Source organism: Panulirus ornatus, chromosome 63 (assembly GCF_036320965.1).
Source record: "Panulirus ornatus isolate Po-2019 chromosome 63, ASM3632096v1, whole genome shotgun sequence".
In the NCBI taxonomy this organism is placed as follows: Eukaryota; Metazoa; Arthropoda; class Malacostraca; order Decapoda; family Palinuridae; genus Panulirus; species Panulirus ornatus.
This window is the reverse complement of record NC_092286.1, coordinates 17,331,420-17,403,508: the sequence shown is the minus strand read 5'-3', so window position 1 is coordinate 17,403,508 and position 72,089 is coordinate 17,331,420. Positions and strand designations below refer to the sequence as shown.

General features: G+C 41.5%; 2 protein-coding genes across 2 annotated transcripts in view; one reads left to right on the top strand and one right to left on the bottom strand.

Moving 5' to 3' along the window:
* Positions 1 to 1,877, top strand: part of LOC139746033 (kelch domain-containing protein 10-like) — a 75,561-nt gene extending 73,684 nt beyond the window's left edge. The window contains exon 8 of the mRNA XM_071656845.1: positions 1,130 to 1,877. Within this exon, the coding sequence (XP_071512946.1) occupies positions 1,130 to 1,402 (273 nt within the window). The 3' untranslated portion in view covers positions 1,403 to 1,877. The remainder of the gene's footprint in view (positions 1 to 1,129) is intronic.
* A 24,775-nt stretch (positions 1,878 to 26,652) lies between these two features.
* Positions 26,653 to 52,701, bottom strand: LOC139745850 (coiled-coil domain-containing protein 12). The gene is made up of 3 exons (XM_071656453.1): positions 52,322 to 52,701; positions 43,651 to 43,774; positions 26,653 to 26,932 (listed from the first exon to the last, which is right to left on the bottom strand). The coding sequence occupies exons 1-3, from the start codon at positions 52,507 to 52,509 to the stop codon at positions 26,717 to 26,719; spliced, it is 528 nt and encodes a 175-aa protein (XP_071512554.1). The 5' UTR covers positions 52,510 to 52,701; the 3' UTR covers positions 26,653 to 26,716.
* Positions 52,702 to 72,089: the final 19,388 nt, after the last annotated feature.

The following is a 72,089-nucleotide window of genomic DNA, read 5'->3' as shown; positions in this document are numbered from 1 at the left end:
CCCTATCTATACCAATTATTCCCTCAACTCCCACATTACTCACCTTTGCATTCAAATCGCCCGTCACTATAATCCAGTCTCTTGCATCAAAACTACTAACACGCTCACTCAGCTGCTCCCAAAACACATCCACACACGCACATATACATACCTATACATCTCAACGTATACATATATATATACACACACAGACATACACATATATACACATGTAATAATTCACACTATCTTCCTTCCCTTTTTCATTCCCGTCGCCACCCCGCCACAAAGGAAATGACAACCCCCTCTCCCTGCATGTGCGCGAGGTAGCGCTAGGAAAAGACAACAAAGGCCACATTCGTTCACACTTAGTCTCAAGCTGTCATGTATAATGCACCCAAACCACAGCTCCCTTTCCACATCCAGGACCCACAGAACTTTCCATGGTTTACCCCAGACACTTCACATGCCCTGGTTCAATCCATTAACAGCACGTCGACTCCGGTATACCACATCGTTCTAATTCACTCTATTCCTTGCACGCCTTTCACCCCCCTGCATGTTCAGGCCCCGATTACTCAAAATATTTTTCATTCCATCTTTCCACCTCCATTTTGGTCTCCCACTTCTCCTCGTTCCCTCCACCTCTGACACATATATCCTCTTTGTCAATCTTTCCTCACTCATTCTCTCCATGTGACCAAACCATTTCAAAACACCCTCTTCTGCTTTCTCAACCGCACTCTTTTTATAACCACCCATCTTTCTTACCCTTTCATTACTTACTCGGTCAAACCACCTCACACCACTTATTGTCCTCAAACATCTCATATCCAGCACATCCACCCTCCTCCTTCCGACAATATAACATTGTCGGAACCACTATTCCTTCAAACATACCCATTTTTGCTTTCCGAGATTATGTTCTCGCTGGAGAGAGAGAGAGAGAGAGAGAGAGAGAGAGACGAGAGAGAGAGAGAGAGAGAGAGAGAGAGAGAGAGAGAGAGAGAGAGAGAGAGAGAGAGAGAGAGAGAGAGATGTACATATATATTTGTTACGTAAAGTATCCACATTGTTCTGCTGTAACTCTTGACAAGGAATATTGTATCACACAGACCAACTAAACACTAACCGGTGTTTTGTTCCACAGAGCGGCTATCTCTACGTGTATGGCGGGCTGACCAGCCTGGGTAGCAGCGAGCGGTCCTCCGCGGTGTACCGGGGTCGACTTGATGCACCGCCTCTTCTGGAAGCTGCTTGGGACGCCTTCACCACCCACTGCCCCTCCATCAGCACTCCCCTACCTCCGTCATTATTATCCCCGTCTAATATGCCAACAAACAGAGATTTCATAGCCGCAGGAATTCCTAGGGCTTTCATCAAGCGGTTAACGAGGATTCCTAAAGAAAGAGTCAGCCAGTGAACCTCCACAGTGGGCATAGCTTTCGTCCCTGAGTTTTGCGTCATATGAGGCACCGCTGGCGTTTGTCACTTGCCAGTGAGCGGACTATATGTTTTTATTCGAGAGAACTACGCTGATCTAGGTAACCTTGTCTTAATAATGACTGCGCGTTCTTCGTCTTCCTGGTTGCTCTTTGCCGGCTAAAATGTCATGAAGACTGTTTCTCAGACTTTTCTAACTACCTCTATGATATTTCAGTGTTCACTATATCAAGTTGACCCCTAGGGTGACGTCCTGACCATGGGTATATTAGTTTTAGACATTTGTGTAACCAATGGCTTAGATGGAGCTGAGCTCCACAAGCGACTGGTACAATTCTTACCTTATCACTGAGCTGTGCTCCAATGGTGATGATGTATACTTACAGTAGTATGTGTGATATTTATACAATGTGATGTTTGAGTTTTATAAATAAAATATTGTTTTTCAAATACGATTATGAGTATTTCCTTACCTCGGGATCATGAGAGTCTGCTTTCTGTTCTCCTCGCCCAATTTGCCTTGATGTGATGCATTTGGCAATAAAGGTATATATAGGTATATATATTTGGTATATATATATATAAAGGTATATATATTTGGCAATAAAGGTATAAAGGAGTCTAAATGTGTGCGGATGTAACCAAGATGAGAAAAAAGGAGATATGTAATATGTTTGAGGAAAGGAACCTGGATGTTTTGGCTCTGACTGAAACGAAGCTCAAGGATAAAGGGGAAGAGTGGTTTGGGAATGTCTTGGGAGTAAATTCAGGGTTAGTGAGAGGACAAGAGCAAGGGAATGAGTAGCACTACTCCTGAAACAGGAGTGGTGGGAGTATGTGATAGAGTGTAAGAAAGTAAACTCTAGATTGATATAGGTAAAACTGAAAGTTGATGGAGAGAGATGGGTGATTATTGGTGCATATGCACCTGGGCATGAGAAGAAAGATCATGAGAGGCAATTGTTTTCGGAGCAGCTGAGTGAGTGTGTTAGTAGTTTTGGGGCTCGAGACCGGGATGCAGTGATGGGTGATTTGAATGCAAAGGTGAGTAATGTGCCAGTTGAGGGAATAGTGGGTGTACATGGGGTGTTCAGTGTTGTAAATAGAAATGTTGAAGAGCTTGTAGATTTATATGCTGAAAAAGGACTAGTGATTGGGAATACCTGGTTTAAAAATAGAGATATACACAAGTATACGTATGTAAGTAGGAGAGATGGCCAGAGAGCGTTATTGGATTACTTGTTAATTGATAAGCGCGCGAAAGAGAGACTTTTGGATGTTAATGTGTTGAGAGATGGAACTGGAGGGATGTCTGATCATCATCTTGTAGAGGCGAAGGTGAAGATTTGTAGAGGTTTTCAGAAAAGAAGAGAAAATGTTGGGGTGAAGAGAGTGGTGAGAGTAAGTGAGCTTGGGAAGGAGACTTGTGTGACGAAGTACCAGGAGACACTGACTACAAAATAGAAAAAGGTGAGAACAAAGGACGTAAGGGGATTGGGGGAGGAATGGGATGTATTTAGGGAAGCAGTGATGACTTGCGCAAAAGATGCCTGTGGCATGAGAAGCGTGGGAGTGGGCAGATTAGAAATGGTAGTGAGTGGTGGGATGAAGAAGTAAGATTATTAGTGTAAGAGAAGAGAGAGGCAATTGGACGATTTTTGCAGGGAAATAATGCAAATGAGTGGGAGATGTATAAAAGAAAGAGGCAGGAGGTCAAGAGAAAGGTGCAAGAGGTGAAAAAGAGGGCAAATGAGAGTTGGGATGAGAGAGTATCATTAAATTTTAGGGAGAATAAAAAGATGTTTTGGAAGGAGGTAAATAAAGTGCGTAAGACGAGGGTAAAAATGCGAACTTCAGTGAAGGGGGCTACTGGGGAGGTGATAACAAGTAGTGGTGATGTGAGAAGAAGATGGAGTGAGTATTTTGGAGGTTTGTTGAATGTGTCTGATAACAGAGTGGCAGATATAGGGTGTATTGGTAGAGGGGGTGTGCAAAGTGAGAGGGTTACGGAGAATGATTTTGTAAACAGAGAAGAGGTAGTAAAAGCTTTGCGGAAGATGAAAACCGGCAAGGCAGCGGATTTGGATGGTACTGCACTGGAATTTATTAAAAAAGGGGGTGACTGTATTGTTGACTGGTTGGTAAGGTTATTCAATGTATGTATGGCTCATGGTGAGGTACCAAAGGATTGGCGGAATGCTTCCATAGTGCCATTATACAAAGGCAAAGGGGATAAAAGTGAGTGCTCAAATTACAGAGGTATAAGTTTGTTGAGTATTCCTGGGAAATTATATGGGAGGGTATTGATTGAGAGGGTGAAGGCATGTACAGAGCATCAGATTGGGGAAGAGCAGTGTGGATTCAGAAGTGGTAGACGATGCGTGGATCAGGTGTTTCCTTTGAAGAATGTATGTGAGAAATACTTAGAAAAGCAAATGGATTTGTATGTAGCATTTATGGATCTGGAGAAGGCATACGATAGAGTTGATAGAGATGCTCTGTGGAAGGTATTAAGAATATATGGTGTGGAAGGCAAGTTGTTAGAAGCAGTGAAAAGTTTTTATCGAGGATGTAAGGCATGTGTACGTGTAGGAAGAGAGGAAGATGATTGGTTCTCAGTGAATGTTTGCGGCAGGGGTGTATGATGTCTCCATGGTTGTTCAATTTGTTTATGGATGGGGTTGTTAGGGAGGTGAATGCAAGAGTTTTGGAAAGAGGGGCAAGTATGCAGTCTATTGTGGATGAGAGAGCCTGGGAAGTGAGTCAGTTGTTGTTCGCTGATGATACATCGCTGGTGGCTGATTCATGTGAGAAACTGCAGAAGCTGGTGACAGAGTTTGGTAAAGTGTGTGAAAGAAGAAAGCTAAGAATAAATGTGAATAAGAGCAAGGTTATTAGGTAGAGTAGGGTTAAGAGTCAAGTCAATTGGGATGTAAGTTTGAATGGAGAAAAACTGGAGGAAGTGAGGTGTCTTAGATATCTGGGAGTAGATTTGGCAGCTGATGGAACCATGGAAGCGGAAGTGAATCATAGGGTGTGGGAGGGGGCGACAATTCTGGGAGCGTTGAAGAATGTGCGGAAGTCGAGAACATTATCTCGGAAAGCAAAAATGGGTGTTTGAAGGAATAGTGGTTCCAACAATGTTATATAGTTGCGAGGCGTGGGCTATAGATAGCGTTGTGCGGAGGAGGGTGGATGTGCTGGAAAAGAGATTTTGACAATATGTGGTGTGAGGTGCTTTGATCGAGTAAGTAATGAAACAGTAAGAGAAATGTGTGGTAGTGAAAAGAATGTGGTTGAAAGAGCAAGAGAGGGTGTTTTGAAATTTTTTGGTCCCATGGAGAGAATGAGTGGGGAAAGATTGACAAAGAGTATATATTTGTCAGAGGTGGAGGGAACGAGAAGTGGGAGACCAAATTGGAGGTGGAAAGATGGAGTGAGAAAGATTTTGAGTGATCGAGGCCTGAACATGCAGGAGGGTGAAAGCTGTGCAAGGAATAGAGTGAATTGGAGCGATGTGGTATACCCGGGTCGACGTGCCTGTCAATGGATTAAACCAGGGCAAATGAGGCGTCTGGGGTAAACCATGGAAAGTTTTGTAGGGCCTGGATGTGGAAAGGGAGCTGTGGTTTCGGTGCATTTTACATGACAGCTAGAGACTGAGTATGAACGAATGTGGCCTTTGTTGTCTTTTCCTACCTCGCGCACATGCGGGGGAAGGGCGTTGTCATTTCATGTGTGGCGGGGTGGCGACGGAAATGAATAAGGACAGACAGTATGAATATATATATATATATATATATATATATATATATATATATATATATATATATATATATATATATATATATATATATATATATATATATATCTTTCTTATTATACTTTGTCGCTGTCTCCCGCGTTAGCGAGGTAGCGCAAGGAAACAGACGAAAGAATGGCCTAACCCTCCCACATACACATGTATGTACATATACGTCCACACACAGCACACACACACACACACACACACATACATATATATATATATATATATATATATATATATATATATATATATATATATATATATATATATATATATATATATATATATATGTGTGTGTGTGTGTGTGTGTGTGTGTGTGTGTGTGTGTGTGTGTGTGTGTGCTGTGTGTGGACGTATATGTACATACATGTGTATGTGGGAGGGTTAGGCCATTCTTTCGTCTGTTTCCTTGCGCTACCTCGCTAACGCGAGAGACAGCGACAAAGTATAATAAGAAAGATATACATATATATTTATTTTATCAATATTCATTTATTCATTTTGCTTTCTCGCTGTCTCCCGCGTTAGCGAGGTAGCGCAAGGAAACAGACGAAAGAATGGCCCAACCCACCCACATACACATGTATATACATACACGTCCACACACGAAAATATACATACCTATACATCTCAAATTATACATATATATACACACAAGGACATATACATATATACACATGTACATAATTCATACTGTCTGCCCTTATTAATTCCCATCACCATCCCGCCACACATGAAATAACAACCCCCTCCCCCATCATGTGTGCGAGGTAGCGCTAGGAAAAGACAACAAAGGCCCCATTTGTTCACACTCAGTCTCTAGCTGTCATGTAATAATGCACCGAAACCAAACCTCCCTTTCCACATCCAGGCCTAACAGAACTTTCATGGTTTACCCCAGACGCTTCACATGCCCTGGTTCAATCCATTAACAGCACGTCGACCCTGGTATACGACATCGTTCCAATTCACTCTATTCCTTACACGCCTTTCACCCTCCTGCATATTCAGGCCCCGATCACTCAAAATCTTTTTCACTCCATCTTTCCACCTCCAATTTGGTCTCCCACTTCTCCTCGTTCCCTCCACCTCTGACACATATATCCTCTTGGTCAATCTTTCCTCACTCATTCTCTCCATGTGACCAAACCATTTCAAAACACCCTCTTCTGCTCTCTCAACCACACTCTTTCTATTACCACACATCTCTCTTACCCTATTATTACTTACTCGATCAAACCACCTCACACCACATATTGTCCTCATCTCATTTCCAGCACATCCACCCTCCTCCGTACAACTCTATCCAGAGCCCACGCCTCGCAACCATAAAACATTGTTGGAACCACTATTCCTTCAAACATACCCTTTTTGCTTTCCGAGATAATGTTCTCAACTTCCACACATTCTTCAAGGCTCCCAGAATTTTCGCCCCCTCCCCTACCCTATGATTCACTTCCCCTTCCATAGTTCCATCCGCTGCCAAATCCACTCCCATATATCTAAAACACTTCACTTCCTCCAGTTTTTCTCCATTCAAACTTGCCTTCTAATTGACTTGATCCTCAACCCTACTGTACCTAATAACCTTGCTCTTATTCACATTTACTCTCAACTTTCTTCTTTCACACACTTTACCAAACTCAGTCACCAGCTTCTGCAGTTTCTCACATGAATCAGCCACCAGCGCTGTATCATATATATATATATATATATATATATATATATATATATATATATATATATATACAGTAGGGTTGAGGGTCAAGTCAATTGGGAGGTGAGTTTGAATGGAGAAAAACTGGAGGAAGTGAAGTGTTTTAGATATCTGGGAGTGGATCTGGCAGCGGATGGAACCATGGAAGCGGAAGTGGATCATAGGGTGGGGGAGGGGGCGAAAATTCTGGGGGCCTTGAAGAATGTGTGGAAGTCGAGAACATTATCTCGGAAAGCAAAAATGGGTATGTTTGAAGGAATAGTGGTTCCAACAATGTTGTATGGTTGCGAGGCGTGGGCTATGGATAGAGTTGTGCGCAGGAGGATGGATGTGCTGGAAATGAGATGTTTGAGGACAATGTGTGGTGTGAGGTGGTTTGATCGAGTGAGTAACGTAAGGGTAAGAGAGATGTGTGGAAATAAAAAGAGCGTGGTTGAGAGAGCAGAAGAGGGTGTTTTGAAGTGGTTTGGGCACATGGAGAGGATGAGTGAGGAAAGATTGACCAAGAGGATATATGTGTCGGAGGTGGAGGGAGCAAGGAGAAGAGGGAGACCAAATTGGAGGTGGAAAGATGGAGTGAAAAAGATTTTGTGTGATCGGGGCCTGAACATGCAGGAGGGTGAAAGGAGGGCAAGGAATAGAGTGAATTGGAGCGATGTGGTATACCGGGGTTGACGTGCTGTCAGTGGATTGAATCAAGGCATGTGAAGCGTCTGGGGTAAACCATGGAAAGCTGTGTAGGTATGTATATTTGCGTGTGTGGACGTATGTATATACATGTGTAGGGGGGGGGGGTTGGGCCATTTCTTTCGTCTGTTTCCTTGCGCTACCTCGCAAACGCGGGAGACAGCGACAAAGTATAAAAAAAAAATATATATATATATATATATATACATACGAATAAAGTGTATATGAACGCGCACCTTCATAGAACATACAAACCTCCAACAGCCAGGATCGAACCTGGGACCCCTTGTGCAAGAGGCAGGCATGCTAACCGCTAGGCTAAGGGACTGTATAATAGGAAACAACTATTCGAAATACTAAGTACTCGAATACCCCTCGTCTCACTATGGTGAGCAACGGGGTCTATCGGTTGTTTCCGAACAGAACACATAGCCAGCTGATAGCGTTTTACTGAACCTGACTGTACAACGTGGAGTTATATGAATACGAATAAAGTGTATATAAACGCGCACCTTCATAAAACATACAAACCTCCAACAGCCAGGATCGAACCTGGGACCCCTTGTGCAAGAGGCAGGCATGCTAACCGCTAGGCTAAGGGACTGTATAATAGGAAACAACTATTCGAAATACTAAGTACTCGAATACCCTTCGTCTCACTATGGTGAGCAACGGGGTCTATCGGCTGTTGGATGTTTGTATGTTCTATGAAGGTGCGCGTTCATATACACTTTATTCGTATTCATATAACTCCGCGTTGTACATTAGGTTCGTTAAAACGCTATCAGCTGGCTATGTGTTCTGTTCGGAAACAACCGATAGACCCCGTTGCTCACCATAGTGAGACGAAGGGTATTCGAGTACTTAGTATTTCGAATAGTTGTTTCCTATTATACAGTCCCTTAGCCTAGCGGTTAGCATGCCTGCCTCTTGCACAAGGGGTCCCAGGTTCGATCCTGGCTGTTGGAGGTTTGTATGTTCTATGAAGGTGCGCGTTCATATACACTTTATTCGTACTCATATAACTCCGCGTTGTACAGTCAGGTTCGGTAAAACGCTATCAGCTCGTTATGTGTTCTGTTCGGAAACAACCGATAGACCCCGTTGCTCACCATAGTGAGACGAAGGGTATTCGAGTACTTAGTATTTCGAATAGTTGTTTCCTATTATACAGTCCCTGAGCCTAGCGGTTAGCATGCCTGCCTCTTGCACAAGGGGTCCCAGGTTCGATCCTGGCTGTTGGAGGTTTGTATGTTCTATGAAGGTGCGCGTTCATATACACTTTATTCGTATTCATATAACTCCGCGTTTTACAGTCAGGTTCGGCAAAACGCTATCAGCTGGCTATGTGTTCTGTTCGGAAACAACCGATAGACCCCGTTGCTCACCATAGTGAGACGAGGGGTATTCGAGTACTTAGTATTTCGAATAGTTGTTTCCTATTATACAGTCCCTTAGCCTAGCGGTTAGCATGCCTGCCTCTTGCACAAGGGGTCCCAGGTGCGATCCTGGCTGTTGGAGGTTTGTATGATATATATATATATATATATATATATATATATATATATATATATATATATATATTATCCCTGGGGATAGGGGAGAAAGAATACTTCCCACGTATTCCCTGCGTGTCGTAGAAGGCGACTAAAAGGGGAGGGAGCGGGGGGCTGGAAATCCTCCCCTCTCGTTTTTTTCAATTTTCCAAAAGAAGGAACAGAGAAAGGGGCCAGGTGAGGATATTTCCTCAAAGGCCCAGTCCTCTGTTCTTAACGCTACCTCGCTAACGCGGGAAATGGCGAATAGTACGAAAGAAAAGAAAGAAATATATATATATATATATATATATATATATATATATATATATATATATATATATATATATATATATATATATATATATATATATATATATATTTTTTTTTTTTTTTTTTTTTTTTTTATACTTTGTCGCTGTCTCCCGCGTTTGCGAGGTAGCGCAAGGAAACAGACGAAAGAAATGGCCCAACCCCCCCCATACACATGTACATACACACGTCCACACACGCAATATACATACCTACACAGCTTTCCATGGTTTACCCCGGACGCTTCACATTGCCTTGATTCAATCCACTGACAGCACGTCAACCCCTGTATACCACATCGCTCCAATTCACTCTATTCCTTGCCCTCCTTTCACCCTCCTGCATGTTCAGGCCCCGATCACACAAAATCCTTTTCACTCCATCTTTCCACCTCCAATTTGGTCTCCCTCTTCTCCTCGTTCCTTCCACCTCCGGCACATATATCCTCTTGGTCAATCTTTCCTCACTCATTCTCTCCATGTGCCCAAACCATTTCAAAACACCCTCTTCTGCTCTCTCAACCACGCTCTTTTTATTTCCACACATCTCTCTTACCCTTACGTTACTTACTCGATCAAACCACCTCACACCACACATTGTCCTCAAACATCTCATTTCCAGCACATCCATCCTCCTGCGCACAACTCTATCCATATCCCACGCCTCGCAACCATACAACATTGTTGGAACTACTATTCCTTCAAACATACCCATTTTTGCTTTCCGGGATAATGTTCTCGACTTCCACACATTTTTCAAGGCTCCCAAAATTTTCGCCCCCTCCCCCACCCTATGATCCACTTCCGCTTCCATGGTTCCATCCGCTGACAGATCCACTCCCAGATATCTAAAACACTTCACTTCCTCCAGTTTTTCTCCATTCAAACTCACCTCCCAATTGACTTGACCCTCAACCCTACTGTACCTAATAACCTTGCTCTTATTCACATTTACTCTTAACTTTCTTCTTCCACACACTTTACCAAACTCCGTCACCAGCTTCTGCAGTTTCTCACATGAATCCGCCACCAGCGCTGTATCATCAGCAAACAACAACTGACTCACTTCCCAAGCTCTCTCATCCCCAACAGACTTCATACTTGCCCCTCTTTCCAGGACTCTTGCATTTACCTCCCTAACAACCCCATCCATAAACAAATTAAACAACCATGGAGACATCACACACCCCTGCCGCAAACCTACATTCACTGAGAACCAATCACTTTCCTCTCTTCCTACACGTACACATGCCTTGCATCCTCGATAAAAACTTTTCACTGCTTCTAACAACTTGCCTCCCACACCGTATATTCTTAATACCTTCCACAGAGCATCTCTATCAACTCTATCATATGCCTTCTCCAGATCCATAAATGCTACATACAAATCCATTTGCTTTTCTAAGTATTTCTCACATACATTCTTCAAAGCAAACACCTGATCCACACATCCTCTACCACTTCTGAAACCACACTGCTCTTCCCCAATCTGATGCTCTGTACATGCCTTCACCCTCTCAATCAATACTCTCCCATATAATTTACCAGGAATACTCAACAAACTTATACCTCTGTAATTTGAGCACTCACTCTTATCCCCTTTGCCTTTGTACAATATATATGTATGTACAATATATATGTATGTATATATATATATATATATATATATATATATATATATATATATATATATATATACGAATAAAGTGTATATGAACGCGCACCTTCATAGAACATACAAGGCTCCAACAGCCAGGATCGAACCTGGGACCCCTTGTGCAAGAGGCAGGCATGCTAACCGCTAGGCTAAGGGACTGTATAAAAGGAAACAACTATTCGAAATACTAAGTACTCGAATACCCTTCGTCTCACAACGGTGAGCAACGGGGTCTATCGGTTGTTTCCAAACAGAACACATAGCCAGCTGATAGCGTTTTACCGAACCTGACTGTACAACGCGGAGTTATATGAATACGAATAAAGTGTATATGAACGCGCACCTTCGATCATGGCTGTTGGAGCCTTGTATGTTCTATGAAGGTGCGCGTTCATATACACTTTATTCGTATTCATATAACTCCGCGTTGTACAGTCAGATTCGGTAAAGCGCTATCAGCTGGCTATGTGTTCTGTTCGGAAACAACCGACAGACCCCGTTGCTCACCATTGTGAGACGAAGGGTATTCGAGTACTTAGTATTTCGAATAGTTGTTTCCTTTTATACAGTCCCTTAGCCAAGCGGTTAGCATGCCTGCCTCTTGCACAAGGGGTCCCAGGTTCGATCCTGGTTGTTGGAGCCTTGTATGTTATATATATATATATATATATATATATATATATATATATATATATATATATATATACATATGAAATCGCAGGTTAGTAGTTCATATAATTCTATTCAACATATAATATTTCTATACATGGAGCACATATTTCACAGAGACAATTCGCCTATCAGGTGCAAACAATTCATAAAGCTTTTTAAGTGCCAACAACATTACAAAAATACGTCTCTCCTCTGCCATTGTCGACTACACACTGGCCTGACCATTAAAGGTAAAGTGTGTGTGTGTGTGTGTGTGTGTGTGTGTGTGTGTGTGTGGTATCCGGTATCCTTGTGCTTAAGTGGCGTTGTGTATACGGGGTTCTTGATGATTCTTTCATAATGGTTTAAAGTTACCTGAGGACAAACTAAAGTTCTTAGTATTAGCAATTAAGACAGATTCAATGACGTTACAGGTAGCACAATCAGAAGAGAGTTACAAATGTGACTGGGTTGTTAAGTTCTACAGGATGATCGCTTTCATGACAGTGTTTAGCGATTGCATTCTCATGAAAACGATCACCCTGTAGTCCATAACAACCCAGTCACATTGTATATCCCTTGTCTGATTATGAAAATGTGCATTTATATGCACTACATTCGTTTGACAGTTAGTTCTGTAAAAAGCTATCAACGTGAAAAGTAAGCCTGATGGAATTTGAACTGTCAAGACCTCATTGTTCATGGATATGAGACGAAGGCTACTCGATTACCAGTAATCGAGTAGTTATTCCCAATAAATCACAGCCGAGCGTTTAGCGCTCCAAGCTACCATGCAAAAGTTCCTGAGTTCGAGTCCATGCTGTTAGAGGGCGTTATGTGTCTATGAATGTGCGCGTTCATATGTACTATATTCGTATTTATATATATATATATATATATATATATATATATATATATATATATATATATATATATATATATATATATATATATATATATATATTCATTATACTTGATCGCTGTTCTACGCGTCAGCGAGGTAGCGTCGGGAAACAGACGAAAGAATGCCCATCCACTCATACACACATACATATACATAAATGCCCATACACGTACAGATACATATATATACATATACATATCAATACATACACATATAAAGACACATACATATATACACATGTACATATTCATACTTGCTTACCTTCATATGACCATTCCTGGCGCTACCCCGCCCAACAGGAAGCAGCATCGCTACCCCCTGCTTCAGCGTGGTAGCGCCAGAAAATAGACAAAAAACGCCACATTCGTTCACACTCAGTCTCTAGCTGACATGTGTAATGCACCGAAACCACGGCTCCCTATCCACATACAGGCCCCACTTGCCTTTCCATGGTTTACCACAGACGTTTCATATGCCCTGGATCAGTCCATTGACAGCATATCGACCCCAGTATACCACATAGTACCAATTCACTCTATTCCTTGCACGCCTCTCACCTTCCCTGTATGTTCAGGCCCCAATCGCTAAAAATCTTTTTCGCTTCATCCTTCCATCTCCAATTTGGTTTCATCTTTAAAATGCTTAAACTCTGTGATGAAGTTCCCAAAGGAGCATTTTATTCTCCAATCCTCCTCAATCTCTTCCTACATGACCTCCCATTACCTTCAGCGAACCACAAAACCACTATTTGAATGTTTTTTCATAAGTAGACGATCTCACTATCACAACTCAACACCCTGAGACCTCAGTAGCACCACCTAACATGCAGCACTACTTTACACAACTGGAATAATTGTTTAGTCAGAACGGAATGTCTCTCCCTACTCAGAAGTTCTTAATCACTCTTTCAACCCTAGACAGACATGAATCTGATCTACATCCCCCAGTCACCTTGAATGCACAATCAGTCCCACTGTCAGTGACAAAACACCAACCATTCTAGGCATTACATACGACACACACATGACATTCACTTGCCAAACCAATAAAATCAACACAAAAGTAATACACAAACCAAATGCCCTCAGACACTGACTGGCATCAGAACTGGACGAGAAAAAGAATCCCTGAACATCGTTTACGAAAAATTCATCTGCACTTGAAACTGCACTTCACCAGCCTCGTATTCCGTCCTTTCAAAAGCAAATAAAACAGAGCTGCAAACCAAACAAAACATGCAATCAGTGTAATAATTGGCTGCTTAGCAACCATAAACATTCAACACTTGCAGAATAAAACAAAGACCCTCCCAATACACGCACACAATTAACCCCAGATAGACACGAATCCAGCTCACGTCTCCCAGACACCTTGCTGAACAGTAACATGGACACATCTAACTGTGCGAGTTAAATTACCATATGACATATCATGTAGGAACCGTTTCTTTTCTGGGGGAGTGATCATTTAGTCATCGTTAAATAAAGTGGGGAATCCTCTCTCAGATTATAGCATCAGACCAGGTGGAAGTATTACGGTCTTTGTTACACCTAAAACGTGAGCACTGCATACTAGTTGAGGCAGTGTACATCCCACCCAACAGACGTGCAGAACGACTACAATTAATGTCTGATCATTAGATTTTGTCAACTGACATCATTCGCTCCCTAAGGCTAGCATCACGTACCGTTATTACAAGTGACCTTATTCAGCACTTTTATTTTGACACGTTATGGTGGTCTTTGGCTCTAGCAAATAGCGAACGCAGCAACCAGACGGGATGAGACCTTGGAAAAGATTATCATGGCCGTTGTTGCACACAACTCCCTTCACGGTTGCGACGCTTGGTATGTGACGACGCTGTTGTCTAAAGGCTTGCAACCCATCAACAAGACGCACAACAAAATCCATTTTTGTTCGACCGCTCAGAGATTCATCCGTCGCGGACTTAGGACTTGGGATAAAGACTGGGCGGGTGTGACATCCATTTCATACGTGGACCGCGCTGTAAAACACCTACAGCATATAATACGGACAAACTGCGCAAACTGCTTCCCCATAATCAAATCAACCAAGCGGAGTAACAACCAAGGTTGCATTACTGCACAAATGAAACTGCTCATCTTCCAAAGTTACCAGGCACATAGCAGAGGACAACATCAGCACAAGATCAAATCAGCCAAATCCAGGTGGTATCGTCGCCGCATCCAAGACACAAAAGGTGCAAGCCCTTACGAAAACCAAGCCCAAGCCCTGGAAAATAGACCTGGATACCGCACCTGATAACCAGAACCTCATGGGACAAATCAACCCACATTACACTGAGGTTTACCATCGCCTACCTCCCCTTCCATACGCACTCACTTACTGCCAACCTCCTGGCGGAGGAGAGCATCACAGAAGTGAAACCGTGGCCAAACTTCTTTCACAAATGAGAAACTACATGGTCACGCCTTTAGGTGACCTCCCCATTAAACTTATACAGGAATTCGCCACTGAGCCGAACTTACCTTTTATCCACACATACAATAGGTCTCAGTGGGAAGGGACTTGTTCCTCTCCTCCGGCGTTGAGAAACCATCATTCCAGTAATTACGTAAGCTTAATCTAACACCATAGACGAACTCAAGATTTATCATTCTCACTCCCACTTTCAGCAAGATATTTGAAAGCTTTGTAGCACCGCTGATCATGTCTGATATCCTCCTCTCTATTGACCTGAAACAATATAGTAACATGACAATATGCTTAACCTAGCACAGTCTTGTTCGTCTTTATCAATATACGCTCACCAACTTGACAAGCTTAGCAAGTTATGTTCTTTGATGATGTATGACTTCCCGAAAGGCCTTGATCTTATAGACCACTCAATTTTCATCCAGAAGCCCTTTGAAATAGGACTGCGATCCACATTTCTCCGCCGACAAGTGGAGCAGAGCAGCATGTAGCTCGCCGGTATTATGTGTGGACTTACCGCCTCCCTGGCCATGATCAAAAGCGGCGTGTCGACTCAAGTACGTCGACGACCTTCCATGCTCAAGCCATCCCCACTGGAAGAAATAAGCAACTATACACCCAGGACCTCCATACTTGAGCCTCAGAAAATAACATGGTCATGAAATGTGCCAAGTTATGTAAATATGTTTACTAGTACGAACCCCCTAGTCCACGCTGACTTAACACGATCGTCGACAACATCCTGGTAAACATATCAATTCCTGGAAGTCCAAAGCAACAGCGGCTCTCATGGCAAGATTACCTCACCCGCACCACCTCAGGGACAGCCGAGCTCTACGCCCGTTAGTCTACACCCTCAGAAAACTTAATGCACTGTTGCCCACATGACGCCAAAAAAACAGGAAAAGATTCATATCCCAGTAACGAGAACAGCACTGGATTGGGACACCAGTCATCAAGACGTCCTCGATACTTTCGAGTAAGCTACACTGGCCTAAAATCGCGAGGGCCTAAGCCTGAATTTAGAGCGCGGTCCGCTAGCAGTATAGAAGCGGCGGCCGAGAGTCAGTGACAAGGACAATACGAGATTCAGATTGTCTCCACCCCTTACAACTCTACGGTGCCAGACTCAGGAACCCTCGTATCCTACACGTTACGTCCCTACTTAAATCACTTCAACGTGTAACCTAAACTTCATCACGGAATTTTGTAATTCATGTCCCCAATTATCTAACCTATAACTATTACATGGTGGAGAATTTTGCCTTTGACATCTTTTTGCGGTGGTTTTGATCCAGTACATACCGTATCAAGAATATTCATGTAAACTTGTGCTTTATGTATCTATACGCAGCAATGTTTTCAGTAAATTGTTATGTATGTTTGTACTGTCTGTCTGAATGGACAATTTCTCTCCGAGCAAAATACCAACCGTTCTAAGCATCACATACAACATACACCTGACATTCGCTCATCAGCATCAGCAACATTAACACAAGTGTAACACAAATCTAAATGCTATCTGAACGCTAACTGGCACTAGATTTGGATAACAGAAGGAATTCCTCAATATTCTTTACAAACGATTCATGCACTTAGCATTAAACTACGTCTTCCCCTGGTTTTCCGTTCTCTCAAAAGAAAATAGAGCCATAATTCACACAAAACAGTGCACTCATAACAAACACTGGCTGCCTAGCAACCCCAAATACTGTGAAACAAATGCCTTCCCAATACTATTCTACCTCAAATGCTCGGCGTTCAATTATATGCAACAGCACTAGATCCCTCCCAGCCACACTACTCTGTAACCAATCACCAACCCCAAAGAAAATATAAAACCTTACCTCTACCTCACACTTCAGCAACCTCAAATCACAGATCCTTCTCCAAAACCAAAAAGTAAAACACTCAAAAAACAAACACACTGAAATAGCCCGACAAGCACTTAACAACCGATCTCCCAGCTCAGTCTTAAACTCCAACCCACCTGACACATACCTACCAGAAGCCACACTATCCAGACAAACCCGAGTCACACTCTCCCGTCTACGCTCTAGACATCATTCAACCCTAAAACACTATAAACAATTTCAACATATATCAAGACCCTTCATGCCCACGATACGATAAGAAAACCAGCAATGACTACTTGGTTGCACTATCCTCGCTGATCATAACGCACACACAGCGTCCCTGCTTTATGAACTATGGTTAGCGACCAACGGACGTAACCAGCTTCCTGGGCCTCAAAGAAAAAGAAGGAACTCCTGAGGCAGGAGGTAAGTGTATATATGTGAGGCGTCTGGGGTAAACCATGGAAAGTTTTGTGGGGCCTGCATGTGGGAAGGGAGCTGTGGTTTCGGTGCATTACACATGACAGATAGAGACAGAGTGCGAACGAATGTGGCCTTTGTTGTCTTTTCCTAGCGCAACCTCACGCGCTCGCGCGGGGGGAGGGGGTTGTCATTTCATGAGTAGCAGGGAGGAGATAGGAATGGATGAAGGCAGCAAGTATGAGTATGTACATGTGTATATATGTATATATCTGTGTATGTATAAGTATGTATACGTTGAAAAGTATAGGTATGTATATGTGCGTGTGTGGCCCATTCTTTCGTGTTTCCTAGCGCTACCTCGCTAACGCGGGAGACAGCGACAAAGTATAATAATGATATATATATATATATATATATATATATATATATATATATATATATATATATATATATTATTATTTTATTGTACTTTGTCGTTGTCTCCCGCTTTAGCGAGGTAGCGCAAGGAAACAGACGAAAGAATGGCCCAACTCACCCACATACACATGTATATACATACACGTCCACACACGCACAAATACAGACCTATACATCTCAACGTATACATATAAATATATATATATATATATATATATATATATATATATATATATATATATATATATATATATATATATATATATATACACACACAGACATATACATATACACACATGTACATAATTCATACTGTCTGCCCTTATTCATACCCGTCGCCACCCCGCCACACATGAAATGACAGTTCCCTCCCCCCTCATGTGCGCGAGGTAGCGCTAGGAAAGACAACAAAGGTCACATTCGTTCACACTCAGTCTCTAGCTCTCACGTATAATGCACCCAAACCACAGCTCCCTTTCCACATCTAGGCCCCACAAAACTTCCCATGCTTTACCACAGACGCTTCACATGCCCTGGTTCAATCCATTGACAGCACGTCGACCCCGGTATACCGCATCGTTCCACTTCACTCTATTCCTTGCATGCCTTTCACCCTCCTGCATGTTCAGGCCCCGATCACTTAGAATCTTTTTCACTCCATCTTTCCACCTCCAATTTGGTCTCCCACTCCTCCTCGTTCCCTCCACCTCTGACACATATATCCTCTTTGTCAATCTTGACGCACTCATTCTCTCCATGTGACCAAACCATTTCAAAACACCCTCTTCTGCTCTCTCAACCACACTCTTTTCATTACCACACATCTCTCTTACCCTTTCATTACTTACTCAATCAAACCACCTCAAACCACATATTGTCCTCAAACATCTTATTTCCAGAACATCCACCCTCCTCCGCACAACTCTATGGCCCACGCCTCGCAACCATATAACTTTGTTGGAACCACTATTCCTTGAAACATACCCATTTTTGCTTTCCAAGATAACGTTCTCGACTTTCAAACATTTTTCAACGCTCCCAGAACTTTCGCCCCCTGCCCCACCCTATGATTCATGATTCACTTCTGCTTCCATGGTTCCATCCGCTGCCAAATTCACTCCCAGATCTATATATATATATATATATATATATATATATATATATATATATATATATATATATACGAATAAAGTGTATATGAACGCGCACCTTCATAGAACATACAAAGCTCCAACAGCCAGGATCGAACCTGGGACCCCTTGTGCAAGAGGCAGGCATGCTAACCGCTAGGCTAAGGGACTGTATAATAGGAAACAACTATTCGAAATACTAAGTACTCGAATACCCTTCGTCTCACAATGGTGAGCAACGGGGTCTATCGGTTGTTTCCGAACAGAACACATAGCCAGCTGATAGCGTTTTACCGAACCTGACTGTACAACGCGGAGTTATATGAATACGAATAAAGTGTATATGAACGCGCACCTTCATAGAACATGCAAAGCTCCAACAGCCAGGATCGAACCTGGGACCCCTTGTGCAAGAGGCAGGATTGCTAACCGCTAGGCTAAGGGACTGTATAATAGGAAACAACTATTCGAAATACTAAGTACTCGAATACCCTTCGTCTCACAATGGTGAGCAACGGGGTCTATCGGTTGTTTCCGAACAGAACACATAGCCAGCTGATAACGTTTTACCGAACCTGACTGTACAACGCGGAGTTATATGAATATGAATAAAGTGTATATGAACGCGCACCTTCACAGAACATACAAAGCTCCAACAGCCTGGAAAGAACCTGGGACCCCTTGTGCAAGAGGCAGGCATGCTAACCGCTAGGCTAAGGGACTGTGTAATAGGAAACAACTATTCCAAATACTAAGTACTCGAATACCCTTCGTCTCACAATGGTGAGCAAAGGGGTCTATCGGTTGTTTCCGAACAGTTGATCGAGTAAGTAATGTAAGGGTAAGAGAGATGTGTGGAAATAAAAAAAAGCGTGGTTGAGAGAGTAGAAGAGGGTGTTTTGAAATGGTTCGGTCACATGGAGAGAATGAGTGAGGAAAGACTGACAAAGAGAATATATGTGTCAGAGGTGGAGGGAACGAGGAGAAGTGGGAGACCAAACTGGAGGTAGAGAGATGGAATGATAAAGATTTTGAGTGATCGGGGCCTGAACATGCAGGAGGGTGAAAGGTGTGCAAGGAATAGAGTGAATTGGAATGATGTGGTATACCGGGGTCGACGTGCTGTCAATGGATTGAACCAGGGCATGTGAAGTGTCTGGGGTAAACCATGGAAAGTTGTGTGGGGCCTGGATGTGAAAAGGGAGCTGTGGTTTCAGTGCATTATACATGACAGCTAGAGACTTAGTGTGAACGAATGAGGCCTTTGTTGTCTTTTCGCTAGCGCTACCTAGCGCATGCGGGGGGGAGGGGGTTGTTACTTCATGTGTGGGGTGTGGCGATGGGAATGAATAAGGGCAGACAGTATGAATTATGTACATGCGTATATATGTATATATCTGTGTGTGTATATATATGTATACGTTGAGATGTATAGGTATGCATATTTGCGTGAGTGGATGTGTATGTATATACATGTGTATGTGGTTGGGTTGGCCATTCTTTCGTCTGTTTCCTTGCGCTACCTCGCTAACGCGGGAGAAAGCGACAAAGCAAAATGATAAAAAAGAAAAAAAAATGAGTCAGTTGTTGTTTGCTGATGATACAGCGCTGGTAGCTGATTCGGGTGAGAAACTGCAGAAGCTGGTTACTGAGTTTGGTAAAGTGCTGTGAAAGAGAAAGCTGAGAGTAAATGTGAATAAGATCAAGGTTATTAGGTACAGTAGGGTTGAGGGACAAGTCAATTGGGAGGTAAGTTTGAATGGAGAAAACCTGGAGGAAGTGAAGTGTTTTAGATATCTGGGAGTGGATTTGGCAGCGGACGGAACCATGGAAGCAGACGTGAATCATAGAGTGGGGGAGGGGGGCGAAAGTTCTGGGAGTGTTGAAAAATGTGTAGAAGTCGAGAACGTTATCTTGGAAAGCAAAAATGGGTATGTTTGAAGGAATAGTGGTTCCAACAATGTTATATGGTTGCGAGGCGTGGGCTATAGATAGAGTTGGTCGGAGGAGGGTGGATGTGCTGGAAATGAGATGTGTGCACAAGTAGTCAACATTCTCTCTCTCTCTTGCACACGCACATCCATACACATTCTCTTTCCATATAATCAGTAAAGGAAGAACTATCAAAAATTCACATGATAGCGCTGACTCTTAAATTGAAACTTTTCTACTGCCTTAGAAACTCTTTCAATTGTCCTTCTCTTATTTTTTTTGGCTATTGTATTTTTCATTCAGGGTATGGTAGAAGGTAGAATCCAAGTAGACTGGGTGGAAACCAAGCAGCCTGGGGTCCAGGTGGAAACCAGCAAAGCAGCCTGATGTCCAGGTGGATTCTAATCAGTATGGGGGTACACGGATAACCAAGCAGCCTGTGGTCTAGATGGAAACTAACAGGCAGCCAGGGGTACAAAGAGAAGCCATGCAGCCTGGGTTCCAGGTAGAAGCCAGGCAGCCTGAAACCATGTAGCCTGAGGAACAGGTGGAAGCCATGAAGCCTATGTTCCAGAGCCAGGCAGCCTGGGTTCTAGGTGAAAGTTAGACAGCCCAGGAATCCAGCTGGAAGCCAGACAGACTGGGCTCCATGTGGAAACTAAGCAACCTGGAGTCCATGTAGAAGTTACACATCCTGAGGTCCAGGTGGAAGCTAAGCATCCTGAAGCTCATGTGGAAGTTATGCATACTGCATCCTGAAATTCATGTGGAAGTTATGCATACTGCAGTCCAGGTGGAAGTCAGGTAGCCTGGAGTCCAGCTGAGAACCAGGAGGCAGCTTGGGGTCCAGGTGGATGCCAGAGATCCTGTAGGCAGCCTGGGGTCCAAGTGGAAGCCAGGTGGCTGGGGTTCGGATGGATGCCTGGAAACTCGGGGATCCAGATGGTAGCCAAGCGACCTGAGGTCCAAGTGGAAGCCAGGCAGCCCTTGGATCCAAGTGGAAGCCAGGCAGCCCTTGGATCCAAGTGGAAGCCAGGCAGCCCTTGGATCCAAGTGGAAGCCAGGCAGTTGAGATCCAGGTGGTAGCCAGGCAGCTTGTGGGTCAGGTGAAAGCCTGGTAGACTGGGGTCCAGGTGGAAACTAAGAAGCATGGGGTCCAAGTAGAATCAAAGCAGCCTGGGGTCCAAGTAGAAGCCAAGCAGCCTGGGGTCCAAGTGGGATCCAGGCAGTTGGTATCCAGGTGGAACCAGGAAGCCTGTGGATCGGGTGGAAGCCTGGTAGACTGGGGTCCAGGTGGAAACTAAGAAGCATGGGGCCCAAGCAGAAGCTAAGCAACCTGGGGTCCAAGTAGAGGCCAAGCAGCCTGGGGTACAGGGAAAAGCCAAGCATCGTGTAGTCCATGTGGAAGTTAGACATCTTGGGGTCCAGGTGGAAAGCACAATAATTTGGGGTCTAGGTGGAACCTAGCAAGCAGCTTGGGGTCCAGGCAGATGCCAGGCAGTCTGAGGATATAGATGGAAGCCAAGCGGATGGGCGCTTGGCAGACCAGAGATCCGCAATGGAGCCATGCAGCCTGATGTCCAGGTAGAAGCCATGCAGCCTAGAGTCCATGTAGAGGCCCATGTAGGGGCTCAGGAAGGAGCTAGGCAATCTGGGGTACATGCACAAGACAGGAAGCCTGATGTTTAGGTGGATGCCACAGTCAGCTAAGGGTCCAGGTGGAAGCCAATCAGCCTGGGGTTCAGGTGGAAGACCATAGGCAGCCTGGGGTCCAGGTGGAATCCAGGCAGCCTGGCGTTCAGATGGAAACCAGGTAGCCCAGGGATCCAGGTGGTAGCCAAGCAGACTGGGGTCCAGGAGGAAATAAGGCAGCCTGAGGTCCAGGTGGAAGCCTGGCAGACTGGAATTTAGGTGGTAGTCAAGGAGCCTGAGGTCAAAGTGGAAGACAAGAAACCTGGGACCCACGTATAAGCTAAGCAACCCGGGGTCCAAGTGGAGGCCAAGCAGCCTGGCATCCGGGTAAAAGTTGGACAGCCTATAGATCCATTTGAGATCCCAGCAGCCTTGGGTTTAAACAAAAGCCGAAAGCTTACCTCTATGTATGCAAATGTACATCTGTTACATGTTCGCCAACAACCCATTCAGTTACCCTCTGACAAGTCCCTCTGTCCACTTACCACCACCACCCAAGGACACCAATCCAAGGCCTACCTTCTTTAAAGGCTAGCATATACGTTTAGTGATATTATATAAATTATTTCTATTTTACTTATCTATTATGCTTAGTCGCTGTCTCCCGCGTTAGCGAGGTAGTGCAAGGAAATAGAGGAAAGAATGGCCCAACCCACCCACATACACATGTATATACATAAACATCCACACACGCACATATACATACTATACATTTCAACATATACATACATATACATACACAGACATATACATATATACACATGTACATATCCAAACATGCTGTCTTCATCCATTCCCGTTGCCATCCCGCAACACATGAAATGGCACCCCCTCCCCCCACGTGCTCACAAGGTAGCGCCAGGAAAAGACAAAAAAGCCACATTCCTTCACACTCAGTCTCTAGCTGTCATGTGTAATGCACTGAACCCACAGCTCCCTTTCCACATCCAGGCCCCACAAAACTTTCCATTGTTTACCCCAGACGCTTCACATGCCATGGTTCAATCCATTGACAGCACATCGACCCCGGTATACCACATCGTTCCAATTCACTCTATTCCTTACACGCCCTTCACCCTCCTGTATGTTCAGGCCCCAATCGCTCAAAATCTTCTTCACTCCATCCTTCCACCTACAATTTGGTCTCTGACTTCTTGTTCCCTCCACCTCTGACACATATATCCTCTTTGTTAATCTTTCCTCACTCATTTTCTCCATGTAACCAAACCATTTCAATACAACCTCTTCTACTCTCTCAACCACACTCTTTTCATTACCACGCTCTCTCTTACCCTTTCATTACTTACTCGGTCAAACCACCTCACTCCACATATTGTCCTCAAACATTTCAATTCCAACACATCCACCCTCCTCCGCACAACCCTATCTATAGCCCATGCCTTGCACCTATATAACATTGTTGGAACCACTATTCCTTCAAACATACCCATTTTTCCTCTCCGAGATAACGTTCTCGACTACCACACATTCTTCAACACTCCCAGAACCTTCGCCCCATCCCCAACCCTGTGACTCACTTCTGCTTCCATGGTTTCATCTGCTGCTAAATCTACTCTCAGATACCTAAAACATTTCACTTACTCCAGTTTTCCTTAACTTGACACTCAACCCTACTGAACCTAATAACCTTGCTCTTATTCACATTTACTCTCAGCTTCCTTCTTTCACACAATTTACCAACCTCAGTCATCAACTTTTGCTGTTTCTCACCCGAATCAGCCACCAGTGCTATATCATCCGCGAACAACAACTGACTCACTTCCTAAGCTCTCTCATCCACAACAGACTGCATACTTGCCCCTCTCTCCAAATCTCTTGCATTCACCTCCCTAACAACCACATCCATAAACAAATTAAACAACCATGTAGACATCACGCACCCCTGCCACAAACCAACATTCACTGGGAACCAATCACTTTCCTCTCTTCCTACTCTTACACTTGCCTTACATCCTTGATAAAAACTTTTCACTGCTTCTAACAACTTACCTCCCACACCATATACTCTTAATACCTTCCACAAAGAATCTCTATCAACTCTATCATATGCCTTCTCCATATCCATAAGTGCTACATACAAATCCATCTGTTTTTCTAAGTATTTCTCACATACATTCTTCAAAGCAGAAACCTGATCCACACATCCTCTACCACTTCTGAAACCACACTGCTCTTCCTTAAACTGATGCTCTGTACATGCCTTTACTCTCTCGGTCAATACCCTCCCATACAATTTCCCAGGAATACTCAACAAACTTATAACTCTGCATATCATATAAATATCATAATATAATCATGCTAATCACTCTGTTATGCTGTGTGATCCTATATGCCCTCATATAACCCCAAGTTGCCCACCAATAATCCTGATTTTTGATGCACTTCAAAAACTTAGTCTACCCGCCTACCGATAACCCTGACATCTGTTCCCTCAGCGAACTCCCATCAAGGGGGTGGCAATGGCAGAAAAGCTTCCACTTATCCGTCCTTACATGCCTCCCTTGTATCCACCATTCCATGCATTCTTCCCTGTTCTTCTTCCTCCAGAACTCTTCTATGACACCATTGATCTTCAGCTCATACAAACCCCTTTCATTGTACTATCATACACTCTCTCTGTTAACTCCCCATCTTGAACTCTTACATGCCCAAACCACCTCAAAGTACTACATTTCATCTACTCTACCAATCCACAATTCATTCCCTTTGCATTACTTTCTCCATTCATCTAGTCTTACCAAACGCACCTCTAAGTCAACTCATTTCTAGAGCCTAGATTCTTGACCTTTGTGACTCATTCCATGTCCATGTTCTGGCTACATAGGTCAGGGTCAGGAGGACTATGATGTCTATAAACCATTCCTTCACTTCCATACTTACACCTCTACCCTTCATTACTCTATTCAGGGACCCAGCGACTATTTTACCCAGAGCTGCTATCTCCCTAATCTCTCCTTCCATAACACTAAACTTACCAAAGATAGCTCTCAAATACTTAAATTCTGTTATCTTTTCTAGTCTTTCTCTTCCAAATCTATAGCACAGTTTGGTACACTTTCTTCTTACACTTTATAATTCTTTTCAAAATCTATTCTTTCACTGTTTCCTTTTAAACACCATTGCTTTACTTTTACTTGCATTATCCTTCAATTGCCTTGTCTTACACACATAAAATACACTTACAACCTTCTGCTACTCCTCTTCACCCTCAGCAAACCCATCATCATCTAAAAACAGGCTTGTCACTAGCCACCATACCCTGCCATCACACACTCTATCTCTACATCCCTTCACCCTACTTTTGCTTTCATCCCTCTTATTTCTCCATCCATATGTATGCTAAAAAGCCATGGTGACATCACATGGACCTGCCACACACTCGTGAGTCATACGAAAAGTTTTGCTTAACTTCCCATCCTCTTAAACATGCATTTGCTCCTAAGCAGAAGGCTCTCACACCATCCAACAGTTGTCCCCCTACCCATACATCCTGAACACATCCCACTCAACTTTCTCATAAGCTTTCTCAAGATCCATAAAAGCTGCATTCTTCTTCTTATCTTTCACTAGATACTTTTCCACAGCCATTATCACCACAAAACTCTGATCCATGCTTCCCCTACTTTTCCTAAAAACTCCTTGCTCCTCACTTATTCTGCAGTCAGTCACTTCCATTACTCTATCAATCAACAGTAAGACATCTCAGTATCAATCAACAGTAAGACATCAATAGTAAGACATCTCAAGAATGTATAATCTAAGGTTATGGATGGAGTATTTAAAGTGATAGAGGAGAGTGGAGGGGAACTAGTTATCAAACGGATATGGAAATCATGTTTGAAAGCAAGGTAAATCTTCACAAAGAGACAACACCCACATACTTCCTTCCTGTGCCTTCGTTTTTGATAAAGCAGATTTCTCACTGCAAACTCATCATATCAGATCATTGGGAGCATGATTTCCATTAATAAAAAATTCCAGATTGAAGACTCAAAAAAGTGGAACAGTAGAAACTGAAATAAAACTCACATCTAAGTACATTCTATATATTACAGAACAATAGGAATATTCATAGCATGCAATATATAATTAACATTCAATCTTCATCAGAGTCAAAACCTGCTTTCTGTTGAACTCTGGCTCCTACATTGACAGCGATCAAGAAATCTTGCTGTTTACCCTCCTTCAATCTTTGTCTGATCAGTTCTGCAATGGCTTTGTCAGTCCGTCTCTCTAGCTTATCCAGTTGAGGTTGGATGCCACGTTTCAAATCAAATGTTATCTTCTTGGGAGCTAGATTTGTGATCTCCACCTGCAAAATATTTTCATAAATATCAAAATGAATTTCATGCAATTTCATGAAAAGTTATAATGTTTTTTTTCTTGCTGCAAGCAAAATAGTATGTTACTAAACATGTATCTTTTATGTTATGCAGTAATTCTTTACAATGTAAAGCAAACTAAACATGATTTCACTTAAATATGGGTATCTGTTTATCATCTACCATCCAAAAAGTTAGTAAGGTTTCACAATGTCTGATACCAGCAAAGCAAAATAACCAGCTAATTCATCCTCAAACATGTGTTACACAGAGTGTAAAATTTACAAAAGATCAGAAAGCAGTACTGTCCAATCATGAGTTAAAGACATACTGTAATATAAATTTACAAGAGTAAAGAGGGGTTACCATACAGTCAAACTAACATAACAAATACATGAAAAACCTTGTTCCTCTAAATTGGCATTCACCAAGCTTACATAGTCAAGAGAGATGTAAAACATGGTCAAAAAGGAAAGCTTAAAATGAGATGGTGGCACACAAAACTCAAATGGAAATTACAGACCCCAGGCCCCAGACCGAACACATTATTTATCAACTTATCTTTACTCAAGCCTCACTTCTAATTAAATTCATGGAAAATATTATTTTTCATACTTGATCACGATTCCCTGTTTAGTAATGTAGTAGCAAGAGCTGACAAAGAAAAGCCACACCCACACACATCCATTCTCTAGCTGTTGCGTAATTTACCAAAACAAAGCTCCCTATCCACAATGAGGCCATATGGAACTTCCCATAGTTTAACTTGCCTTCTTTTTCATCCTCTACACCTTCCTCTTCATCTCCTGCCACCTTCCCTTATACATCTCCCAACCATTCGCACTCCTTCCTTGTAAGTACCACCCAAATGCCTCTCTTTCCTCTTGCACTAGCAACTTTACTTCATCATCCCACCACTCACTACCCTTTTTCATCTGCCCACCTCCCACTTAATACATGCCACATGCATCTCTTGCACATGCCATCACTGCTTCCCTAAATAACTGCCATTCCTCATTCACTACGCTTGCTTCATTTAATCTCACCTTTTCTGATTCTACACTTATTCTCTGCTTCTAGCAACTTACTTCCCACACCATATACTCTTAAGACCTTCTATAAAGCATCTCTATCCACCCAATCAAATGTCTACTCCAGATACATGAATATTACATACAAATCCATCTGTTTTTCTAAGCATTTCTCACACACATTCTTCAAAGCAAACACCTGATCCACACATCCTCTTCCACTTCTGAAACCACACTGCTCTTCCCCAATCTGATGCTATGTACATGCCCTCATCCTCTCAATCAAAACCCTCTCATATAATTTCCCAGGAATGTTCAACAAACTTATGCCTCCGTAGTTTGAACACTCACCTTTATCCCCTTTGCCTTTGTACAATGGCACTATGTATGCATTCTGCCAATCCTTAGGCACTTCACCATGATCCATATATACAATGAACATCCTTACCATCAATCAACAACACAGTCACCCCCTTCTTTAATAAATTCTACTGCAATACCATCCAAACCCTCCGCTTTGCCGGATTTCATCTTCCACAAACCTTTCACTACCTCTTCCCTCTTAACAAAATCATTATCCCTGACCCTCCTACTTTGCACACCATCTGGACCAAAACACCCTATATCTGCCACTCTATTATCAAACACATTCAATAAGCCTTCAAAATACTCATTCCATCTCCTTCTCACTTCATCCCTACCTATTATTACTTTCCCACTTGCCCTCTTCACCGACATTCCCATTTGTTCTCTTGTCTTATGCATCTTACTTACCTCCTTCCAAAACATCTTTTCATTCTCCCTAAATTATAATGATACTCTCTCACCCCAACTCTCATTTGCCCTCTATTTCAACCCGTGCACTTTTCTCTTGACCTCCTGCTGCTTTCTTTTATACATTTGCACTTCTTCCTTGCAAGTATTGTACAAACACCTTTCTTTTCTCTTTAGCTAACAATTTTACTCCTTCATCCCACCACTCACTACCCTTTCTAATCTCCCCACCTCCCACCTTTTTCATGCCACATGCATCTTTTGTACAAGCCGCCACTGCTTCCCTAAATACATCCCATTCCTCATCCACTCCTCTCACATCATTTGCTCTCACCTTCTGCCATTCTACACTCAATCTCTCCTGGTAATTCCTCACACAAGTCTCCTTTCCAAGCTCACTTACTCTCACCACTTTCTTCTCCCCAACATTCTTCCTTTTTGAAAACCTCTACAAATCTTCACCTTTGCCTAGACAAGATAGTGATGAGACATCCCTCCAGCTGTCCCTCTCATCACATAAAAATTCAAAAGTCTCTCTTTTACATGCCTATCAATCAACAATTGATCCCATAATGGCCTTTGACCAACTCTTCTAATCACATACATATACTTATGTATATATCTCCTTTAAAACCTAGTATTCCAATCACCAGTCTTCTTTCAGGATACAAACTCTTCACCATTTCCATTCACAATATCGAATACCCCATGTACACCAATTATACCCTAAATTGCCACATCATTTAGCTTCGCATTTAAATCACCCAGTACTAAGACCCAGTCTTGTGCATCAAAGCTGCTGACACACTCACTCAGCTGTTCCCAAAACACTTGTCGCTCATGATCTTTCTTCTCATGGCCAGGTGCATAAGCGCCAATAATAATCCATCTCTCTTGATCCACTTTCTGTTTTACCCACAACAATCTAGAATTTACTTTCTTACATTCTATCACATAGAATAGTAGTTCCAATATTATATGGTTGCGAGGCATGGGCTATGGATAGGATTGCACAGAGGAGGGTGGATGTGTTGGAAATGAAATGTTTGAGGACAATATGTGGTGTGAGGTGGTTTGATCAAGTAAGCAATGAAAGGGTGAGAGATGTGTGGTAATGAAAAGAGTGTGGTTGAGAGAGCAGATGAGGGTTTGTTGAAATGGTTTGGACATAAGGAGAGAATAAGTGAGGAAAGGTTGATGAAAAGGATACAAGTGTCAGAGGTTGAGGGTATAAGGAGAAGAAACTATAGAGGCATAAGTTTGCTGAGTATACCTGGAGAACTGTATGGGAGAGTAATGACTGAGAGAGTGAAACTACGTGCATAGCATCAGATTGGGGAAGCATAGTGTGGTTTCAGAACTGGTAAAGGATGTGTGGATCAGGTGTTTGCATTGAAGAATATTCATTTTATTCATTTATTATACTTTGTTACTGTCTCCCGCGTTAGCACGGTAGTGCAAGGAAACAGTCGAAAGAATGGCCCAACCCACCCACATACACATGTATATACATAGACGCCCTCACACGCACATATACATTCCTATAAGTTTCAACATATACATACATATACATACACAGACATATACATATATACACACGTACATATTCATACATGCTACCTTCATCCATTCCCGCCGCCACCCTCCCACACATGAAATGGCACCCCCAGTCCCCTGCATGCGTGCGTGCGTGCGAGGTAGCGCTAGAAAAAGACAACAAAGGCCACATTTGTTCACATTCAGTCTCTAGCTATCATGTGTAATGCACCGAAATCACAGCTCCCTTTCCACATCCAAGCCCCACAAAACTATCCACAGTTTTTACCCTAGATGCTTCACATGCCCTGGTTCAATCCATTGACAGCACGTCGACCCCTGGTATACCACATCATTCCAATTCACTCTATTCCTTGTATGTCTTTCACCCTCCTGTATGTTCAGGCCCTGATTGCTCAAAATCTTTTCCACTCCACCTCCAATTTGGTCTCCCACTTCTCCTCATTCCCTCCAACTCTGACACATATATCCTCCTTGTCAATCTTTCCTTAATCATTCTCTTCATGTGACCAAACCATTTCAGTACAACTTCTTCTGCTCTCTCAACAACACTCTTTTTATTACCACACATCTCTCTTACCCTTTCATTATTTACTCGATCAAACCACCTCACACCACATACTGTCCTCAAACATCTCATTTCCAACACATCCACCCTCCTCCGCACAACCCTATCTATAGCCCATGCCTTACAACCATATAACTTTGTTGGAACCACTAATCCCATTCTTGCTCTCCGAGATAACGTTCTTGCCTTCCACACATTCTTCTATGCTCCCAGAACCTTCACCCCCTCCCCCACCCTGAGACTCACTTCCGCTTCCATGGTTCTATCCACTGCCAAATCCACTCCCAGATATCTAAAGCACTTCACTTCCTCCAGTTTTTCTCCAATCATACTTACCTCTCAATTTAGTTGTCCCACAACCCTACTAAACCTAATGTTATTAAGCATTGAAGAATATATGAGAAATACTTAGGAAAACAGATGGATTTATATGTAGTATTTATGGATCTGGAGAAGGAATGTGATGGGGTTGATCGAGATGCTTTGTGGAAGGTATCAAGAATAGATGGTGTGGAAGGTAAGCTGCTAGAAGCAGTGATAAGTTTTTATCAAGGGTGTAAGGCATGTGTACAAGTAGGAAAAGAGGAAAGTGATTGTTTCCCAGTGAATGTTGGTCTGTGGCAGGGATGTGTGATATCACCCTAGTTGTTAATTTTGTATATGGATGGGGTGGTTAGGGAGGTGAATACAAGAGTTTTGGAAATGGGTGACTATGCAGTCTGTTGGGGATGAGAGGGCCTGGGAAGTTTGTCAGTTGCTTGCAGATGATACAGCACTGGTGGCTGATTCGAGGGAGAAACTGCAGAAGATGGTGACTGAGTGAAAAGTGTGTGAAAGTTGAGAGTAGATGTGAATAAAAGCAAGGTAATTAGGTTCAACAGGGTTGAGGGACAAGTTAATTAGGATGTTAGTTTCAATAGAGAAAAACCAGAGGAAGTGAAGTGTTTTAGATATCTGGGAGTGGACTTGGCAGCAAATGGAACCATGGAAGAAGAAAAGAGTCATAGGGTAGGGGAGGGGACGAAGGTTCTGGGACCCATGAAGAATGTGTGTAAAGAGAAAACATTATCTCGGAGAGCAAAAATGGGTATGTATGAAGGAGTAGTTGTTCCAACAATATTGCATGGTTGTGAGGCATGGGCTATTGACAGGGTTGTGCAAAGGGGGTGGATGTGTTGGAAATGAAATGCTTAAGGACAATATGTGGTGTGAGGTGGTTTGATCAAGTAAGTAATATAAGGGTAAGAGAGATGTGTAGTAATAAAAAGGGTGTGGTTGAGAAAACAGAAGAGGGCATGTTGAAATGGTTTGGACATATGGAGAGAATGAGTGAGGGAAGGTTGACAAAGAGGATATATGTGTCAGAGGTGGAGGGAACAATGAGAAGCAGTACACCAAACTGGAGGTGGAACGGAATGAAAAAGATTTTGACTGATCAGGGCCTGAACATGCAGGAAGGCGAAAGGAATGCATGGAATAGAGTGAACTGGAACTACGTGGTATACTGGGGTCAACGTGCTCTCAAGGGACTAAACCGGGGCTTGTGAAATGTTCGGGGTAACCCAATGGAAAGGTCTGTGGGGCCTGGATGTTGATAGGGAGCATTACACATGACAAATACAGAATGAGTGTGGCCTTTCGTCATCCATTTCCTGGCACTACTTTGCTGATGCAGGGGGTGGCAATGCTGTTCCCAGTGGGCCAGGAATGGATGAAGGTGAGCAAGTATGAATATGTACATGTGTATATATGTATGTGTATGGATATGTATGTATATGTGTATATGCTGATATGTATATGGCCATGTACATATATGATATGTATGTGTATTCTGTGTATGTATGGCTCAAAGTGAAGTGCCTGAGGACTGGAACAATGCACGCATAGTGTCATTGTACAAAGTCAAAGGGGATAAAGGTGAGTGTTCAAATTACAGAGCTATAAGTTTGTTGAGTATTCCTAGGAAATTATATGGAAGGGTATTGATTGAGAGGGTGAAGGCATGTACAGAGCATCAGATTGGGGAAGAGCAGTGTGGTTTCAGAGGTAGTAGAGGATGTGTGGATCAGGTGTTTTTTATGAAGAATGTTTGTGAGAAATACTTAGAAAAACAGATGTATTTGTATGTAGCATTTATGGATCTGGAGAAGGCATAAGAAAGAGCTGATCCACATGCTCTGTGGAAGGTATTAAGAGTATACGATGTGGGAGGTAAGTTGATAGAAGCAGTGATAAATATTCATCAAGAATGTAAGGCATGTGTACGAGTAGGAAGAGAGGAAAGTGATTGGTTCCCAGTGAATGTCGGTTTGTGGCAGGGGTGTGTGATGTCTCCATGGTTGTTTAATTTGTTCATGAATGGGATTGTTAGGGAGGTGAATGCAAGAGTTTTGGAGAGAGGGGCAAGTATGCACTCTGTTGTGGATGAGAGGGCTTGGGAAATGAGTCAGTTGTTGTTCAACGATGATACAGCGCTGGTGGCTGATTCAGGTGAGAAACTGTAGAAGTTGGTGAGTGAGTTTGGTAAAGTGTGTGAAAGAAGAAAGCTGAGAGTAAATGTGAATAAGATCAAGTTTATTAGGTTCAGTAGGGTTGAGGGACAAATCAGTTGGGATGTAAGTTTGAAAGGAGAAAATCTGGAGGAAGTGAAGTGTTTTAGATATCTGGGAGTGGATTTGGCAGCAGATGAAACCATTGAAGGGGAAGTGAGTCACAAGGTGGGGAGGAGACAAAGGTTTTGGGAGCGTTGAAGAATGAGTGGAGGTCCAGAACGTTATCTCGGAGAGCAAAAATGGGTATGTTTGAAGGAATAGTGGTTCCAACAATGTTATATGGTTACATGGCATGGGCTATAGATAGGGTTGTGCGGAGGAGGGTGGATGTGTCGGAAATGAAATGTTTGAGGACAATATGTGGTGTGAAGTGGTTTGATCAAGTAAGTAATAATAGGGTAAGAGAGATGTGTGGTAATAAAAAGAGTGTGGTCAAGAAAGCAGAAGAGGGTGTATTGAAAAGGTTTGTCACATGGAGAGAATGAGTGAGGAAAGATTGACAAAGAGGATATATGTGTCAGAGGTGGAGGGAATGAGGAGAAGTGGGAGACCAAATTGTAGATGGAAGGATGGAGTGAAAAAGATTTTGAGCGATTGGGGCCAGAACATACTGGAGGGTGAAAGGCATGCAAGGTATAGAGTGAAGTGGAACAATGTGGTATACTGGGGTCAACGTGCTGTCAATGGATTGAACCAGGGCATGTGAGGCATCTGGGGAAAACCATAGAAAGTTTTGTGGGGCCTGGGTGTGAAAAGGGAGCTGTGGTTTTGGTGCATTACACATGACAGCTAGAGATTGAGTGTGAACGAATGTGGCCTTTGTTGTCTTTTCCTAGCACTACCTCATGCACTGAAGGGGGATGGGGGTGCTGCCATAACTTGTGTGGCGGGGTGGCGACAGTAATGGACGAAGGCAGCAAGTATGAATATGTACATGTGTATATATGTATATGTCTGAGTATATGTATGTATATATTGAAATGTATAGGTATGTATATGTGCGTTTGTGGGCATTTATGTATATACATGAGTATGTGGGTGGGTTGGGCCATTCTTTCATCTGTTACCTTGTGTTACCTTGCTAATGCAGGAGATAGCGACTAAGTATAATAAATGAATATATGTATATGTCCAAGTATGTGCAAATATGTATATATGTGTGTATATGAGTGGATGGGTCTTTCTTCATCTGTTTCCTGGCACTACCTCACTAATCTGGGAAATGGTGATCAAGTACAATAACAACCATTAAAAAATTGTATATAGTAATTGTAAGCACACTAACATCAAAATGATCAACATTTATCAAATTCTTTTTACAAAAATAATATAAGCACCCAACACAGGCATCAAATTACCATATCTAAAAATCTATGAATTTAATGAAAACATATGAGAAATATTATATCATTTTCATTAAACTTTGTCGCAGTCTTCCGCGTTAGCAAGGTAGCGCAAGGAAACAGATGAAAGAATGGCCCAACCCACCCATATACACATGTATATACATACATGTCCACACATGCACATATACATACTTATACATTTCAAGGTATACATATATATATACCTACACAGACATATACACATATACACATGTACATAATTCATACTTGCTACCTTTATTCATTCCCGTCGCCATCCCGCCACACATGAAATGACAGCCAGCTCCCCCCGCATGAGTGCGAGGTAGCCCTAGGAAAAGACAACAAAGGCCACATTTGCTCACACTCAGTCTACAGCTGTCATGTATAATGCACCAAAACCACAGCTCTCTTTCCACATCCAGGCCCCACACAACTTTCCATGGTTTACCCCAGACGCTTCACATGCCCTGGTTCAATCCATTGACAGCACATCGATCCCGGTATACCATATCGTTCCAATTCACTCTATTCCTTGCACGCCTTTCACCCTCCTGCATGTTCAAGCCCCGATCACTCAAAATCTTTTTCACTCCATCCTTCTACCTCCAATTTGGTCTCCCACTTCTCAATCCCTCCACCTCTGACACATATATCCTCTTGGTCAATCTTTCCTCACTCATTCTATCCATGTGACCAAACCATTTCAATACACCCTTTTCTGCTCTCTCAACCACACTCTTTTTATTATCACACATCTCTCTCACAATTTCATTACTTAATCAAACCACCTAACACCACATATTGTCCTCAAACATTTCATTTCCAACACATCCACCCTCCTACGCACAACCCTATGTATAGCCCACGCCTCACAACCATATAACATTGTTGGAACCACTATTCCTTCAAACATACCCATTTTTGCTTTCCGAGATAAAGTGTTCTCGCCCTCCACACACTTTTCAACGCTCCCAGAACTGTTGCCACCTTTCCCACACTGTGACTCACTTCCACTTCCATGGTTGCATCCGCTGCCAAATCCACTCCCAGATATCTAAAACACTTCACTTCCTCCAGTTTTTCTCCATTCAAACTTACCTCCTGATTGACTTGTCCCTCAACACTACGGTACCTAATAACCGTGCTCTTATTCACATCTACTCTCAGCTTTCCTCTTTCACATACTTTACCAAACTCAGTCACCAGCTTCAGCAGTTTCTCATCTGAATCAGCCACCAGCGCTGTATCATCAGCGAACAACAACTAACACTTCCACAGCCCTTTCATCCACAACAGACTACATATTTGCCCCTCTCTCCAAAACTCTTGCATTCACCTCCCTAACAACCCCATCCATAAACAAATTAGATAACCATGGAGACATCACGCACCCCTATCGCAAACTGACATTCACTGAGAACCAATCACTTTCCTCACTCCCTACTCGTACACATGCCTCATATCCTCCATAAAAACTTTTCAGTGCTTCCAGCAACTTGCCTCCCACACCATATACTCTTAATACCTTCCACAGAGCATGTCTATCAACTCTATCATGTACCTTCTCCAGATCCATAAATGCTACAGGCAATTCCATTTGTTTTTCTAAGTATTTCTCACATACATTCTTCAAAGCAAACACCTGATCCATACATCCTGTACCACCTCTGAGACCACACTGCTCTTCCCTAATCTGATGTTCTGTACATGCCTTCACCCTCTCAATCAATATCACCCATATAATTTCCCAGGAATACTCAACAAACTTATACCTCTGTAATCTGAGCACTCATCTTTATCCCTTTTGCCTTTCTACAATGGCACTATGAATGCATTCCGCCAATCCTCAGGCACTTCACCATGAGCCATACATACACTGAATATCCTCACCAACCAGTCATCCCCTTTCTCAATAAATTCCACTGCAATACCTTCCAAACCCGCCGCTTTGCCGGCTTTCATCTTCCACAAAGCTTTCACTACCCCTTTTCTGTTTACCAAATCATTCTCCCTGATCCTCTCACTTCGCACACCACCTCGACCAAAACACCTTATATCTGCCACTCTATTATCTAACACATTCCACAAACCTTCAAAATACTCACTCAATCTCTTTCTCACAGCACCACTACTTGTTATTACCTCCTCATAATCCTCCTTCACTAATGTTCCCATTTGTTCTCTTGTCTTACGCACTTTATTTACCTCCTTCCAAAACATCTTTTTACTCTCCCTACAATTTAATGACACTCTCTCACCCCAACTATCCTTTGCCCTTTTTCACCTCTCGCACCTTTCTCTTGATTTCCTGCCTCTTTCTTTTATACATCTCCCAATCATTTGCATTATTTCCCTGCAAAAATCATCCAAATGCCTCTCTCTTCTCTTTCACTAACAATCTTACTTCTTCATCCCACAACTCATTACCCTTTCTACTCTGCCCATCTCCCATGCTTCTCATGCCAAAAGCATCTTTTGCGCAAGCCATCACTGCTTCCCTAAATACATCCCATTCCTCCTCCGCTCCCCTTACATCCTTTCCTCTCACCTTTTTCCATTCTGCACTCAGTCTCTTCTGGTACTTCCTCACACAAGTCTCCTTCCCAAGTTCACTTACTCTCACCACTCTCATCACCCCAGAGTTCTCTCTTCTTTTCTGAAAACCTCTACAAATCTTCACCTTCGCCTCCATAAGATAATGATCAGACATCCCTCCAGTTGCACCTCTCAGCACATTAACATCCAAAAGTCTCTCTTTCAAGCGCCTGTCAATTAACACATAATCCAATAACGCTCTCTGGCCATCTCTCCTACTTACATACATATACTTATGTATATCTCTCTTTCTAAACCAGGTATTCTCAATCATCAGTCCTTTTTCAGCACACAAGTCTACAAGCTCTTCACCATTTCCATTTACAACACTGAACACCCCAAGTACACCAATTATTCCCTCAACTGCCACATTACTCACCTTTGCATTCAAATCACCCATCACTATAACCCGGTCTCATGCATAAAAACTGTTAACACATTCACTCAGCTGCTCCTAAAACACTTGCCTCTCATGATCTTTCTTCTCATGCCCAGGTGCACAGGCCCCAATAATCAATCATCTCTCTCCATCCACTTTCACTTTAACCCATATCAATCTAGAGTTTACTTTCTTACACTCTATCACATACTCCCACAACTCCTGTTTCAGGAGTAGTGCTACTCCTTCCTTTGCGCTTGTCCTCTCATCAACCCCTGACTTTACTCCAAAAACATTCCCAAACCACTCTTGAGCTTCGTTTCACTCAAGAGCCAAAACATCCAGGTTCCTTTCATCAAACATACTACCAATCTCTCCTTTTTTCTCATCTTGGTTGCATCCACACACATTTAGACACCCAAATCTGAGCCTTCAAGGAGGATTAGCACTCCCCAAATGACTCCTTCTACTTCCCCTTTTAGAAAGTTAAAATACAAGGAGGGGAGCGTTTCTAGTCCCCCACTCCCGTCCCATTTAGTCGCCTTCTATGACACGCAGGGAATGCATGGGAAGTATTCTTTCTCTCCTATCCCTATCCACAAATTCATGGAGTTACTGTCAACACACCAAGAACATTCTTGGACTGAGAAACTAATTGTATGAAAGCCAACTAAACTTATTTCTATTAAGCTTAAATAAAACAGGTTAAGGTGATCTTATACAGGTATTCAAAATTATCAAAGCCTTTCATGATCTCAAGCTAACAAGGTACTTAAGTTTTGATCCATCTAATTTCAACTGCAGTAGTACATACAAACTTCTGGGCAAACCTTTATCAAACAAGCTACATAACGCTTGAATAGTTATATTTCACTTGGAGTAAAGGATACAAACTTGCAGGCAAACATTTTATAGCAAGTGTGGCATAGCAGTTTTCCTTTAAAAAGATTGTTAATGATTTATTGTGGTTGAAAGCAATATTATAGACATATCTAAGGTTAGACATAAAGATTTTGCTCTTGGTCCACAGATAACATTATAAGCACCTCTTCAAGTCAAATGACTGGCATGCATGTTTTTCTTTGAATCATCTACATGCCATTCTACTCTTACCACACTACTCTTTAAGTTTCCTATATTTTCCATAACTACAGAAGTGGTACAGGATGTGTGGATCAGGTATTTGCTTTCAAGAATGTATGTGAGAAATACTTAGAAAAGCAAATGGATTTCTATTTAGCATTTATGGATCTGGAGAAGGCATATGATAGAGTTGATAGAGATGCTCTGTGGAAGGTATTAAGAATATATGGTGTGGGAGACAAGTTGTTAGAAGTAGTGAAAAGTTTTTATCGAGGATGTAAGGCATATGTACGTGCAGGAAGAGAGGAAAGTTATTGGTTCTCAGTGAATGTTGGTTTGCGGAAGGGGATTGTGATGTCTCCATGGTTGTTTAATTTGTTTATGGATGGGGTTGTTGGGAGGTGAAAGCAAGAGTTTTGGAAAGAGGGGCAATTATGCAGTCTGTTGTGAATGAGGGAGCTTGGGAAGTGAGTCAGTTGTTGTTCGCTGATGATACAGCGTTGGTGGCTGATTCGTGTAAGAAACTGCAGAAGCTGGTGACTGAGTTTGGTACAGTGTGTGAAAGAAGAACGCTGAGAGTAAATGTGAATAAGAACAAGGTTATTAGGTACATTAGGGTTGAGGGACAAGTCAACTGGGAGGTAAGTTTGAATGGAGAAAAACTGGAGGAAGTGAAGTGTTTTACATATCTGGGAGTGGATTTGGCAGCAGATGGAACTATGGAAGCGGAAGTGAATCATAGGGTGGGGGAGGGGGTGAAAGTTCTGGGAGCGTTGAAGAATGTGTGGAAGTCGAGAACATTATCTCGGAAAGCAAAAATGGGTATGTTTGAAGGAATAGTGGTTCCAACAATGTTATATGGTTGCCAGGCATGGGCTATAGATAGAGTTGTGCAGAGGAGGGTGGATGTGCTGGAAATGAGATGTTTGAGGACAATATGTGGTGTGAGGTGGTCTGATCGAGTAAGTAATAGTAGGGTAAGAAAAATGTGTGGTAATAAAAAGAGTGTGGTTGAGAGCAGAGGAGGGTGTTTTGAAATGGTTTAGTCACATGGAGAGAATGAGTGAGGAAAGATTGACCAAGAGGATATATGTGTCAGAGGTGGAGGGAACAAGGAGAAGTGGGAGACCAAATTGGAGGTGGAAAGATGGAGTGAAAAAGATTTTGAGTGATCGGGGCTTGAACATGCAGGAGGGTGAAAGGCATGCAAGGAATAGAGTGAATTGGAACGATGTGGTATATCGGGGTCGACGTGCTGTCAATGGATTGAACCAGGGCATGTGAAGCGTCTGGGGTGAACCATGGAAAGTTTTGTGGGACCTGGATATGGAAAGAGAGCTGTGGTTTCGGTGCATTCTACATGACAGCTAGAGACTGATCGTGAACGAATGTGGCCTTTGTTGTCTTTTCCTAGCTCTACCTCGTGCACATGCGGGGGAGGGGGTTGTTATTTCATGTGTGGTGGGGTGGCAATGGGAATGAATAACGGGAGACAGTATGAATTATGTACATGTATATATATATATATGTATATGTCTGTGTGTGTATATATATGTATACATTGAGATGTATAGGTATGTATATTTGCATGTGTGGACGTGTATGTACATACATGTGTATGTGGGTGGGTTGGGCCATTCTTTCGTCTGTTTCCTTGCGCTACCTTGCTAACGCGGGAGACAGCGACAAAGTAAAATAGAAAAATAAAAAAAATAAGAAGCTGGTGACTGAGTTTGGTAAAGTGTGTGGAAGAAGAAAGTTAAGAGTAAATGTGAATAAGAGCAGGGTTATTAGGTACAGTAGAGTTGAGGGTCAAGTCAATTGGGAGGTGAGTTTGAATGGAGAAAAACTGGAGGAAGTGAAGTGTTTTAGATATCTGGGAGTGGATCTGGCAGCGGATGGAACCATGGAAGCGGAAGTGGATCATAGGGTGGGGGAGGGGGCGAAAATTCTGGGGGCCTTGAAGAATGTGTGGAAGTCGAGAACATTATCTCGGAAAGCAAAAATGGGTATGTTTGAAGGAATAGTGGTTCCAACAATGTTGTATGGTTGCGAGGCGTGGGCTATGGATAGAGTTGTGCGCAGGAGGATGGATGTGCTGGAAATGAGATGTTTGAGGACAATGTGTGGTGTGAGGTGGTTTGATCGAGTGAGTAACGTAAGGGTAAGAGAGATGTGTGGAAATAAAAAGAGCGAGGTTGAGAGAGCAGAAGAGGGTGTTTTGAAGTGGTTTGGGCACATGGAGAGGATGAGTGAGGAAAGATTGACCAAGAGGATATATGTGTCGGAGGTGGAGGGAACAAGGAGAAGAGGGAGACCAAATTGGAGGTGGAAAGATGGAGTGAAAAAGATTTTGTGTGATCGGGGCCTGAACATGCAGGAGGGTGAAAGGAGGGCAAGGAATAGAGTGAATTGGAGCGATGTGGTATACCGGGGTTGACGTGCTGTCAGTGGATTGAATCAAGGCATGTGAAGCGTCTGGGGTAAGCCATGGAAAGCTGTGTAGGTATGTATATTTGTGTGTGTGGACGTATGTATATACATGTGTATGGGGGGGGGTTGGGCCATTTCTTTCGTCTGTTTCCATGCGCTACCTCGCAAACACGGGAGACAGCGACAAAGTATAATAATATAATAAATAAAATAATTACAAACAGCCTTGAAAGGATCCAATGAACTGTTGCTATTCAAATTCCTTTGTAGCTAAAAGCTTACAAATATGTGAACATTACTTAGTTTAGCTTTAAGCTCCTTAAATCATATATCATAGTAATGCATATCTCTAATGCACTCACAGTTCCTAGTAAAACACACTTTACTAAAATCACTAGAACCCATGCTAACATTATATATTACACCTGGTCTCATATGTTCGATAACCATTTCAATATAATCATAAAAAAAATATGGGGCTGGCTACAGGAGCTTTAAGGCTGTGATCCAATCAGAAGCAGGTAAATAATGGACTCATTCAGAGTGAAACGGTGCTTCATGTAGTTATATTCCATTATACTCATTGATGGCAAAGTAGCCTCATTGAAGCTAACTTCTTAATCACAAAGTAAGCACTTTGAGTCATTTAACACTCATTTCACTACATGTCTATCAGGAAAAATATGTCACATATTTTCTGTCTTTCCTGCCTTTGTACTGGACCATTAAAGTACTACATCAGTCTAATGCAAGTGAGCAAAATATTATCAGTGTAACCAGTACCTCAAGAACATATAGATTAAAAATCATGAAACTGAAAAAAGAAGATTCTGTTGAAAGGTATTCTTAATATTTAGATGATCTTAATAAAACCATGAAATCTCATTTGTAATTTCACCTGAAACCCCGTAACTACCTACCATTCCTACCTTGCTGTGTACTCAGCCAATAATGTAACCAATTTCATTATGCTATAACCTTGAATCCAATTTGTCTACTGTTTTTCTAAATTCTCTCCAGAATTCTATTAGGGTGTTTCACAACTAAGGACTCTAAAATAAACCTCTGTGATACATGAAACACAGCTATGGATTGGCATCGTACGTCAAAATTCTGTTTAGTCTCCAGTGCTTCTTCACTTTAACTGGAGTGAATGAGTATTACTGTGAGGCATGACCTTTCAGTGTTGTGCATTCTGACAGCCCTAAAAGCATGTTGCCTTTGACTGTGTAAACTGTTTGCCTCTCTAAGTTCAGTCAGAATATATCTTAGAATGAAAAATGAATAATGAAAAATATATCAAATAGTGTTACTGCTACTGGTTGGTATTTCCTACAATAAACTACTTTCTCCTCTATAGAGTGGGCCTATGTGGGTCACTCTTAGACTTCTGGTAATTCTGAACATCATTTACATCACTTCTTTTCAGTAAAAAAAAATCATCAGATGATCAACAAAACTCTTGCACAGTCTACAGGTAAGCCATTAGAATGCACAAAAATCAGCTAAGCTAAAGCTACAGGAACTACTGTAATGAACTGAATAATACTAATGTCAGTGTCTAAAACAAATCAAGTAAAAGCAGAAAGCCATCAAAATGCCTGTACAAGGAAGTATCTATTAAGCTGGGAGTAAACTGCTATGCAGCATAAGAGTATTCTAACGTATAACCAAAGAGGCCAAAACTGAACATGTTTTCATATAATGTTAGGATAAAACAACAAATCATACATACTTTTTACATTGTCTGTAAATAGCTTAATATCCATAGCCAGTCATGTGAATGATTTTGAGGTTAACACTGACCAAAATAATGTCCGGTCTGGACACAATAGCAGCTCTGCCCTCATCAACAACAAAACAAAGTTAGAGGAGAATGCTAATGTTATGGGAGGGAAAATCAACTATTATGTATCATATACAACAATATGTATCATCAAAGTGTATTCAGTACACTGAGCAATATGCTTGTGAAATATTATACCTTTAGTATGTTGGGCTTATTGTTCACTGCGATGGACTGTTAGGAACATTCATGTAGAATTCAGCTTTACATGGTGTTTACAATCATTACATTCAGATGAGCATTTTCTTTATTTTTAGAAAAAATATAAAATATTTGTAATACTTCTCAAAAAAGACCTTATGTCTCATGTTAGTAATACCACAGCAACACTATGATTATAAGTAAAAATTCTTAAATAAGATAAATCTTTTTTTCTATGTTGGATGGTCATCACAGACAAAGTTCCACATCAAGAACTGGCCTTAACTGAAATAGAGAGATATTAATGAAAGGGGAAAAAGAAAAGAACAGACAAAGGAAAATATTTAAGAATTTTGGAGGAAAATGTTACATGTACACTTGCCTGAACCTCCTCTTTTGCTTTTTCTCCATCATCTAGTTGTGGTTTTACAAGATTCTCAACATTTGTTGGCTCCACAGTAGGTAACACAGACTCTTCTAAGCTCTGGTTTTGGGGTTTGTAGTTTCTGTTGAATAAATATATTTACTCAAAAATTTAAACATAAGGTACTCCTTGAATTTCAAAATGTCATATACAAAAATGAACATCAAGATTCATCTGAGGAAAGATGATAATATCCAAAGAGAATAGCAAAATGTCCTAGACTTGGGTGACAGCATCACTGATTTAAGAACACAGTTCTTTCAAATTCCCTCCATTAGATTCTAAGATATATACTTTTCACAATACATCTATCCTCTCCTAAATCTCTGACAAAAAAGATGATTGCACACAAAGTTGAAGTACCTAGGAATAAAAAATATATATATCATACAACTCTTTGATAGAGTTGATATAGATGCTCTGTGGAAGGAATTAAGAATATATGATGTGGGAGGAAAGTTCTTAGAAGCAGTGAAAAGTTTTTATCGAGGATGTAAGGCATGTGTACGTGTAGGAAGAGAGGAAAGTGATCGGTTCTCGGTGAATGTAGGTTTGCGGCAGGAGTGTGTGATGTCTCCATGGTTGTTTAATTTGTTTATGGTTGGGGTTGTTGGGGAGGTGAATGCAAGAGTTTTGGAAAGAGGGGCAAGTATGAAGTCTGTTGGGGATGAGAGAGCTTGGGAAGTAAGTCAGTTGTTGTTCACTGATGATACAGCGCTGGTGGCTGATTCATATGAGAAACTGCAGAAGCTGGTGATTGAGTTTGTTTAAGTGTGTGAAAGAAGAAAATTAAGAGTAAATGTGAATAAGAGCAAGGTTATTAGGTACAGTAGGGTTGAGGGTCAAGTCAATTGGGAGGTAAGTTTGAATGGAGAAAAACTGGAGGAAGTAAAGTGTTTTAGATATCTGGGAGTGGATCTGGCAGCGGATGGAACCATGGAAGCGGAAGTGGATCATAGGGTGGGGGAGGGGGCAAAAATCCTGGGAGCCTTGAAGAATGTGTGGAAGTTGAGAACATTATCTCGGAAAGCAAAAATGGGTATGTTTGAAGGAATAGTGGTTCCAACAATTTTGTATGGTTGCGAGGCGTGGGCTATGGATAGAGTTGTGCGCAGGAGGGTGGATGTGCTGGAAATGAGATGTTTGAGGACAATGTGTGGTGTGAGGTGGTTTGATCGAGTAAGTAACGTAAGGGTAAGAGAGATGTGTGGAAATAAAAGGAGCATGGTTGAGAGAGCAGAAGAGGGTGTTTTGAAATGGTTTGGGCACATGGAGAGGATGAGTGAGGAAAGATTGACCAAGAGGATATATGTGTCGGAGGTGGAGGGAACGAGGAGAAGTGGGAGACCAAATTGGAGGTGGAAAGATGGAGTGAAAAAGATTTTGTGTGATCGGGGCCTGAACATGCAGGAGGGTGAAAGGAGGGCAAGGAATAGAGTAAATTGGATCGATGTGGTATACCGGGGTTGACGTGCTGTCAGTGGATTGAATCAGGGCATGTGAAGCGTCTGGGGTAAACCATGGAAAGCTGTGTAGGTATGTATATTTGCGTGTGTGGACGTATGTATATACATGTGTATGGGGATGGGTTGGGCCATTTCTTTCGTCTGTTTCCTTGCGCTACCTCGCAAACGCAGGAGACAGCGACAAAGAAAAAAAAAAATACTTTTTAAACATAAGGCCGAACACTAAGGTAAAACAGAGAAGCATTCATCAAATACATAGTAATACAAAACCTCTATTCTCATTATGTATGAAAAGCATGAACAGCCACTCCCATGACCACATAGAAGCATAAAAGTTGCTAATGTACGTTTCCAGTTGAATGCACTCAGTCACTCTAATTATAAAACAAAAAATCAAGATATAAGATATGCAACAAAAGTAACCTATATCTTCCCTTTAGTTCAGGACTATGCCTCTCTCTCATAAAACTCTAAAAGGTTTGTTACATATGATCTCCTTTCCCTAAAACTATGCCGTCTCTCACTAAGGAAATTTTTCTGCTAAATGAAGTCATATACTTTCTAATAATCTCTTCCAGAAACTTAAAAATCACATTCATTAGTCAGACAAGTCTATAGTTTAACACCATTCCTGGTCTACTATTTCATATATAAAGTGGATGATTATCCTTTTCCATTCCACTGACAGTGTGCCTCAGTAACTGTCTTTAGACTAGCAATAATGTAAGCCTCTGATTGAAGAGCATAGATGCAACATTTGAGACTATGGTAGTGGCTTGAATAATGTCTAAGAATTCATAACCACGGGAGATTCTAAAACGCACCTCTTCATATTTTGGTAATTAATCATTTCACATTAATCCTTTTCATTCTGCAGGTATACTTGTATGGCTCAGAGTCCACTCCAAAAACATCCTAGAAGGATATACCTTTTCCCACTCATATTTATCATGATGACTGTGGCTCATGTTCCCCTAATGTGGCACTTTTGAAAAAGTTTTAAAAATCTATTGATTTCTTGTCTTACCATTTGAAAGGACTTTTGAATGAAATTATATTTATATAATTATACTTAATCGCCGTCTCCTGCATTAGTGAGGTACTGCAAGGAAAAGGACGAAAAAATTGCCCAAACCAACCCACACACACATGTATATACATAAATGCCCACACACGTACATATACATACCTATACATTTCAACGTATACATACATATACATACAGAGACATACATATATCCACATCTACATATTCATACTTGCTGCCTTCATCCATTCCTGTCGCCACCCCGCCACACATTAAATGGCACCCACCTCCCCAGGTGCGCGTGTGAGGTAGCGCTAGGAAAAGACAACAAATGCCACATTCGTTCACACTCAGTCTATAGCCGTCATGTGTAATGCACTGAAACTACGGCTCCCTTTCCACATCCAAATCCCACAAAACTTTCCATGGTTTACCCAGACCCTTCACATGCCCTGGTTCATACAAATACTTACAAATCCATTTGTTTTTCTAAGTATTTCTCACATACATTCTTCAAAGCAAACACCTGACCCACACATCCTCTACAACCTCTGAAACCACACTGCTCTTCCCTAATCTGATTCTCTGTACATGCCTTCACCCTCTCAATCAATACCCTCCCATATAATTCCCCAGGAATACTCAACAAAATTGTACCTCTGAACACTCACCTTTATCCCCTTTGCCTTTGTACAATGGCACTATGTAAGCATTCTGTCAATCTTCAGGCACTTCACCATGAACCATACATACAATGAATATCCTTACCAACCAATCAACAACACAATCACCCCCTTTTTCAATAAATCCACTGCAATACCATCCAAACTCACTGCCTTGTCGGCTTTCATCTTCTACAAAGCTTTCACTCTCTTTACCAAACCATTCTTCCTGACCCTTTCACTTTGCACACCACCTCAACCAAAACACCCTATATCTACCACTCTATCATCAAACACATTCAACAAACCTTCAAAATACTCACTCCATCTCCTTCTCACTTTGCCATTACTTGTTATTACCTCCCCATTAGCCCCCTTCACGGATGTTCCCATTAGTTCTCTTGTCTTATGCACTTTATTTACCTCCTTCCAAAACATCTTTTTCTTCTCTATAAAATCTAATGATACTTTCTCACCCCAACTCTCATTTCCCCTCTTTTTCACCTTTTGCACCTTTCTATTGACCTCTCGCCACTCTCTTTTATACAACTCCCCATCACTTGCACTACCTCCCTGTAAAAACCGTCCAAACGCCTCTCTTTTCTCTTTCACTAACAATTTTATTTCTTCAACGCACCACTCACTACCCAATCTAATCTGCTCACCTCCCACTTTTCTCATGCCACAAGCATCTCTTGAGCAAGCCATCACTGCTCCCCTGAATACATACCATTCTTCCCCTATTCCCCTCACGTCATTTGCTCTCACCTTTTGCAATCTACACTCAACCTCTCCTGGTACTTCCTCACAGAAGTCTCCTTTCCAGGCTCACTTACTCTCACGACTCTCTTCACCCCAACATTCTCTCTTCTTTTCTGAAAACCTCTACAAATCTTCACCTCCACAAGATAATGATTAGACATCCCTTCAGTTGCCCCTCTTAGCACATTAACATCCAAAAGTCTCTCTTTCATGCACCTATAAATTAACATATAATCCAATAACACTCTCTGGCCATCTCTCCTACTTATATATGTATACTTATGTATATCTCTTGTTAAACAAGGTATTCCCAATCACCAGTCCTTTTTCAGCACACAAATCTACAAGCTCTTCACCCTTTCCATTTACAACACTGAACACTCCATGTAAACTAATTATACCCTCAACTGCTACATTACTCATCTTTGCATTCAAATCAACCATCACTATAACCCAGTCTAGTGTATCAAAGCTGCTAACACACTCACTCAGCTGCTCCCAAAACACTTGCCTCTCATGATCATTCTTATCATGACTATGTGCATAGCCACCAATAATCACCCATCTCTCTCCATCCACTTTCACTTTTACCATATCAATCTAGAGTTTACTTTCTTACACTCTATCACATACTCCCACAACTCCTATTTCAGGAGTGCTACTACTTCCTTTGCTCTTGTCCTCTCACCATCACCTGACTTTACTCCCAAGACATTCCCAAACCACTCTTCCCCTTTACCCTTGAGCTTTGTTTCACTCAGAGCCAAAACATCCAGGTTCCTTTCCTCAAATATACTACCTATCTCTCCTTTTTTCTCATCTTGGTTACATCCACACACATTTACACACTCCAATCTGAGCCTTCGAGGAGGATAAGCACTCCCCGCGTGACTCCTGCTTCTGTTTCCCCTTTTAGAAAGTTAAAATAGAAGGAGGGGAGGGATTCCAGCCTCCCACTCCCGTCCCCTTTATATATTCTACTTAACCGCCGTCTTCTGCGCTAGCAAAGTACCGCAAGGAAAGAGACGAGGAATGGCCCAACCTACCCACATACATATGTAAATACATAGACGCACACGCAAGCACATATACATACATATAAATTTTACCATAACATACATATACATACACAGACATATACATATTTACATATGCACATATTCATACCTGCTGACTTCATCCATTCCCTTCGCCACCCCGCCATACAAAAAATAGCATTGCCCCTCCAGCGAAGTAACGACAGTAACAGACAAAAAATGCCATATTTGTTCACACTCAATCTCTAGCTGTCATGTATAATGCACTGAACCACAGCTCCCTTTCCACATCCAGGCCCCACAGACCTTTCCATGGTTTAACCCTGATACTTCACATGCCCTGGTTCAATCCACTGTCAGCACATCAACCCCAGTATACTACATTGTTCCAATTCACTATATTCCTTGCATGCCTTTCACCCTCCTATATGTTTAGGCTCTGATCCCCCCAAATCCTTTTCACTCCATCCTTCCACCTCTAACTTGGTCTTCCTTTTCTCCTTCCTCCCTGCACCTCTGATACATATATCTTCTTTGTCAATCTTTCCTTAATCATTCTCTCCATGTGTCCAAACCATTTCAACACATCCTCTTCTGCTCTCTCAACCGCACTCTTTTATTACCACACATCTCTCTCACCCTTTCATTACTTACTCGATCAAACCAGCTCACACCACATATTGTTCTCAAACATTTTATATGCAACACATCCACCCTCCTCCAAACAACCCTATCTATAACCCATGTCTCACAACCATATAACATTGTTGGAACCACTATTCCTTCAAACATACCCATTTTTGCTCTCCAAGATAACGTTTTCTCCTTCCACACATCTTCAATGCTCCCAAAACCTTCATCCCTTCCTCCACCCTGTGACTCACTTCTGCTTCCATGGCTCCATCCACTACTAAATTCAATTCCAGATATCTAAAACACTTCACTTTCTCCAGTTTTTCTCCATTCAAACTTTCCTCCCAATTAACTTGTCCCTCAACCCGACTGAACCTAATAACTTTGCTCTTATTCACATTTACTCTCAGCTTTCTTCTTTCACACACTTTACCAAACTCAGTCACCAATTTCTGTAGTTTCCCACCCGAATCAGCTACCAGCGCTCTATCACCAGCGAACAACAACTGACACTTCCCAAGCCCTCTCATCCACGACAGACTGCATACTTGCCCCTCTCTCCAAAACTCTTGCATTCACCTCTCTAACAACCCCATCCATAAACAAATCAAACAACTATAGTGATATCACGAGCCCCTGCTGCAAATTGACATTCACTGGGAACCAATCACTTTCCTCTCTTCCTACTCGTACACATGCCTTAGATCCTTGATAAAAACTTTTCACTGCTTCTAGTAACTTACCTCCCACATCATATACTTTTATAACCTTCTAGAAAGCATCTCTATCCACCCTATCATATGCCTTCTCCAGATCCATAAATGCTACATACAAATCCATTTGCTTTTCTAAGTATTTCTCACATACAATTTTCAAAGCAAGCACCTGATCCGCACATCCTCTACCACTTCTGAAACCACACTGCTCTTCCCCAATCTGATGGTCTGTACATGCCTTTACCCTCTCAGTCAATACCCTCCCATATAATTTCCCAGGAATACTCAAAAATATATGCCTCTGTAATTTGAACACTCACTTTTATCCCTTTTGCCTTTGTACAATGACACTGTGCATGCATTTCTCTAATCCTATGCACTTCACCATGAACCATACCAACCAATCAACAACACAGTCACTCCCTTTTTAATTAATTCCACTGCAATACAATCCAAACCTGCTGCCTTGCTGGCTTTCATCTTCCGCAAGGCTTTCACTACCTCTACTCTGTTCACCAAACCATTCTCCATGACCCTCTCTCACTTTGCACTCCACCCCGACCAAAACACCCTATATCTGCCACTCTATAATCAAACACATTCAATAAACCTTCAAAATTTTCACTCCATCTCCTTATCACTTCATCACTACTTGTCATTACCTCCCCATTTGCCCCCTTCACCAATGTTCCCATTTGTTCTCTTGTTTGCCCCCTTCACCAATGTTCCCATTTGTTCTCTTGTCTTATGCACTTTATCTACCTCCTTCCAAAACATCTTTTTATTGTCCCTAAAATCTAATGATACTCTCTCATCCCAACTCTCATTTGCCCTCTCTTCCACCTTTCTCTTTACCTCCTGCTGCTTTGTTTCATACATTTAAATATGCAAAACTGCAGTTTCCCACTTCAGCGAAGTAGCACTAAGAACAGACGAAGAGAAGAAGACTGCATTAACTCACATCCATTCTCTAAATGTCATGTGTAATGCACCAAAACCACAGCTTTTTATCCACAATCAAGCTCCACAGACTTTCCCATCATGCTGTACAAGCATTTCTATAATCATAAAAAACTACATAAAGCACCCACATCATACATAGCAATTCCCTAAAGCTACTTTCGATGCAGAGCTACAGAAATAAGTCAAAGTGATTTTACTCCAATACTACAAAAACAAGAGTTGTAAAATGATTTGGAGCTTTACAATTCATTCTATAACTGTATATGAGCTTTACAATTCATTCTGTAATTGTAAATAAGGGTAATAGTGGTGCAGGTTATGAATGTAACTGAAAATGAGGCATTAATTAATGTAAAGTATGTGGAGCATTTGTAAGTCAACAGAATGACTGAAAACCTCTAACAACCTTCATAGCAGCTACGATTGATCTTGTTTTCAATATATCAGTATCACCCATAACTGAGCACTGTTCAACTGCCAACATATATCAACAAACAGAGGGAGCAGCTAATCATGCCACCTCCCAAAGTCTGTAAAGCACCCATTCCAACTGATCCTCTACAGCAGAATATACGGTGAATACCTGATGAAGTCTTTGGGGCCTTCTAACCCCACAACCCAAGCTGAGCCCAAGCTGTAGGATTGGGTCACTAGTCCACCAAGCTGCTGGATGCCATATTTCTAAGGCCTTAATAGACCTCACAGCTTAGCTAGTCTGGTACAATTTGCAGGTTCTTGTCCAATGCACTATTAATGTTGGTATATTTCTCCTTTACATCGCAGTTACTATGAGAGGTTAGATGAAGTTTCCATAGTTTCTGTTGAATTAACATGTACTTTACATTTTTTCACATTGATCTGCCTCACATTTTCCCTTTATATATAACCCTAAATTCTACTTATTTCAATTGATAATAATCAATAAGACAGAATGCTAGGGAGCATGCTGCATAATTGTTAATGTATTTCCTAAAGATTAAAACAGCACTGCATAAGAAAATAACTCAATATTCAAGACTAGTTTCAATGCGTGGGAAAACTGATAAATAACTGCCAATTATACAGCAGAGCCCCTTTAATCTAATAAATCAAATTTGTTAATAAAGCACACCACGTAACCCTAATCGCACAAACTAAACTTGTGATACAGTTTAACATACAATCCTAAAGAGAAAATTAAAGTTGTGGTATATCAGTGCACCATGTAATCTTAACATACAAAATCAAATTTGTGGTACATAAGTACAACATGTAATCCTAATATAGAAAAATTGTGGTACATCAATAGATCATGTAATTCTAATCTAGAAAATAAGAATATATGAAAAATTGAGGTACATTAGTACACCAAGTAATTCCATACCTAAAGAGAATTTGTGAGGACGGTAGTTCTTCATCTTGTGCGCTGTTGTTTCCATGGTCATCATTGTGTTCATCTTGTTCATCCTCATCACCAGGTTGCCGCTTCCGCTTCAGTGCCAGTAACTTCTCACGTCTCTTTAACGCCGTATCTTGCAAAGTCCCAACTTTTTCCTCGTCCCGTTGACCCATAGCTTTCCACTTTGCGTCTTGGATATACAGTCACAGTGTTCTTGTTGACCAGACTAAAGCTAGATCATCCATCCCGTGCCATAACTATCAAAGCACAGGCGGTTCTAGAGCAAAAGTCAGTGCCAGTAAGACACAAATCCAATTCTACGTTCACTTGTAACGTTGTTTATAAGTTGTTTATAAATAAATATTTCTCCCAAGGCGAACGTTCTGAATCCCTCGGAAGCGAACATTTACAGCGACCAGAAATGGCGACGAGCATAATAGTAGAAGTCAAAATTTTAGGAAGGAAAGATTTACCCAACTTTACTCATATTTTCTTGATTCTTCTAAAAAAAAAAAATCCGCATTTGTGCATTATAAGATGAATTTAAAAAAACAACGAAAAGATCAGAAATTTAGTTTGTTTATAATGTAATACGTTCCTTCCATGCATTTGCTAGTTGTCTCGTGAGTTTATGGGTAATGCTCCCTCGATAGGCGATCGCAGGCAGTTTCATGACTTAATTGTGATACAAAAGTGTAATTTACAAATTATCATATTAAACATTATATTTCAATAATAGATGTGATACAAAAGTGTAATTTACAATTTATTATATTAAACATTATATTTCAATGATAATTGTGATACAAAAATGTCATTTGCAATTTATTATAGTAAACATTATATTTCGGTGATAATTATATAAACGTGTAATTTACAGTTTATCATATTAGACATTATATTTCAATGGTAATTTCACCGTATGTTTCGATGAATATACATAGATAATATTCTTACTTGCAAGAGTGGGTTGAAGTAGTAAATAATTGGGTATCTTTGGGTAAATTGTTCAGCCCATGTCTGGGTAAAAATTTATGCAGTTTAATTATTGTAACACAAACAATTTCTAAGGGTAACTCTAGAAATTATATTACAACACTTTCAATATGTTCCTTAATTAAGAATTCGAGTAATAGGCTAAAGTAACTCAAAACTTGGGATGATGGCACTGAATATGAATGGAATGCTTGGTGAAAGTAAGAGGAAACTTTTCGGGAATATTAAAAAGGCCCTGTTTGGATTTATTGAAGAGTTAGGAAACCAATGTCACTTGGTAACGTATATGCAGTGAAAATAAAGTGGTGTAAGGGATAATTAATGGAAGAAATCAGAGAAGGGGAAATGAAGAATGTGTAATATGCTTTAATGAGAATAGTGGATGGTGTTACAGATCATGGATGGGATGGATCAAATATAACGTGAGTGAAACTTCTCATCTAAAAATGATAAAACAATCGAACCTTCTTTAATTACATATTAAAGAGACCATTACCTTTTTGCTGTACACTAAACATTCTAACAACACAAACTGCTACTAAGCTAAATTTTTAGGTTAATTACAGGATTGTTTTGCACTGTTACTCTTCTTTTTTAAGCTGCTAAAATACTAAAGTTTAGTAATAAATAAATTACATCAAGTGCCAAGCCAGGGAGCGAGGGAGGGAGGAGGGTGAGGCGATGCGTCAACATGCCACCAAACTCACTTCTGACTGCTTCAAGAGGATTGGGGGGGGGGGGTCCATTTCCCCAAGGAAATATTCTGGGCCCCCAAGAAGAAAGAGTCAGCCACCACTACCGACCAAATTTTAGTATGACATCATTTCCGCTTTCTCTCTTAGCTTTAATTTTTGGGGTATTGCCATCCTGTTTTTATCTTATGTTGAGCTTCTTATCAATATCATCATTCTGATTCGTTGTCTGGAATACATCCTCCTTTGATCACCCCCATTATGAGTTACCCCAGCATGGAAGTTGGTAATTATTGTAGCAGTTTATATTCGCTAGATTATACTTGTACCCTCTTATAGGAAAGCAACTGTACCACAAATTGTCATACAGTCATATCAATCCTAGACTGCATATTATGTATTTACTATAATGATCCGTTCATATTGTCCCATGTCAGTGTTTGAGTGCCCCCAGTCGACAGGCCCCTCTACAGGTACATTTAAATCCACCCCTGCTGACCATACTTAACACACATACTTCACTACTAGATGACTTTTTTTATGTTGAAGACTTCAGTCACGAATGAAAGTCTACACTGAGGTCAGCCCTTGAAATGTGAGGAGGGATAATGAGAGAGATAAAGGAAAGGGTAAAATGTTCTGTGAATTTTGAAGGAAGTGGAAAACCTGCCATTTAAAAGGGCCAGATTGTATTTGTTGGGAAAGACATGGGTGTGAAGAGGTCCAAAGTTTCAAGGTGTACGGAAAGAAAAATATAATGGCCCACCCTTAAGCTGCCAACTGCCACACAGTAATTATGCGATGCAGTAGCTTACTGAGTAACATGGTGGTCTAGCTGTCGGTGGAAGAACACAGGCAGCCAGCTTTTGGGTGTAGAAATCAAAGTAATATGTACAGAAGAGGGAAAGTATACCAACAATTACAATGTAGGGCAAGTCGATCAAGTGGTGAGGTTAGATTGGGAGAATGATTTAGTTGAACTACTTTAAACTCAAGTCTGTCTGGTAAGTATGGAGAGCTTGAGCTTCCATAGATTTGAGAACCACTCCATATAGAGAGAGATGAACAGAGCAATATTCAGAAAATCAGAATTTATTGCATTTAAACAGAACCAATCTCTTAGATACAAACTTAGCTATTTGTGAAGAAGTAGTAGGTAGGGACATTATGTGGGAGCATTAGGTAGGTTGGAACATTAGGTAGAAGATGATGTGAGGAACATTAGGTAGGAGCACCTGAAAACACCTCGCTAGAGTTGCCCTCTGCCAGTGACCTATTAAGGGGTGAGATACTGAAGGCTAAAAAGCAGCACTGGAGTTCACCAGACATGGAAACTCTTTTGCCGTGGCCATCCCCTTGAGGAAGCTCCCAAAGGGCTCAGGAGTATGCGATATAGATAGATGGAGGTTTCTAAGTTCAATGTTACAGTGACACCAAGAAGCAAAAGATATGGAGAGTTGTGAGGAATTTTAGAGAGATAAGCAGCAATCGGGTTTAAGAGGGATTAAACTTAACCAGGTTTCATACATCCCACTGAGATATCCTCTCAAAGTCTGAGTTTACGCAGAAAGTTGTGTTGAGGCAAGATGCCGATCGAGAGAGAGGATGAAGAAGATTTGAAGTAAGTGGAGGAATGCAGTTCTGTGTTATCAGCTTAAGAGTGCATTCAGTTATCTGCTGAAGAAAGGAAATCATTAATAAAAAGGAGTGTAAAAGATGATACAAAATCTTGAGGGACACTGCTGTAGTCAGGAAAATAGGGAGAGATTGATCCATCAACATCTACAAAGACAGAACAATCAGAGAGGGATCTAATTATGAGGAAGCAAAGGATGAGAGAGAAGCTGAAAGAAAAGAGCTTGGAGATACCTTGTCATACTATTTTGAATATCTCATATGATTTCCAAAATTCTTTCAGAGGTGACATCTAGACATTAGTAAGATTGGAAAGAACGTTACTTGAATAATATCACTAGTAGATCTCCTTTTGAGGAAGCCATAGTGATGATGCGAGAGGATTGTGAAGTTCTTGATGTTTGAGAATAAGGGGGGTTAAGTAAGGCTTTAGAAACTAGAAATAGTAGAAGTCAAAGCATCAGGGTGCAAGTTATAGGGGTTAGAACAGTCCCTATTGTATGGGATGGGATGAATCAAAGCACATTTCCATGAAGGAAGTTATAGTTTTAGTTTTTATACAGAAACAGAACAAATGATAGCAAGCACAGGCACAAATTAGGAAGCACAATAAGCCCCCTTTCTGGCCCTACTAATTGAGGGAATGGATGATTCATCTTCTCGCTTACCAACACTTTTACCTTTCCATTCTTCCTTATACCATACCTCCATTTCTCCCTGATCCTCGTCCGCAAAAGAACCGTGAAGTGCTCAGAGTCTCTAACTCTAGCATCTAGCGCGGCCTTTCTCAATCTTTCACTTACTACCACTCAGTCAGTCCGAGCCTTTTACTCTTCTCTTCCATCATTTCACATGTATACCTATGGATCATCTTGTGCTGAAAAAAGGTTTTTGCATGGAAGAAACCCTTCTCAGCACAGACATCCACAAGATAACTTCTATTCCCATTTACTCCAGGTATTCCCCATTTACCTACTATTTATTTATTTAATCATTTTGCTTTGTCGCTGTCTCCCGCTTTAGCGAGGTAGCGCAAGGAAACAGACGAAAGAATGGCCCAACCCACCCACATACACATGTATATACATACTACATGTCCACACACGCAAATATACATATCTATACATCTCAACGTATACATATATATATATATACACACACACAGACATATACATATATACACATGTACATAATTCATACTGTCTGCGTTTATTCATTCCCATCGCCACCTCACTACACATGAAATAACAACCCCCTCCCCCTCATATGTGCGAGGTAGCGCTAGGAAAAGACAACAAAGGCCACATTCGTTCACACCCTCTCTAGCTCTCATGTAATAATGCACCGAAACCACAGCTCCCTTTCCACCTCCAGGCCCCACAGAACTTTCCATGGTTTACCCCAGACGTTTCACATGCCCTGGTTCAATCCATTGACAGCACGTCGACTTCGGTATACCACATCATTCCAATTCACTCTTTTCCTTGCATGCCTTTCACCCTCCTGCATGTTCAGGCCCCGATCACTCAAAATCTTTGTCACTCCATCTTTCCACCTCCAATTTGGTCTCCCACTTCTCCTCGTTCCTCCACCTCTGACACATATATCCTCTTGGTCAATCTTTCCTCACTCACTCTCTCCATGTGGCCAAACCATTTCAAAACATCCTCCTCTGCTCTCTCAACCACACTCTTTTTATTACCACACACCTCTCTTACCCTATTATTACTTACTCGATCAAACCACCTCACACCACATATTGTCCTCAAACATCTCATTTCCAGCACATCCACCCTCCTCTGCACAACTCTATCCATAGCCCACGCCTCACAGCCATATAACATTGTTGGAACCACAATTCCTTCAAACAAACCCATTTTTGCTTTCCGAGATAGTGTTCTCGACTTCCACACATTCCTCAATGCTCCCAGAATTTTTGCCCCCTCCCCCACACTATAATTCACTTCTGCTTCCATGGTTCCATCCGCTGCCGAAATCCACTCCCAGATATCTAAAACACTTCACTTCCTCCAGTTTTTCTCCATTCAAACTTACCTCTCAATTGACTTGACCCTCAACCCTACTGTACCTAATAACCTTACTCTTATTCACATTTACTCTCAGCTTTCTTCTTTCACACACTTTACCAAACTCAGTCACCAGCTTCTGCAGCTTCTCACATGAATCAGCCACCAGCGCTGTTTCATCAGCGAACAACAGCTGACTCACTTCCCAAGCTCTCATCCACAACAGACTTCATACTTGCCCCTCTTTCGAAAACTCTTGCATTCACCTCCCTAAAACCCATCCATAAATAAATTAAACAACCATGGAGACATCACACACCCCTGCCGCAAACCTACATTCACTGAGAACCAATCACTTTCCTCTCTTCATATGTGCATATGCACTTGGGCATGAGAAGAAAGATCATGAGAGGCAAGTGTTTTGGGAGCAGCTGAGTGAGTGTGTTAGTAGTTTTGATGCACGAGACCGGGTTATAGTGATGGGTGATTTGAATGCAAAGGTGAGTAATGTGGCAGTTGAGGGAATAATTGGTGTACATGGGGTGTTTCAGTGTTGTAAATGGAAATGGTGAAGAGCTTGTAGATTTATGTGCTGAAAAAGGACTGGTGATTGAGAATACCTGGTTTAAAAGAGAGATATACAGAAGTATACGTATGTTAGTAGGAGAGACGGCCAGAGAGCGTTATTGGATTACGTGTTAATTGATAGGCGCGCGAAAGAGAGACTTTTGGATGTTTATGTGCTGAGAGGTGCAACTGGAGGGATGTCTGATCATTATCTTGTGGAGGCGAAGGTGTAGATTTGTAGAGGTTTTCAGAAAAGAGAGAGTGTTGGGGTGAAAAGAGTGGTGAGAGTAAGTGAGCTTGGGAAGGAGACTTGTGTGAGAAAGTACCGGAAGAGACTGAGTACAGAATGAAAAAAGGTGATAACAAAGGAGTAAGGGGAATGGGGAAGGAATGGGATGTATTTAGGGAAGCAGTGATGGCTTGCGCAAAAGATGCTTGTGGCATGAGAAACGCGGGAGGTGGGCAGATTAGAAAGGGTAGTGAGTGGTGGGATGATGAAGTAAAATTATTAGTGAAAGAGAAGAGAGAGGCATTTGGACGATTTTTGCAGGGAAATAATGCAAATGAGTGGGAGATGTATAAAAGAAAGAGGCAGGAGGTCAAGAGAAAGGTGCAAGAGGTGAATAGGAGGGCAAATGAGAGTTGGGGTTAGAGAGTATCATTAAATTTTAGGGAAAATAAAAAGATGTTTTGGAAGGAGGTAAATAAAGTGCATAAGACGAGGGAACAAATGAGATTTACCTACTATCTCACCAATATCATTTCCCACTTTCACATTCATGTCACCCATTACGACCTCATAACTTTTATTGTCAAAATCACTTATACAGTCATTCAAATTTCTCTAGAAACACGTCATTTCATCCTTACCTCGTACAGTCTTCATATGCACAAGCACATACGCACATACCCATGCATACTTCTCCAGAAGCTCCCTCCTTTTACTCTCTCACCAGTCATCCCACTTACATTAAGTGCCATCACCCTCAGTCACTTGTCTCCTTTACTTTTTGGCATAACTGGTAGACTCCAGTGCCACTTCTTACCCTTTTGTGCCTCACCCTTCGCAGGCCACTGGCAGAGGACATGTTCACAGCAGTATTTCCAGAGGCAGCAAGGCTCTAAAATTATCCAAATAACTAAAAAACATCTCTTTTTATTCTCTTCCAAAGCATGTCTAATCTCATCTGTCCACCATGCATTTCCCTTTTTATTCCTATATCTCACGACCATGTATTCATCTACTAATTCTACAACCTTTAACAGTCTTTCTTTAAACATTCTAAACACCTCATTCACATGACTGTATTCCTGTCTTTACTTCTATCTAAACTTTTAGTCACCCTCTGATTCTTTATGATTCATCTCACTTGCCAACACTCTTACCTCTCCATTCATCCTTAAACCATACCTTCACTTCTCCCTGATCCTCACCCCAACAAGAACTGTGAAATGGTTAGTCTCCAAGGAATCCTTTCACAACACATGTATTCAGCAAAGCTTTCCTCAACCTTTCATTCAGTGTCACATACTCAATCAAACTCTTTTGCTCTTCTTTTCCATCACTTCTCATCCATGTATACCTATGTATCATCTTGTGCTGAAAAAAGGTGCTTCCAAGGAATAAAGCCCTCTTAGCACAGACTTCCACATAATAACTTACATTCTCATTTGCTCCAAGCAATACCCATCTCCCAACTATCTCGCCAATTCCATCACATCTCACATTTGCATTCATATCACCCATCACAAACGCCTTTCTTCCTATCTCACAACCATTTATATTCATTCAAATTTCTCCAGAAATGCATCATTTCACCAGTATTTTGCAGTCTTCTTATTTGCATTATTTCTTATTTACCCATGCATACCTCAAAGTGCTGATCTTTCCTTACGCCCACACTATTCTTGGTCCATTCCATCCAATGATACTCTAAGGGATAAGACAGTTGCACTTCCTTCTTTTCTTCTTCCCTGATAATTTTCATTCATTCCCGTTCATACTATTCCTTCTATGCTCTCCCATAACTTGCATTCACCATTTCCATTTCCATCCCATACACCCTTCCCAAGGATATACGTTTCCCCAATCACCAGCACATCCAAACTATACCTTAAATTTCTCCAGAAGCCCCCGTCTTTTACTCCCACCAGTCATCCCAATTACATTCATCATTGTCACCCTTCAATCGCTTGTCCCTTTTACTTCCCAGCATACTTGGTAGACTCCTGTGCCGCTTCTTATCCTGTTGTGCCTCACCCTTTACAAGATATGGACAGAGGACAACTTCAGTGCAGTGTTTGCCAGAGACAGCAGGGCTCCCAAATTGTGCCAAAATCTAAAAACCTCAGCACACCTCAAGTGTTTGTCTGTATATAAAAATACTACTATAGCCTTAATATTGTTGTGAAACAGCTTCCTTTCTGCTCTACCCCTAAGGATGTAATATCAGGTTTACTTCGAGAAGATGGGGCGAGGCTTGGGTACTCCAGAAAACCAGAGTATCCACCTTGAGGCACTGATATTCGAAACTTTTCCAAACTTTGAACCCATACCGCATTAGCTGCACCTCCTAACTTCATTGGTTATGATACTGCCATTGCTATATATTCTATATCTTAACAAATCTAATGTAAGCCTACATTTTTCCTTTGAGACCAGAGGTTTTCAAGGAGTAGCAAAAATTGGTGTCACCTGGAACACCTACTGTGTAGAAATGGGGCGTACATGAGGCACAAGCTAATCTATCCACACTTATAATGCTCAATAATTTTCAGTTTTTCAGCAATGCTGAAGTGTTTCGTAGATCTCTTAACATCTCCGATAACACACCTATCTGCCACACAAATTGACAGGCCTTTGTACCATACAAAACACAGCACTTGTATGGGACCATAACGAGCAGATGCTTACCCAGACTAGCAGGCAGTGACCAAGCTATGTCTTGTTTCATTTTGAAATTTCTACTGAAACTACCTTTGTAGGTGTAGAGGCAAAGAAGGTAATGCTACTCCATATCATCATTTTAAAACTATTTATATGTGTGCAAAGAGCTATTGTGTGTTAGTAAAACAAAAATGCAGTGAGGGGATGCATAACGGGTTGTCATGTGTTCTGACACCCAGTTCCTGAACATAAGTTGAGAGCTAACGAACTATTCCATCAAATCCCAAACTAAGTCCAATATGTCCTTAATTACTGGACTAAATATGTGATGTAACAGAGTTTTACAACGAAATTCTGTTAGATCCCAGACTTAGGCTTAGGTTTCGTAACTTCAAAGGGTACCTTAAATGTCAAATTCTACATTGAGGTCCATTAAGATGAAGGTTTATGGCACACTTTCAGTTCACAGAGATGTATGCCATCTGATCCAAATGACTTGCATGTGTCAAAATCTATGTATCTGTTAGTTACCACATGCATCCGGCAGCCACAAGCACAAACACATGACACCATGGGAAGAAATGATACAGATTTGATGGAAAAAGAGTGATTCAATGGAATATGATGTTAATTGGTTTATCTGATCACATTCTCATAAACGTATTTATTTCTATGGCATCTCCCCCTCTAGCAGTCCTCTGTAAGCATAAATATTGGCCTCTCAACAAAGCTGAGTGGAATAAGTTACGAAAAGTATTTTATGACTTTCCTATGGTACATTACTGTCTCATATTTGGTGATACTTCTGACTCTGCCTAACGTATTTTAGAGGTTACTGTTGAGGGAATGGAAGCATTTATCCTCTTTGGTTCCCGTTTCTCCTCTAACTCCACGTCGGTTGACTCTAATGTTCGTTCACCCTATGATGCTTCTCCCCATAATCTCTTTTCGGACTGTCAGAAAAGCGCATCTTTCTTTAGACACAGGTAAGGCCTATGGTCCTGATGGCTTCCATACCCATATACTGAAAGAGTGTGCCTCTGAACTTGCACCTATGTTTGCTAGTCTTTTCCATTTCTGTTTAAAAACCAGAACTTTTCCTCGGAAGCGTGCAGTGGCTCATGCCATCCCTAAGAAAAGTGACCCCCTCGAGCTTTTGTCCCGTTACTAACATCTACACCATTTCCAAGATCTTTGAATCCCTTTTGAACTCTCATATCCTTAGACATCTTTAATCGCAGTCTTTTCCCCAGTCTTCTTCCCAATCCCTAGTATGGTGATATTCTTTCCTATCTCACTAATGTCTGGTCATCATCCCTGAAAGATTTTGAGGAATCCTGTGTGGTTGCCCTTGATATTTCCAAAGCTTTTGACAGGGTGTGGCATCGCGGTCTCATCTCTAAGCTTCCCTCTCTCACTTTGCCCCCTCATATCTAGATTTCTCTCTGGCCAATATGTCTACTTGGTCATTGATAAATCAGTCTTTCCACCTTCTTCCATCAGCAGCAGTGTCCCTAAAAGGTTCTCTATTGTCCCTTTCATGTTTTCTCCTTATCAACGATTTCTTTTCTTTCACAAATAACCAAATACACTTATATACTGACGACCCAATAGTGAATTCCCCCATATCCTTCAAGTCTGCCCCTTCTTCTCACGGTCAGTCCACATTGCGTCTCAACACAACTTTGATAAAAATCATACTTGGACAGGATATATCAGTAGGCAAGACAAAATCTGGTTATATTTAATGACTCCTAAGACCCAGTTTCTACCCATCTCTTTTATCAAAAACTCTTCACAACTTTCCTCTCTCCATTGATGGTTAACCATGCTGAGAATCGTTTTTTAAGTGGTGGCATTCTAAACGGTTCACAATATTATCCCGAACGATGGTTTCATAAGATTACCAACCTCAGGGAAGTATTTCCGGGTAGTAATCTATCATCACTTAACCAGTGTCAACAAAATGACGATGAACACACCAGAAAGCTATTATCAAGGCTTATGGTCTTTTTTTTTTCGTCGAAATGTTTGAACAGTTCCCTCTTGCCCTGACTCGATAGAGTTCTTAATATCTAGAAAAAGATAAGCGGAGTGGATTGGAGATGAGGACTAGAAATATAAAAGTCGATCTCATTTCCCAAAAACTGAATACACCTCAGACTTTGAAGCCAAGCGGGCGATCTGAAATGCAGAGAAATCCTCTCAACCTTGTTAATCATATAATCATAAGGATTTGGAGAGGTCTGTGGTATCATCTGTGATACTCAATGCATAACTGAACACCTTAAAAGATCCTTAAAATCATTCCTCATCAAAGTAATTTTGACGACACTAAGTACACCATTGTGGATGATCCGGTGAATTTTCCCAGAATTTGAATACACTCCCTGTATAAGCTGCAGGGCTGAGTAGGGTATGTTTGCAGCTCAGTTATCTAGTATCTTTGCTCACAAAAGGACACAACTAGCTTTCCTCATGTTCTGGGATCTGACAGCATCCAAATGGTAATGTTTGAGGTGCTGTTTAAGTTTTCTGAAAAGTGACCGTCACATATTACGATAATAAATCTCTTGTACAGCATCGTCTTTGTTTAAGAGTATATCGCCAAATGAATAAGATTCATCTAAAAAGTTCTTTCTATAGATGTTATGTGATTGCCTATAGGTAATACTGATTCCAGGACACACGATTTTAGTTTATCTTTTAAATTAGACACGACACATCAATAGTTGGCCCAGATTTACACCAGACGCTGTATAGTAACCGCTACTGTATAATGTCCACCTGATAAAGGGTTCACCTCCTACTATGCGACTGTTTTTTTAACAAATATATTCAATAATGAAATGCATCATAGAGCCTATGTACTAGGTAAAATTATGTTGCAGATTTCGAATATCTATTACATGACAAAATATAATATCGAGGTCTAGCCATTAAGAGCTGGCATGTAAGAGAAAACGTTTTCTAACAAAGCATGAAAGAAAATAAGGATATCCTAATACAAACTGATTCGAATGGCGACCTAACAGTAATGAGCTTGATACATGCAATCACGTACTCGAAATCGTTTATGCTTAGGTGTGAAGGAAAAAAAGAGCATGGTTCCACTAACAGAGATTAATAAAAAGTTTCTGATGCCGCAATGATTGCACAGGTATGACGATGAAATCAAAAGGTTAACGAGCATTTCAACTTCAAGGACTTTTTTTTTTTTTTGCAGCTTTATGAATATATACATACTTAAGTAGAAAGAAATAAAAGTTCATATCAACTGGAGAAGATAGAACGTTATGCATTTTTTCTTATATTCAAATATCAGCGAAACATTAAGCAGACAATGAATACTGGAAACTAAAGGAACTAATTGTATGTGAAAGTTAGGATTAGTAACTATTAATTGGCGTTCTTCACTCCCTGAAGTCCCAGTTTCTTCTCATGCCACACTCACACTCACAATAGACATCATTTTCAATGACATTTGGCGCTCTTCAAGTTTGCTACTGTAGCCTCATTTTCCACACGTTTTTACCTTCCCAAGAGCGACCTGACGTTGTGGCGAAATTATGTACCATGACGTACCTGACAAGTTACAATGTGTGACCTCACCTGACCTTTTAATCCCCAGTGTGAACAGCGGTAGCTTAATAGCCCACACCCCACTGCGGGGTTGACCTCAACAGTGGTTTCACTTTCTCCCTATCTTCAACCAATCAACGTTCGTGTGATCGCCTCATATGTTATCTTTCTAGTCAAACTACAGGTTTGTACGACTCCTAAGGACGGTTATCACGACTTAACCCGGCTGCTCCTCATCTACCCGGTGTAACAGCCTAAAGCATCCTCCCTCCCAGAATATACACGGGGTTAATTTGGGCTGGGCTGTTTTAAACCCCGGGTATATTCTGGGCTGGGATATTTTACATCCCAGGGTATGTTTTAGTCTATCTCAAAATGTACCCCACTGGGCCAGTCTGTACCTCTTCATAAAGTGATAGAAAAAAAATCACTAATAATTCAATTCAATATTATTCATCTCGCATATAGTCAGTTACACTACATCCATTTGACCCAGCTCAAAATATATCGTCCTAGGCCAGATTATACTCCTCCCATAAAACCTGATATAGGCAATTACCCACTGAAATGTTCAGAAATGTTTTGAAGGTAGGAAGCGTGGTCGGCAGTTTTGTTAGATTTAAAACTTGCTGGAAATGTTCACTACTTCAGTGATTGTCGAAAATTACTGTACACGATGATGTGGCATCTGATAATATTGGCTGTGGCCATGATTTCTGCATCTGTTGCTCATGGTCCATCTAGCGAGATTCCGGTCTGTGTCATGTAATTGTGTATATCCTAGTTGAGGTAGGTAGGCATTTTGGCGGGGATGACGCCTTCCATGTGCCGTGCAACCTTACCTAGAACGATGTTGTGACTGTTCTCTGGTCCTGGAAGAATGTCCCTAATCGAAGGAGAGTAACGCTTACCATCCCATTTCGTCGCTATCATAAGAACATAAGAAGTAAGGACACTGCAAGAGGCCTATTGGTCCATGCTAAGCAGGTCCTGAGTCTGTCCGCCCTACAATCTGAACCCATAAACACATCCAACCTTTGTCTAAAGCTACCGAAAGACCTAGCTTCCACTACTGTACTTGGCAGCTTGTTCCATAAATCTACTACCTTATTACCGAACCAAAATTTACCCAAATCCGACCTGAATAATTTTTTTTTTCCAGTCTAAAGCAATTATTTCTTTTCCTATCTGGTGGCGCCGATTTAAGAACTTTATACACGTTACCTTCATTAATGCCCTTTACTCATTCAAAAACTTCAATCATCTCCCCTCTAGCTCTTCTCCTCTTAAGTGAGTGTAAATTCAGTCTTTTTTAACCTTTCTTCATGAGTGAGGTTTCTAATTCCAAGGATATTTTTTGTCAAGATGTAACTGGATATTTCAACGCTGTCATACAACTTCTTAGATTCGTGTCTGATTGTATTAACCATGTCCTCATTTGTTTCATCCCATTTAACTGCCACTCTTAAAGTATAAAGGCCCTCTTTACATTTCTTGAATAAGTTTCTCACCTAATTTCTGCGAGTTTTACGGTTCAGTTCTATGGTTTATACATTATACGACTGGCGAGGATTAGCTGAACAAGGTAATGATGTAAAGCTGTATACTTAATAATTGCAGTAATACTGTTTTAACATATTCTATATATTTGATAGTGAACATTAAGTGATGAATGTTTTTACGTTGGATGCGTTACAGTTATGTAGTATTTGACATACAATTATGTGAAGAGAAAGTTATTTGCTTACTCAGTTGTATAGTTGTTCATGGTTTGTTTATGATATTCACAGTAGTAGGTAACAGATAATTCTTGTCTCTGTACAACACTGGTTTGCACAAAGTGATAACGTAGATCAGAGGTGTTATGGTACTGGTCAGCTGGGTCACAACTTCAATGGTCACTGTGGTCATGTGGGTCATAACTTCAGCGGTTGCTGTGATCAGCTGGGTCACAACTTCAACGGTCGCTGTGGTCAGCTGGGTCACAACTTCAGCGGTCGCTGTGGTCAGCTGGGTCACAACTTCAACAGTCGCTGTGGTCAGCTGGATCACAACTTCAGCGGTCGCTGTGGTCAGCTGGGTCACAACTTCAATGGTCGTTGTGGTCAGCTGGGTCACAACTTCAGCGGTCGTTGTGGTCAGCTGGGTCACAACTTCAACGGTCGCTGTGGTCAGCTGGATCACAACTTCAACAGTCGCTGTGGTCAGCTGGGTCACAACTTCAATGGTCGCTTTGGTCAACTGTGTGTGTGTGTGTGTGTGTGTGTGTGTGTGTGTGTGTGTGTGTGTATAAAATTACTTATATGTAATTATCCACTCGTGTTGTTAGGGGAGGGGTTTTTACACTCGTGGGACCCCCGTATATTGTACATTCTCTGCTATCGTACAACTTTTTAGATATATGTTTGCTGTCTGCATTAACCATGTCCTCAATTATTTCGTTTCATTCATCCACAACTCATACACTATAAAAGTTCTTCCTTACATCTTTTTAGATAAGTTACTAGCTTAATTTCACGTTATATCCTCTGGTTGTTATATCCCTGCATCTCTCTTAGAATTGTTCACTTTAAACATAGTCGATCTGTTTAAAAAGAAAAAAGAAAGTGTTTAGGTCACCTTTCACTTCTCTCTTCCAAGGACGGTAAATCTAAGGCCTCTAGCCATTCCTTGTAACTCAGGTCTCTTAATTCTATTTCCATCTTTGTTGCCCTCACCTGGACCTTTCCTATTAGCGCCTTGTGCTCCTTTAGGTGCGGTGATCAATCTAGAGAATCATATTCAAGTTTTGGACTTATGTAGGATGTGAACAGAGTGCTCTTAGGATATTTCCTTATCAATATACTTAAAAGCTTCTCTGATATCTGCCGGTGGACAGTTTGCCTCCTCAACTGTTCTCTTAATGTGGGACTTTGACGACAGGCTATGGGGCGGTGTGTACTCCCATGTCCTCACACACACAGAGGATCCTGAAGCTGTTTGTGTGTTGCGGGGATGGTATTTGACATCGTGTTGCCCTGTCTTTGAACCTTGTCCATACGTATCGTTTCTGTGTTTCCTTGTTTATACTCACACACACACACACACACACACACACACACACACAGATACAGACACAGACACACACACACACACACACACAGATACAGACAGACAGACAGACACACACACACACACACAGACACACACACACACACACACACACACAGACACAGACACACAGATACAGACACAGACACACAGACACACACACACACACACACACACACACACACACACACACACACACACACAGATACAGACACAGACACACACACACACACACACACACACACACACACACACACACACACATATTGGCTCTCTCTCTCTCTCTCTCTCTCTCTCTCTCTCTCTCTCTCTCTCTCTCTCTCTCTCTCTTCACCCACACACACACACACACACACATACCTGGCTTACGGTGGTGTGTGTGTGTGTGTGTGTGTGTGTGTGTGTGTGTGTGTGTGTGTGTGTGTGTGTGCAGAGAGAGAACATGAACGCTGGGGATCTTGTGTCTGAGTGAAGAGGGGCGTCTGGAGACCCGTCTACGTGGGAACGAGGGGCGCCTGGAGTGTCGTCTGTGTGGGAAGAGAGAGATGTGCCTGGGATCTCGTCCGTGTGGGAGGGAAGAAGGGACACCTGGTGTGTGTAGAGAACAGGGACCCCACGACGTGAGAAATGACGTTATCTGCTGGGGATTAAGGCACGCAAGGCATTCTGGGTCCTTGATGGCGGGGTCAGCCCACACGACGCTCGAAACTTTCCAAATAGAAATAAACAAACATTCATCCCTGACGTATAAAAATTTCAGAAGCTCAAAACTTGGGTAAAGATTTACCTAAGATGAGAAACTATAATGATTTTCATCATGAAATATACTATCGTTTATAACTTCTATTGAGAATCCGTACATTGCACATCGCTTATGATGTGCATCATCCAAGCATTACTTTATCATTCCTTGTCGTCTTCACACACACTGACCTAGATATTCGACGACGTGTGAGAATAAAAAAAAGAAGAACCCTGCGTCATGCGTTGGCATATTCAGTGCTGCGTCTTTGTTCAAGCTTTTTATCGTCAACATACAAGCGATGGTGATAGGAACGATAAGGACATTGTCGTCATAAGTATAACACAGTAAAGAAATGTCGTAAACACACGAGTCCCTTCCTGAACGAGGGTGGGTGGTTGGCGGGTTAGTTGAGCTTAGGTCTGTCATCTGTCGAGGTGACGAAGGCCATTATCGTCGCCATACGATCTCTAATGGGAAAAAAATCTTCAATATTATTTTCAGTTACTAAATATATTTTTTTTCCAAGACCACAGACCCTCTCAATATGTATATCGGCAATCTTAACCATGTAAAAGCTGAACTCATAGAATGATGGTAAGTACTGGTATCATACACAGTGATACTTTTGTACCAATATTATTTCATAAACAAAGAATAGAAAGGGATACAAACGAATTCAAACAGCAACAGACCAATTGGTCCTTTCGAGGCTGTTTCTGCTAGTGGAAGATATCAGAAACTAACAGATTAGTCTGATAGAAGTTAAAGGGTATACAGATAATTCTATTCTATTTACCATCTACCAAGATCATAAACAGTACTGGGAATCAGTGACACGGAGTATCATTATCATTGTACATAATGATACCATGTGCTAATATCATGATGTATGTTTTCAGTATGAATGTACAAGAGCACAATATCAATACATAACGATATGTATCAATATCACATGTTGATTTCTGACCGCTTCATTTGCCCAGGTTCAGGCCATCGACGGCACGTCGCCCCTTCTATACCACATTGCTCCTATTCACTGTCCCATATACTTACGGTGTACGTAATCTCAGTGCCAGTTCACTGCAGATAAAGTAGGGGTCAACCTAATTCGCTCTTTAGTTTTGTGTCATACTTAAGTTTCAGCGCGTAGAAGTATCATTAAGTAACAGTATTTGTAGCATCAGCAAATGCAGCAGCAAAAGGGGCGACAGCTGGGTAAGCAGGTGGCGCAGAAACATCAGTGAAAACAACAGTAGTAGGTGCAGCAGCTGTGCTAGGAACAGCAGCAGCTTCAGCTGCAGGAACAAGAGCACCAGAAGGAATAATGCCTACTAAGAAATCAGAGTTGGTTGTCTTCCTCGCCAGCCACCCCTCATAATACCTTGCGAAATACTGGGGGTAACGCGGCGTGTCAGCTCTGGGAGAGTTAGCGGACCTCTCTCTCTCCATCTTTCCCATTCTCTCTATCGCTCTCCACTCGTCCTTTCCCATCCCCTGCTAGCACAGGCAGCCAGCACCAAGAGCCAGCCCAGTCAGTGTGGGTCGTGGGCCTCAAACGTGCCACACGTATGATGCCGCTCGCTCCTCCATTCGCTCACTACAGATCTATGGAGATGAAGTTAACAGAACTGGAGGAGGAAATTAAGTTACTGAGGCATCAAATCTAGGATTATGAAAAGTGTAATTAGATGGGAAAGGAATTTAGGAAATTGAAGATATAATGATAGGACGCTAATAGGGAGTCGAATCAGCTAGTGGGTTTCAGCAGGAGAGAAGGGGCTATAAGTGAAGGGAATCAGAGAAATAGGTCCGAAAATTTGTTTGTCCTTAAACCTCTATTACATAATAGCCAAATGGTATTGCTCAACACAGTAGTCAATGATTTGATGCAACAGAAGGCAGGGAACAACAGCAAAATCTGGGACGACTGAAGAAAACCTACAGACTGGTCTTCCTGGTGAACGTGATCTGTAAAGCATTGGGCAAACGTTTCAGAAAGTAAATGGAGGAATTCTTATGGAGGGAAAAACTAATCGGTTTCTGGGAAAGGAGACCACGTTTAATGAATCTCTTAGATTTCTATGAGAGAGTGAGCTCCATTGTAGACAAAATAGTCATAAGAAAAGGCTCAGTTGATCATTTGTATTGTAAGTGCCAGAAAGCATTTGACACTATTCTGTACTGTATTGTGCTGGATTTTCAGGCAAGAGTAAGGGAAAGATTCCTTCGAGTTTTGTATGTATATGTGTATGTGTTGAGGCCTCCAGTGTCGTGCCGTAGAACAGTTGCCATTCTTGGTCAATGTGCATGACTTGCCTTGAATCTCTCGCTGTAACTCAGGTCCCCAATCGCTGTTACCATTTTGTCGCCCTCCTCTTGACCTAGTTTAGGTGCAATGTCCAAACCTGAGATGTATATTCCAATTTTGGCCTCACATGAAGCATTAAGAGCTTGCTGAATGTTTCCTTATGCATGAACTTGAATGCAGTTCTGATATTTGCCAGCAGACAGTTGGCCATCTTAGATAATCTCCTCAGGTGGGATTCTGGAGACCATTTAGGGACGATATCGACTCTCAAGTCTCTCTCACACACAAATTCTTCCTCGTACACACCATACACATCGAGGCCTTCTGTCACTGTGACCATCTTCGGTGATTCACGTTAACTGGGGTTGAATTTCATCAACCATATATCACATCACTTTGGAGTCAGTTTGAGTCGCATTGTTAGCTATTGCAGTCCTCCTCCTATTCGCTTCCCTCATGACCTTTGCGTCATCTGCGACCATATTAAGTTGGGAATCTACACCTTTAGCAAAGTCATTTACAGAAGTTAAGAAGACTGATGATCATAGAAGAGAACCCTGGAGCACTCTCCTGCTAACCTTAACCTATATCGAGAGGGCTCCGCTGACATGTGTCCTTTGATACCTTCCATTAAGTTAATCTTCTGTGCATTGAAGGACTCCCTTCCTTCCTTCCTTCTGCTCGATGATCCAGCTTCTTGATCAACGTGTGTGCGGCAATATTCACGCCCATGTAAGGCTCTGTACGGAAACCTCTTATGAATTTACAAATAAAACCTTTATTTCCACACATATACTTTGGTTCATATGATACACAAACCTGCATTTCAATTCATTAAATAATGAATGTCATAAAACACTCTCAAGTATTCATATATTGCATAGGATTGAAATACTGATTAAATAGTTATCATTCCATGAAATGAAATGGATCATACGATTGAAAATAATGATTTTAGTTTACGGCTATGTATAAACTTATATATATATATATATATATATATATATATATATATATATATATATATATATATATATATATATATATATATATATATATACTTTATTATACCCCGTCGCCGTTCCCCGCGCAAACGAGGTAGCGCAAGGAAACAGACAAATGAATGACCCAACCCACTCACATGCACATGTATATACACACACGCCCACACACGCACATATACACACCTATACACTTCAACGTATACGCACATATATATACACA

What these genes read in the sequence shown, in the direction of transcription:
- LOC139745850 (XM_071656453.1), bottom strand. Translation starts at nt 52,509, where the DNA reads ATGGGTCAACGGGACGAGGAAAAAGTTGGGACTTTGCAAGATACGGCG. An exon ending in TCCTCACAAATTCTCTTTAG is followed by an intron (nt 43,775 to 52,321) that starts GTATGGAATTAC and finishes TTTATTCAACAG; the next exon opens with AAACTACAAACCCCAAAACC. An exon ending in AAGCAAAAGAGGAGGTTCAG is followed by an intron (nt 26,933 to 43,650) that starts GCAAGTGTACAT and finishes AATATTTTGCAG; the next exon opens with GTGGAGATCACAAATCTAGC.